Genomic DNA, 72,089 nt, shown 5'->3' on the forward strand with positions numbered 1-72,089 from the left:
TTATAGTTTCTATAATGACAATATAATGAAATTGCTTTGAATTGACATCACATAGAACATATATACCATCTTATTAAATATTCATTAACATCTATAAATAAGTGAATGAATAAATGAACCAGTGAATGAATGGATGAAACCCCTTGGTGCCACTGAGAAAAACCTAGATGGCCTGGATGGACCATGAATCTGACCCAACCTAACATGTAAATTCATCAACTGATTCCTCATCATTAGTTTAGAAAATTCTTTTAAAAATAAAATTTAAAAAGTCAAAATATAGCAGATTTACAAGTCATAGCATCATGGATTTAAAGCTGGAAAAAATTTTAGAAACCATGTAAATCAAACTCCTCATTTTATAGATGAGGAAACTGAGGCCAGGTGATCAATTGACTTATTTAAGGTCATACAATCAGCATCAGAGGTGGAGTTTGAAGCCAGGTTATCTGGCTTCAGAGCTAGCAATGGATGGCTTCATGGACTAATTATGCAAACATGCAGAAAACTCATGGAAGCTCACTTCATATACTCTGTGAAGAGTGAAGGACATAAGTAATGATTATAAATAAATCATTAATAACTTGGGTTTATCAAATATCAGACCACTATGCTCTTTTTTTCTTTTTCTTTTCTTTTGCTGAGGCAATTGAGGTTAAGTGACTTGCCCAGGATTACACAGCTAGGAAGTGTTAAGCTTCTGAGACCAAATTTGAACTCAGGTCCTCCTGACTTCAGGGCTAGAGCTCTATCCACTGAGCCACCTAGCTGTTCCCACTGTGCTTTTTTACTTCTGTACGTTTTTTCTCATCAGTCCCACTGATTACCTTTCTTATTTCTTTACTAGTATCAAATTGTTTAGATAACTGTTTCTTTGTATTACAGCTTGAGATCAGTTACTGCTAGGTACCCTTCTTTCTTACATTTTTTTATTATTTCCCTTTACATTTTTAATCTTTGTGGTGAGTTGTATAGTAATTTCTTTCCTATTTCAATGGCATTCCAGTTTCTTGATCAAGAAGCTATTATATCCTTATTGCATTTTCACATTATAATTCATTGTCTCAATTAAGAACCACAAAAACAAGTGAAGTTGGTGCAACATTTTTATCTTCATTTAACAGATGAAGAAACTGACTCTAAGAGACATCTAGTAATTCCATACTACTTCTGAGATTACCACTACCTTGGTGTTTTCTTTGATGTCTTACTCATGCTTACTCAGTATCTTCAACTAGTTTAGAAATCTAATTGTTCCTATTTCCACATTTCTCATCAATGAAGGACAAACAGCCTCTGGTAAATGATGAATAAATGCTTGTTGACGGTTTGATTCATCATTTGTGATCAGACAACTCAGAAGTGAAATCTGCACCCAGGCAGCAGGATATTGTAGAAAGACCACTAAGTTGAAGTCAAATGATGTGGGTTCAAATCCAACTTGAACTTTTTTGCTGAGGCATTAGTGAGCTAGCTCTAACTTGTTTGTCCTTAGAGAGTCAGGTGTTAAATTTTCTGTATGAGTATTTATGCCACAGAAATGGGCAAATGCTACAGAACTAGACTTGCTTTATTGTTTTATTGATATCCAGACCTAAGAAATCAATGGGAAAAACGTTAATTCTATATAAAAAAGTGTGTCGTTGGTGCATGTTTTTCCTCTGGAGCACTTGCTGTTAAACATTTACCCATCTACACACTGCTATCCAAATTCCACCTATTTCTTGTATCTGTATGACCTCGACAAACCAGTTATCAAAAAGACTTGAACTAAATGGACTCTGAGGTGCCTTCTAGCTTTAGTTCTATGATTGTAGGGCTCTCAATTCAGCTCTATGGACTCTATCGACCATGGCAAATTCTCTAATTCCACACTACTTCAATGGAAAAAAAAAGTCCAAGGACAATCTTCTTGTTCTAAAATGACAGAAGATATTCCAAAACACAAAATAATTGAATCCAAAGCCTGTGCAAAATAGTTGACCTTTTAATGAAATCACTGCAATCCAGGAGGGCTGGACATTTATGAAAGATGTTGACAGAGAAAAATGCTGACAGTCAATTGGCAGAGGGTTAGAGTCAATTTTAGAGCCAAGTAAACACTGTGGGCTGTGACATAGTTATGGACTTTTTAGATGGAGAGAAGACCTAATCCTTACCATCAGCGCCATCGAAGCCTACAAAATTTCAGGTACCTCTGTTATTCTGGTCACTTTTTTGTAGGTCATTGCTTGAAGGTGACTATGGTTTTTTGGTTGTTTTGTTTGTTGTTTACTCAATGAAGTGAGGTTTTGATTCTAAATTACTGCATATTTAGGGAACCAAAATGAGCTAGATATCAGTGGAAATATAGCATGTGAATCATTTTTTAAAATAAAATGAACAAAAAATTTTTTATGCATTTATGCATTTTTGTATGTAAATTAAAACAGAAAAAGAGGATTATATATGAAACTATGTGTGTATAAGTCATTTTAAAGCCACTATTGATATGATTTAAAATCAAACCTGGGCAGAAATCTCCAATATTGTTTCCTCATTATGAGATCACAAGCTGCATCCCTGACAAATAACAAGTATGAGGTAAAAAAACAACTACTTGATGATATATATATATATATATATATATATATATATATACATATACACACACACATATATATATATATGATATACATATCATATGTATATGTTATAGATACATAAGAAGAAGGATTTTTTCTCTACACACACACACATATGTATATTATAAACAAACACATATATTTCTCTGTGTGTCCCCTTCCCTTCTCCACCAATACTAATGGCTAAAGATATATTGATATAGCTATATCTATGTATATAATTGTAGATATTACTTATGAATTATACTAATATCTATTAATATATCTTACTAGGTTATGATAGAACATGTTATTTTATACTATATTACATTTGTTATATAATATGCTATAGTATACATACTATAATATATATCAGGGGTTCTCAAACTACGGTCGTGGGCCAGATGCGGCCTGCTGAGGGCATTTATGCTGCCCACCGGGTTATGGCAAATAGGCTGAGGGGTGGAGACAAAGTATGGGGTTTTGTTTTTACTATAGTCCGGCCCTCCAGCAATCTGAGGGACAGTGAACTGGCCCCTATTTAAAAAGTTTGAGGACCACTGGTATATATAGTACATATTATAATAATATATTCATTTATTATATAATTAATTATTTTGGAATATATCATTTAATATCACATAATATATAACATAATGTAATTTTATATGTTATGATAGAGCTATATAATAGAAAGAACTAAATGTAGACATAGCTATACACACACACATATATATATATATATATATATACATATATACATACATACATATATATATGAAACTAAGATTTAGATATTTGGTAAGTGTCCTGAAATGTCTTTTAGAAATATGAAACTAAGAAGCTGGAAGAGGTGGACTGCTATTAAGTTAAATCAATGCATATTCCTAAGCACCTATGTATTAGGCATAGTGCCAAGAACTGGGAGTTAGTTGTTAGATGCTTTTATATTCCATATTTTTCAAAGTGCACTGAATTTTGTTCTTTCCAAGTAATAAATCATGTAAAATTACCAATGACCCCTCTTCTCAATACCTAGGTTTCTGTATCCAGAATCCATAGCTAATATCTATCAATGAGGAAAGAATAGAAGACCAATTTATTTATTTATTAGATTAATATGATCACTGTAACTTCAGATTGGACTTTCTTTTTTGGAAGATCTTGTCCTCACTCCAAGACTTGTTCATGTGTTTTGTCATTTTAGAATGAATCTCCCATGCCAAGCAGTTTATTTTCTTTTCTTCTTTGCTACGGTGACTAGTGGTAAGTTCAGCTTTAACACCCAAAAAGAATTGTCCACAGTTGGGGTGGCTGTCTCAGGCGCCACCCTGTGAAGAAGGCTCATTTTTCTGGGAAAAACAGAAAATTAGAAAGCTGTCTGCCCCTGAGTCTGTGATTATCTGACTCCCCTTTGAGAAACCAGAGACAAGAACTAACTTTACTGCTCTTTTAGATTTACTGTCTTTGTCTTTTATCATGAACCAGGGGGAGGGCCCAGAATCACCTGGGAGAAGGTCGTTAATCCAAGAAATCTGATCTTCAAAATGAACAAACAGCACAGGCTTCAAAAACAAAACCAAGAAGTATACTCACAGAGCTAGGCCTATTTTTAGGAATCTTGTTTTATTTTAGCAAAGTACTGACTCTGAAGGCAGGAGATCTGAGTTCAAATATTATCTCTGATGCGTTCTACTTGTGTGATTTTTATTATTTATAATTTATTAATTTTTTTAAAATTATAACTTTTTATTGATAGAACATATGCCTGGGAAATTTTTTACATTATCCTTTGCACTCACTTCTGTTCTGACTTTTCCCTTCCTTCCTTCCACCCCCTCCCCTAGATGGCAGGTAGTCCCATACATGTTAAATATGTTATAATATATCCCAGATACAATATATGTGTGCAGAACCAAACAGTTCTCTTGTTGCACAGGGAGAATTGGATTCAAAAGGTAAAAAATAACCTGGAAGAAAAACAAAAGTGCAAACAGTTTATATTCATTTCCCATGTTCCTTCTCTGGGTGTAGCTGATTCTGTCCATCATTGATCAATTGGAATTGGATTAGCTCTTCTCTTTGTCGAAGATATCCACCTCCATCAGAATACATCCTCATACAGTATTGTTGTTGAAGTGTATAATGATTCTGCTCATTTCACTCAGCATCAGTTCATGTAAGTCTCTCCAAGCCTCTCTGTATTCATCCTGCTGGTCATTTCTTACAGAACATTCATATACCATAATTTACCCAACCATTCTCCAATTGGTGGGCATCCATTCATTTTCCAGTTTCTAGCCACCACAAAAAGAGCTGCCACAAACATTTTGGCACAAATAGGTCCCTTTCCCCTCTTTAGTATTTCTTTGGGATATAAGCCCAGAAGTAACACTGCTGAATCAAAGGGTATGCACAGTTTGATAACTTTATGGGCATAATTCCAGATTGCTCTCCAGAATGGCTGGATTCTTTTACAATTCCACCAACAATGCATCAGTGTCCCAGTTTTTCTGCATCCCCTCTAACATTCATCATTTTTCCTGTCATTTTAGCCAATCTGACACTACCTGTGTGATCTTATATAAATTCTTGGCTTTCATTTTTTAATCTTTAAAATTTAGTAGAACTATTCAATAGCTTTGATACCTGTGATTGCTTTTGGATCTATATCTATGAGAGAATCATTCCTTATTTTTACTACTAGAAGGGATCAGTATGAATCTGACTATACTCAAGTGGTCCCAAGCAAACGTGTTAAAGTTTATAGGTAATAAGAAATAATAAAATCATTGATGGTCCATGTTGTCACCACATAAACACTCTCTCAATAACCCTGCTTTCTATCATCTTATTCTGTGAAATTCTTGTCCATGTTGGAGAGCTACCTCTCTGTTTTTCTTCATGTATCAGAGGTCCCAATGTAACAATTGTTCATCTATATTCCTAAAGCACATATTTGATGTGTTATTCACCTGCTCAATAAACTCTACTGTCTCCCTATTCCCTACAGCATGAAATGCATCTGTGAAACATTCTATGAATTTTGTGAAACATTTTAAGTTTTTTACTATCTGATTCCAACTTGTCTTTGTGCACACTATGGTAAAGCCAAATAAGCTCTTTTACTGCTCCTCACAGATAGTTCTCCACCTCTTATTTAAATGCCTTTGCCCAGTCTATTCCTCACACTTGTAATGTGCTTCTCTCCTGTTCTCCACTTCTTAGAAGTTTTCTTCAAAGTTCAGATTTTACATGTCCTTTCCTGATTCTTTTGGAAGCTAGTATTTCAATCCCCTGTACAACAAAACAAAATAAAAAAAAAAACAACTAAAGAACTTTGCATTTATTTTGAATGTTTTGTACATGTATCTTCCATGGGATAAAGACATCTTAAGGAAAGATACATTCTTTATATTTGAATCTCTGGTGTCTAGCACAAAGCCTAATAAATGCTTGTGGATTGATTGACTGATGGTAACCTATCCATTAGCAGCCTTGTCTTCATTTTGGATCATTTCATGTGTACATTTTCAGATGTTGGTGGATGAATGAACTTTTGTTCTTCATGGATAATTAGGAGATATACACAGATAATGTAGTCCTAAGAAATACACCCCCCCCATAACATACATACACATGTGTATGTTTATGTATATGTATGCACACATATTTCTATCTCCATCTCTTATTCAGTTACTTAGGGCTCTGTGAGAAATCGTAACTCATACTTAGCAAATTTTAGTTAAATAGATGATTCCTAATGGGAACTTATCATCAATAACTGAATTAGGCAAAGGGAAATTTCCTGGTTTTACTCATTTACCATATATAGAAGGATTAATGATAACGGGGACCATTTTATCTAATTCAATAATTGTTTGTTTAAGTTCCTATTGTTGTCATTTGTTTGGTGACCATATTAGATACTGGGAATACAAAGACAAAAACTGAATAGTCTTCATCCTGTAGAAACTTATATATTTTCCTGGGTGTATAGAAGAGAGGCACTAGTAAATAATATATTTTCTAGTAAGTAAATTCAAGATAATTTGAAAGAATAGAGAACATTAATGGGTGAACTGGAGGCATCAGGGATGATTGTTAAATTTTTGTAGTAAGATAACTCAGAATTGACAAATACTATAAACCAAGACTTGATTTAATGTTTTAATGTTTGATTAGAATTAACAAAGTAATGGAGAAAATGTTAATAAAGCAGATTCAATTTAAAATATATATTGCATATATGTGTTTATATGTGTGTGTATGTATATATATACATACATACATATATGTGTATGTATATATATATATATATATATATATATATATATTTTTTTTTTTTTTTTTTCCTTTTGTAGGGCTGGTTGTTAAACATTTACGACAAGTACACTAATAACTAGGGGAATTGAGAAAGACATTCCCTGGAGGTGGTACCTCATCTGAGCTTTAAAGGAAGTTGAGGATTTTGAGGTGAAGATGAGAAAGAAGTATATTCTAGGCAAGATGAAGAGACATGAAGATGAGGAGAAAAATGATAAGTTCAGAGAACATGGCACTGTGGTCAGGGTGTTGAACCTAGGGACAAGAATTTCTCCGTTCAATTCCTGCCTCAGGCACTTGTTTAATCATTTTCAGTTGTGTCCAACTGTTCATGACCCCATTTGGGGTTTTGTTGATGGAGATACTACTGGTGATTTACCATCTCCAGCTCATTTTTACAAATGAGAAAATTAAGGTAAACAGGGTTAATTGACTTTCCTAGTATCATATAGGTGGTGTCTGAGGTTAGATTTGAACTCAGGAAGAACAGACTTTTTCAATCCAGACTGGGCACTTTATGCACTATGGCACCACTTAGCTGCCCCTCAGTCACTCAGAGCTGTATAAGTCTCTGAACTTATCAGACTCAGTTTCCTTATCTGATAATGAAAGCATCAATTTTCTAGGATTGTTATGAGGACAAAATGAGATAATATGTATTTTAAAAAGCGTTATGTTAATCCTAATTATTATGAAGGTCAGTTAAGTCCAAACAGAGGGTTTAAAGTCAGATAATTAATATAATAATAATAGTAAAAAATATCTGTCAGATGCTTTACAAATACAATTTGTAATGATTTAGATGCATATATATCTATATTTCATATCTTATATCTAAATATACACTTATATGTAATATAATTATATACAGATATGATTCATGAATTTCATCTTCACAATAATTCTGGGAAGTAGGTACCATTTTTATAACCCATCATTTTATAGGGGTTAACAGAAGTAAAATGATTTGGCCAAGATCACCCACCTGGTAGGTTCTGAAGCCATATTTGAACTCAGGTCTTTCTGACTCTGGGGCTCATATTGTGTCTCTTGCCCCACTTTATTGCTTAAGGATTTCATTCTATCTAGGGAATTAGAGCTATATCTTAATGGGAGTTGTGGGAGAAGGGAATTGCTCAGAATGCAGAGGGTGGGGGAAGGTGGTAATGTTGAGGGAAGAAACAAATAAGAAGGCACTCGAGCATATTTCTTACTAGTTTCACCAGATCAACCTTCTCCTCTGATTCTATTACAGATTGTGTGACTTGGTTTTATGAAAACACCTTCTTTAAAGGAGGAGATGTGGGTGCGGTATACACCCCAACTGCTGAGCACTGCCAGAAAGTGTGCACCTTCCATCCCAGGTGTATACTGTTTAGTTTTCTACCTGCAAACTCCATTAATGATGAAAACAAAAGGTAAAGGGCTTGGAATTTGTAATGAGAGAAATTGTTTCCTCCCCCATTCCCCAGTTCTCATGTAATAATGCATCATAATAACAATAATTGTTTGTAAGTACTTTGTACACCTTAAGAGATAAGATCATAAAACCTCATTTTTAAATGAGTCCCAGGGAAGTTAAGATAAATAATTCAGTGATAGAGTGGTGGTCTTGAGACCTGAGTTCAAATCTTATTCCAGACAGGTACTAGCTGTGTGATGTAGGCAAGTCACTTAACCTTTGTCTGCCTTAGTTTCCATATGTACAAAAAGAGAAGGAACTTCTAACTTTCCTTCCCACTCTACAAGTCTGAACCTAACTGTCTTAGTTGAAGTTACAAGGGAGTATCAGAGATGGTATTTGAGCCAGATATTAACGACTGGAGATCTAATGCCCTTTCCTCTGTTTCAAGGTACCTGAGCCAGTTAGATTGAAAGAGGCCAAGGTCTTAGAATTTAGAGCTGGGATAGAGAATCTAAGGGATCCTCCTTTATTTATAGATGACAAAAGCAAAGCCCCAACATGAAATTGATCCAAACAAAAATGGTCCCACCTATTAGGAGCTCACTTTCTAATGGAGAAGTGGATGACTAATATGTTCAAAATTTTACCTACATAATATATGTAGTATAAATGGAAGGTAATCCTATAAGATAGGCACTAGAATTTTATATGTAGGTGGTACCTAAAAAGGGATGGTACACCTTAGAAAAAGAGAAAATATAAACTTGAGTCTTGAAAGAAAAACCAGAAAATCCAAAAAGGAAATCATTCTAGGAATGATGAAAATTCAGTTAAAAAAATAAAAAGGACACAAAGATGAGAGAGAGAAGGCATCATGGAACAGCATAAAAAATGCTGGATTGTAGAGTATGTGGGAATGTAAGGAGACTGAAAGAGTGAGGACATAGGTTGTCTAGGAAAAAGATGGTGAATGTGGCAGCAATGTAAGTCCAGAGAAGGAGACTTATATGAGATATATTGTGAAGACTGAAATGAGAAAATGTTGAAATAGATCTTGTGAATGATAGTGGAGTGGTGGTGAGGGTGAATGAGTTGTTGAGAATCATTCTGGAATAATGGGAGAATAGTGATGTCCTTGATAGGAATAGGGAAGTAGAGAAAAAATGAGGATTTGATGAGATGTTTTGAACATGATGAACTTGAGATGTCTACAGGACAACCAGCTCAAGATACTCAAAAAGAATTTGTGCTGATGCTCAGGAGAAAGATGAGGCTGGATCTACACATATGAGAATCATCTACATAGTACTGATAATGAACCCATAAGGACAGGTGAGATTACTAAGCAGAATAGAATAAAAGAAAAAGAGAAGAAGACGTAGGATTTAGACTACCCATGGTTACTTGACCTTGGAGGAAGATTCAGCAAAGACAAAGAAATGGGAAGATAGGAAGAGAATAATGTCACAAAAAAATTTAGATAGAGAGTATGTAGAAGAGGGTACTCAATGATGTCAAATGCTGGGAAGAGGTACAGAAGAAGTAATCATTCTTCAATGAGAAAAAGCCCTTGAGTGCTCAGATGATCTCCATGCCATTATGAAACCTCAGCCTAAGACTTTAGTGGATATTTAGTGACAATAGATGAAAAATATTCATAAGAAAAGCAGCACATTGTTATAGACAGAAAATTGATTTCAGAATCAGAAACACCTGGGTTTAAGAATGGCTTCTGACACATTCTAGTTGGATGATTCTGAACAAGTCCTTTAAGTAATTTTTTTTTTCGAAATGATAGAATTGGACTTTATTCTTTAGTATGACTTTGTACTCCCATTTTGTCATTCAGGCTATTTCAAAATATTTTTATTAGTATATAAAAATTAACTTTATGAAATTATCTTTTAGTTTAGTTTTTTAAATTAATTTTAAATTATAATTTTTTGACAGTACATATGCATGGATAATTTTTTTTACAACATTATTCCTTGTATTCATTTTTCCAAATTTTCCCCTCCCTCCCTCTACTCCCTTCCCTAGATGACAGGCAATCCCATGCCTATTAAATGTGTTACAGTATAACCTAGATACAATATATGTGTCCTTTAAGTAATTCTGGAAAACTACGTATGCATTGCAAAAAAGGAGTGAGCTTGCATGGGTAGAAGAAGCTTCCTATAGCAGTGAAGTCTCAGTTTTAATCCCAGTCCTAATTTATATGTTTAGTAATTTATAAACAAGCAGTTAAATGGGGAAGAATAATAGGAGTTCCCCCACTCAAATGTTATTCAGATAACTCATTATGGCTTTGAGATGACTCTAAGTTTTTGAAGCCTATGCCAATGAAATGCAAGTTCTTGTAGACCCTTAGAATGTAGAAACAATTTGCATATTAGTGCAGGGCTAAAATGTGTGTTTGGAGTTTGGGAACTGGGCCTTTTAAGCTCAGAGATGACCTATCATTTGTCAACTGACCACAGGGTAATTTTTTTTTTTCTGACTAGAACCACATATAAAATTCAAATTTTCACAATTAGCTTTTGCTATTCTTGCTGGCTACTCAAATTTTATATTGGATGGTCAAATTTATCTCATTAACTCTGATTTTCCCACCTAGAATTTTAGACTCTAATTAAGGGCTTCCCCCACTTCTTTTCCCAGATGGGTTGTGACCTGTATGGGAGGAAAGCCCAAATTGATAAAATTATATATATTTGAAAGTCTTGAAGCAAGTTAGTTAAGGTCTTTTTCCATTTTCTCAGTCAGGAAAGATTTTGTGTTTTCCCCATCTTAGATAGCAATTTGTATTGTGCCACTAATCAATCATTCAGTTAATCAGTAAACATTTATTAAGTACATACTATGTCACAGACACAATGTTAAGTGCAGAAAATACAAAATGAGGTAACAAACTTTCCATGCCCTCAAAGAACATACAATCTAATGAAGGAGACAGCATACAAATAAATGTACAATTATAGAATTAATTGATTGACATTTATTCATCAAGTACTTTCTAAGTGTCAATTATTGGTCTAAATGCAAAGAATATAAAGAAAAAGTAAAACAATAGAATGTATTATTGTTCATTATAGCTATTTTATACATCTTTTTTATTATATTTTGTTGTGAAAATCCTTGTTTTATTCCATAAATTAAAAATAAAATAAAGTTCTAAAATATAGTAATTATAGATGAGTTAGTAATTTTAAATGTCTATATATAGATATAATAATTTATATAATCATAAAATATTTGTTTACATACTTATCCATTTTCATTAAGTGATACCCTCTTTTCCCACAGGTTTGGTTGCTACTTAAAAGACAGTCCTACTGGAACTCTTTCAAGAATGACTAGGACAAATGCAATTTCTGGGCATTCTTTAAAACAATGTATTTATCAAAAAAGTGGTAAGTTGTGGTTTTCTTAAGTTTTAGTTGGTGTAACTAAGTCATAAAATACTTTTCCTTGCTTTTCTTTTTTCTTTGATGCTCCCTACCCCCGTCTCTGTCTTTATCTCTCTTTGTCTATCTCTCCATTTGTGGAAGAGACTTTTTTCTTTTGTTTTCTTTTGGATAGATGCCATTCTTTATTTTATTTATTTATTTTTTTTCCGAGGCTGGGGGTTAAGTGACTTGCCCAGGGTCCCACAGCTAGGAAGTGTTAAGTGTCTGAGATCAGATTTGAACTCGGGTCCTCCTGAATTCAAGGCTGGTGCTCTATCCACTGCGCCACCTAGCTTCCCCTTCTGCCATTCTTTATAATAAAGAATTTAAAAACAAGAAAAATCAATATGTCAAAAATAATATTATTTGTTATATTAATTCAGTAAAGAAATATTTGTTACCTACTCACTAATTTCCAGGCACTGTGCAAAACTCTGACAACATAAAAAGGGAAAAAGGAGTTTAATATCTAATATTCTTTACCTGTAGACTCCCATCTCTGGAAAGGAAAGGAAAAGGAGGTATTCTAAGAAGAAAACTCTTCCAGTGTGTAAAACACCACGTGTTGTTTGGATTTCTTTTCTTCTACTTCCTATGAATAGTAAAAGATCCTCTGGGAATGCTCTGTGGGGACTAATGATATAGTAATATATATAGTCAATTTCTAACTATTAGTTGTGAACTAACTGTGCTTGAGATATTGTTTAGGCACCCAAAACCATTGGGATGACACTGATGAATAGGTGTCTAACTATGGATCAGGCATCCAGTTTTAGACCTAGAACTTCCTGATTCTGATAGCTCTCTCTTATACTATAACATAACTGCTTCCTCCATTTTAGAGATGAGGAAGTGATCAACTTAAAGTTATACAATTAGTAATGAAAATTTCAAATATAACAAGATTATATGGAGGTTTTAAATATACAAATTAACTACAAAGGGCTATAAACTAGAAAGTTGCTATCTGCATCTAGAGAAAGAACTGATAAATAGATGCATTAGAATAATTTTATGCATATGTATATATATGTATGTATTAGAATAATTTTATGTGTATGTATATTGTATTTGTGTATATCTCTCTGTATATATATATATATATTTACATATACATAATTATGTCTAATAGTAGCCATCTAATAGTAGGGGAGGAAGAGAAAAAAAGGAAAAAAAAAGAAGTGTATATAATAATTTTGTTGTATATTTGGAGGGAATAACAAGTTGTACATGGGGTAATCATCTTTTTATTGCACTATATTAAGGCAATTCTTGTTTTATTCCATGAATTGAAAATAAAATAAAAAAGACATTTTTTCTAATGGTGTGTTAAAGATGAAATGCTTTCTTTCAGGACTATCACTTAAAGGGGTTACATTATTCCAGTTAAGGAATTATATTAGTTCTGTTTTATTATGTTTTTACAGCTTGTAACAAGGAAACATATGAAGGACTTGATATGAGAGGGGTGAATTTAAATATAACCAAAGTGAACACTGTTGAAGAATGTCAAAAACAATGTACAAACCACATTCTTTGCCAATTTTACACATATGCCACACAGACATTCTACAGACCAGAGTTTCGGTGAGCAAAAAAATCTTCCTTAAAGACCCCCCCTCCCCAAGGATTCTAATTTAAGCCTTAACTAACTCTTTTTAAGATGCAAATGAAGGGCTTTCCAATCTTACTTTTCTTCTTAGTATTCTTGAAATAGCAGCTATCTTTATGAGTGGGACTAAGTCCCAGTGAGAAATCCCAGGGGAGACAGAATATTTCAGTGAACTGGACAATAGAATAGAAAGAAACTTTATATTTTCAAAAGTGTCCAAGCTAAATGGTCAAACATGTTCATTGATGAGACTTAAAGCATTCCAGTTTCCCTTGTGTCCAAGGAATGTTCATTTTATAATTATGTTATAGTCGTTGGGCTTGATATACCATACTGGATGGAAAATTCAAAAGGGTTAAGTCAAGACAAGACAAATTCATTAGACATCTGCTAAGTGCTGTAGAAACAAAAATTAAAGAATATTGTCCCTGTTCTCAAGAAGCTTACAACCCAAAGGGGAAAATAATATGCAAACTACTATGAACAAACAAGATATAGACAACATTGGGAGAAGGGACTAATGTGAAGGGGGAATTGGGAAATAATAAAACAACAATAAAGACAAATATTGAACAAGTCCTCCAAGGAGAACAAACCTTCTTTATCACTACAAAATATTTTGCTGTCTCAGCTGTTTCTCATAGCAACCCTGTGAAGTGAGCAATATAAGTATGTATTATTCCACTTGACAGATGGAAAAACTGAGGTGCACCAGAGTAAAGTCAGTTTCCTAAGACTTCTCATCTATTATGTATTGGAGCCAAGACAAAACCAAGGGTCTTGAGTCTCAGCTAAAGATCCTTTCAGATACAAAAGATGTTTTTTTTTTTCTCTTCTCTTCCAAGATAAGCACAAGCTTTGGTCAAGGCAATGTTTCAGACATGGTAATATTGCTAAGAGTCTATGAGTATGATATCAGTGGATATAGTTTTAACTGTCACTTAGCAGTCCAACTTTGGACATGGTCATTCAACTATGTGTGCAAAGGTGAGATCTGAATCCAAACCTGTTCCTATTTAATCTATTTCTTGGTTCTTTCTACCATTTTACTCATGTTATGGTTTCCAAATGCTTCATCTCTCATGTTTTATTGCCATGATTATTTTCTTGCTATGATGGTTGTTATGGAGATTTATCAAGGGAGGGGATCAAACTATGTTACAGGTGGAAGTATTAGTTGCGCTGATGAATGTAGCTTACTTCATTTGTGACAATGTTCAGAAGGTAAAGAACAAAAGGGATGCAACATCATCAATGAGCTTTCTTTCCTTCTTGCTCAGAAATACATGTCTGCTGAAGCACAGCCAGTCAGGGAGCCCCACCGCCATCAAGATGCTGGACGGTGTGGTGTCAGGATTCTCTCTGAAGCCCTGTGGACTTTCTAACTTAGGTAATTATGTATCCACATTCTATACAAAATCTTGTGTAGAAAACAAGGAACACTTGGACAGAACTCATACCTAATGTGGCAGAGAACAGAGGTTTCTCTAACTTGGACCAATAGAATTCTGTCTCTTTAGATAATCAAATAATTCATCTTGAATTATTGAGAGAATTATCTCTAATGTTCATTTTAATTCATAAATTGATAGCATTTATGATGGTAGCATTATTAAAAGCACAGAAACCACATCAACACCTAGCCATGGGGCTGGCTCCCTTTTTCAACATTCTCATTCAGTATTTTTATGTTAATCCCTCTTTTTTTAAGGGAACCTTCTCTGGCCCCTATATCTCCTGGGATGTCCTCACAATTTCCTGCCCACTGTCAAAACTTCCTATGCCCAGTGAGTGATAATGGATTACCATAAATTCTGATATTATTGACAAATGAAATGCGTGAAATAGGTCTTCACTATCATGCTAGATTTAGATCTGTAAGAGACTTCAGAAATCATCTAGTCGAGTCCACTTATTTTACAATCAAGAAAACTAAGTTCCAGAGAGATAAAAGTAATTTTTCTAAATTTCACACAGGTAATTAAATAGCAAAGCCAGAAGTTGAATATAATATTCTGGCTAGTTTTCTGGAGGTCCTCCAAATGGGTATTGATTTCAGCAGAATAATCACTACAAAACTAGTCAGAAATAAGGTCCAAGGCCTTTATTATCTCCTTCACCGTCTGTCTCCTTCACCTGGGGCCCGGCTAGCTTTCTGAGGGACCTTCAGATGGGCCTTGGTCTTAGTGGAGGAATGCAGAAGACAGGAAGAGGCACCAGGATGGTGGGAGATGGAAGGTCTCTCTTCAGTCCTTGTTGGCTCTTATATACCTTTTTGTTATTACATCATTACAGCATACTGAGTATGTGTGAACTTAGAGAACCGTTATATCACCATGCTAAATACTGAGTGAGTATATATATATATATATATATATATATATATATATATATATATATATATATATATATATATAAAACTAGATAACCATTGTCTCATCAGTTCCTTTGAGTTAACACTTTGTTTCAAGTATATTTCTCTAGAGTTCTGGCTCTCTACAGTTGGACTCTAATCCTCATGCAACCCTCATTCCTTTGTATCATATAGTTTCTTTTAAGGATTGATACTGATACTGTACTACAAAGGAATCTGGAATGCAAGAGGTTAACTAGGGCTAATGTTAGGATGAGGAAGGGGAGGTCATAGAATCTGAGGAAGCAAATGTCAGTTGTTGATTGATTGATTTTAGGACTGTCCTTGAAATATCCATTTGAATAGAGATTTTTGAAAGAGATCTGAGAGAATAGAATCTTTTAGACTGACTTTTAATTCATGTTAGGATTGAAAATAATTGAAAATCTATGATCTAAAGAGCTAACTAATTAGACTATGCTTACAGGCTTCCTTATTCAACTTTCTATCCTAAGTTAGTTAAATTGTATAATTTATCAACATAATCATCCACTTAGGGCTTACTTCAGTGCCTCATTCTGATATCATCCTTCAACTGAAAGTGCACTCTTTTCAGAGTTACTAACAATCTCTTAATTACCAAGTCTAATGGCCTTTGCTCAGGCTTCATCTTTCCTGACTTTGCAGCTTTTGACACTGTTGATCACTCTTCCCTTCTGGATTCTCTCTCCTCTCTATATTTCCATGATGCTACTTTTTTCCTCATTTTCTTATTACCCATCCAACTGATCCTTCTCAAGTCTCCTCTGGATTTTCATCCTGGTCATGCCCACTTACTGTGGGCATTCCCTCAGGCATTCAACCTGGGAGCTATTCCAAATGTAGGGAAGCATGGAAGCAGAAAGCATAAAAGGAACAGGGATTGTCTAATCTGGCTGAAACATAGGATTTCTACAGGAGAGTAATGGGAAATACAACTAGAAAGCTAATGTGGGACCATAGAATAATCTTTTAATGTTAGCCTTGAAAGTTTTTTACTTTATTCTGTAGGCAGTATGGAGCTATCCAAAGTTTTTGAAGAGGAAAATGACATGGTAGGAGATCTATTCTTTTCCATCTATTTTCTTCTTTTATCTATTTTTACTCACTTGTTTGGTCATCTGATTAGCACCATATCTTCAATTATTTTTATGCTAATATTTCTTAGATCTACTTATTCAATCTCACCTAACCTTTCTTCTAACTTTCAGACTTACATCTTCAACAACCTTTTGGAAAATTTGAGTTTGAAATCCTATAGATAACCTCAATTCAACGTGTCTAAAGCTAACTCAATCATCTTTCTCTCCTAACTTCCTTTAGCATCCCTTTTTGCTAAAATCTTCAAAGCCTCAGTGCAGCCACTGATCTTCATCTCCATTGTTGGTCTGCCTCTTCCAACAAAAACCTCTTTGGTATGGCTTTATCAGGAGATCCAGAAGATGAAAGAGCTTCTCAAGACAGTTGAAGTGGTCAATGGTATCACATGATGCAGAAATCTCAAGTAAGATAGGAACTTTAAAAAGCTAATCAAATCAAGTAATTAGGAAGGCTTTGTCTTTTTCACTGATTCTTTTTCTTCCTAGATAAAACAAAAGTTGATGGTTCCGGAGTTCCTGTCTTTAGCCTTCTTTTATTATATAGTCTTTCCTTTTATAATCTACTTCCTAAATCTTTATCTTAATCATGGCCTTTCTCCTAACTTTCAGACCTTTGTGCTCAATTATCTCCTAGGTTCTTCCAGGTCTTATTCTGCTGGTGCTTTAAAATTAGTATGTTCCAAACTGAACTCATTATCTTACCACCCTAAAATGACCTACACTTCCAGATTTCCATGTATCTGTTAATAGAATTGATACCCAAAGTCACACAGGCTTGAAATCTCATCAAATGCCTCCTTCTCTCTTGTTTGTCACATCTAGGCACTAATGTCATTTCTGTGGTCTACAAAATCTCCCACATCATTGTCATTCCCACCACACTATATTAGTTCAAATCTTTATAAACTCTTAAATGAATTAATAAAGAATTTCTCTTTGATTCCCCTTCCTTTCCACTCCTAGTCTCTCTCCCACTCCAGTTCATCCTGCATATTGCTGACAGATTAATATTTTGCTAGGGCCCAGAAGATAGAGTCTTTGAGATGGAAAAGAATAGATCTACCATGTCATTTTCCTCTTCAAAAACTTTGGATAGCTCCATACTGCCTACAGAATAAAGTAAAAACTTTCAAGGCTAACATTAAAAGATTATTCTATGGTCCCACATTAGCTTTCTAGTTGTATTTTCCATTACTCTCCTGTAGAAATCCTCTGTTTCAGCCAGATTAGACAATCCCTGTTCCTTTTATGCTTTCTGCTTCCATGCTTCCCTGCACTTGGAATAACTCCCAGACTAACTCTAATTTTTTTTGCATTCAGAAGTAAACCTCCTTCTCATCATTGTATTTATAGCTCTTTTAGCCTCTTTATCCCTTTTTTCATAATCTGTGTTCTAAGTAATTCATTATTCCTATGCTATAGCTTCCTTCCTTATTGTAAACTTCATGAAGGTGGGCACAGGAGCATTGCTACGGTTTGCATTGCCAGTAACGCAAACACACCTAACACAAAGCACAGTGCCTTGTAGGTACTTAATAGAGTTTGTTGAAAAGACTTAAACATAAAAGACATTTATAAATACTTGCTGAATTGACCAGCAAGCCTGTGTCAGACACTGGGATTACAAATAAAAAAGAATCTTCTCAAATTAGCCTGTCCATTTAACTCTTTGGGATTTGATGGGTTAAGTCTCTGGCATTTAAGCTATGTACAATCAGTTGGTATTTTTTTTTTTCTGTGGGAAAACATCATTCAAACATCATTATCAATGATTTAACTCCCACATCACTATTGTAAGTTACATATAGGTTATTAGGATCTATAAGGTAACTAGAAATAAGTAAAAAGGGAATTAACAAGTAAGTTTAATAAAAGTGATCATCAGTAAACTTTCTCCCTGTCTAATCTTCATTTGCTTATTTCAGGGTCTATAAACTCTTTGGTATTTATTGTGTACTTCTCTTTGTTGAGTATCATAAAGCCCTAAAAGTCACAGAACTTTACAGGTATAAGGGACTATGAAGATAATAATTAACTTTTATGAAATACATAAGCACTTTATGTCATATATTATCTAAATGGTTTCTGGCAAAGAACCCTGAGAGATAGGTGTTATTATTGTCCCTTTTTGCAGATGGAGAAATAAAAATGGAGAAAAGCTAAGTAACTTGCCCAGAACCACATAGTAAGTGTCTGAAACAGGATTATAACTCCAAGTCAGTGCTCAATCCAACATGCCACCTTGGTATCTTACATATGTTCCTAATAAGTTATATGATGCTTCAAAAAATCCATGACTTCATCATTGTGGGTAATTTTTCCCACTAATGTACATTGAAAAATTTCTTTAGTAGACTTTTAAGGGTTATTGTCCCTAAAAAATTTATCAGCTAATGGATAATTTTCTGTTAATAATCTGAATCTCTTGTATTCTGATGGAAGTGGATATCTTCAACATAAAGAAGATCCAACTCACTTCCAGTTGATCAATGATGGACAGAAATAACTACACCCAGAGAAGAAACACTGGGAAGTGAATGTAAATTGTTAGCACTACTGTCTATCTACCCAGGTTACTTACACCTTCGGAATCTAATACTTAACGTGCAACAAGAAAATGGTATTTACACACATATATTGTATCTAGGCTATATTGTAACAAATGTAAAATGTATGGGATTGCCTGTCATCGGGGGGAGGGAGTAGAGAAGGGAGGGGATAATTTGGAAAAATGAATATAAGGGATAATGTTATAAAAATTACTCATGCATATATACTGTCAAAAACTTATTAATAAAATAAAAAAAATAATCTTAATCTCTGAATTTAAGTAGTCTGACCCAGACTTGAAGCCTTTTCAGCTTAGTAGAAATTGGCAGTTCCTGCTTTTATGGAAATAGAAGTGGGCTACATTCACATCATGATAAGATACTACAGGAAGAAGTCAGTGAAGACTCATAAGTAGTTATAGAAAAATAGTTCAACATAAATAATAGTTCATATTCTCAAGTATCTAAGTGACTAATACAAAAGACAACTGAATACAGGACAGATAGTCATAGTAGGACATTGGGCAAGTCATTTCACTTGCCTACCTCTCAGTTTCCTTATGTGTAAACTGAGAGGCTTAGACTCATTGCCTCTTTAGTTTTTTCTAAGTCTAGATCTGATTTTTTTTGGAAAACTAGTTCTCTTTTCTTGCTCAAGCTAGAAATACAGGAGTTATTCAAGACCTGAGCTCTGAGTAGCACAAAACCTTGGAACTTCTCTGCTGCCAACCTGGATCAGTTTGCTTCTTTATGCAACCTGGAGGTCTCCTTGCTCAGGGACTCAATCAATGCCAAACTTAATGTGGAGATTTATGTCTGTCTAGTCTACTATAGCTCAGAATTTCTGAGGTCAAGAGATCTGCCAGATTCAACTTTTCCAGAAGTTGGAATTCCAGATATGTACCATTATTTCCAGCCAAGTATCTGATCCTATGAGAATAGTTTCAAAGGAAGAGTTGTGACATATCAACTTACTTTATTCTTTTGAATAATAATACATCCAGATCTGATTCCAATCCAATGTTAATGTTATTAGTTATGAATTAACGAATTAAAAAGCATTTATTAAGTGTTCAGGATGTGCTAAGTATTATGCTAGGGTTCTGGGAATGTAAAGAGAAAGAGAAGACAGTTGCTGTTCTGAAAGAATTTACCCTCTAATTGGAGAGGAAAACACATACAGAAGGGTACATCAGCAGGGTTGATGGGAAGGACCAAAGGTCTTGTCAAGATCCATGAATCTTTAGGATGCAGCAGAGTCTGCTCCTTGGGTGGAGAGCCTGGAGGGGACTGGATCCCCACCACTGGGAAGAATCAGAGTGAAATGCAGAAATCTGAGCTCCCTTCAGCAGAAATGGAGGTCAGAGTCTGGGAAAGAGGCTAGGGTTTGGATGATTCAGGGTAGGGAAGGGGAGAAGACTGTCTCTTTCTGGTATCATGAAACAGTATGTGGAATTCTGAGTAGTAAATGACTTCTCTGTCTTCACAGGTTGCACAAGGAATATTTTTCAAGATATGTCATTTTCTGGTAAAGATCTTGGCACAGTGATTGCTCCAGATCATTCCGTATGCCGTACTATTTGCACCTATCATCCAAATTGCTTATTTTTTACATTCTATACAAATACATGGCATATAGAATCACAAAGGTACATGGAATTTTGGCTGTCATTTCATAACTAATGTTATATCTCACATTTTTAGAATTCTTTCAAAGAACTTGGTTTTTAATGTTCCAGACAACTTTTTTTAAGACCACAAATTAAAGGCCAATTTTCTAGCCCACATTGGGAGGGAATTATTACACCTTGAGTATAATATACTCTAATGAAATCACAGGCTTGGATCAAAATTTTCTATAACAATACTCTTTGAGCAAGAGAACACATTGGAGGCTTAGTTAGGATAAGAGGTCAGTATTGCTCCAAAGTCTCTGATTTCTCTTCTCCCAATTCCAATGATCTCAGCAAAGCCTTTATATGAAATCAAGGCCAAAGTGTACTTATCTTCTGTCAATATTATAAAATTCTAGTCCTTGAAGCGCCCTCAGTCACAATTTATAAAAAAGAAATAATAATGATCCCTCTGTTCTTGAAGAAGAGTTCAATTTCAGAAGCTTTCCCACATTCTTACTAGTGTTTCTCATGCTTTTTTCAATTTGCTTTTAGAAATATGTGTTTTCTGAAGACATCAGACAGTGGAAAACCAAGCTCTGAAATACCACAGGACAATGCCATGTCAGGATACAGTTTTCTGAGCTGCAGAGATTGGCAGGGTAATGTGGTATATTAACAAGAAACAACTGTTGAGCATTAGATGAAGGGGTCAGATTGGATAGGATTGCCAAGGTAATTCTGGTCATGGTGAGTGGACTGGGGCTGATCTTGTAAATAAGACTTGGGTATAGGATCAGAGATATTAAAAGTTAGAAAGGGTCTTGGAGGTGGGTAAATTCTAGCTTTTCATTTTATGAATGAGGAATTGAGGGATGGATATGTTGAGGGCTATTTAAATCCACACAGTTCATAAATATCTGAAGCAGGATTTGAACTCAGTTCTTCTTGGTTCCACTCCATTCCCTGTCTCTGTCCACTATGTCACCCCTTTCTTGAATACTTAGCAATCATTTAATAATGACAAGTCACTTAATTTTGATATGTGCAAAATAAAGATAGTATGGCCTAATGGATAGAGAGGTAGTTTCTGAATGAGGAAGACTTGGGTTCAAGTTCTGTCTCTGGCCAGGTGGCCCTGGTCAAATTAACTAAATTTTCAGTGCTCTCTGAGGAAGAGAGAGAAAGAGAGAGAGAGAGAGAGAGAGAGAGAGAGAGAGAGAGAGAGAGAGAGAGAGAGAGAGAGAGAGAGAGGGAGGGAGGAAGAGAATAATAGTAGGATGAAAGCAAAGTCATCTCTGTATATTTAGACAAGTAGTGGTGCAGTGGATAGAATGCTGGACATGGAATCAGGAAGATCTGGATCAAATCTTGCTTCAGATCCTTATTAACTATATGACTCTTAGTGAGTCATTTAACTGTTCTCTGCCTTAGTTTCTTCATTTCGCTAATAAAAGCATGTTACCTTCCAGGGTAATAGGATAGATGTAAAACATTTATAAACCCTAAAGTGATATATAAATGCTAGCTGTTATTATTTGTGTGTGCATTTTCCATCTTTCATGTCTGTGACCATTACAGATCTATGCCATAGCCGAATGCATCCTGGCATGGACTTTGAAGGGGAGGTGTTGGAAATTGTCTACGTTCAAAATGCTCAGGCTTGTCAAGAAAAGTGTACCAGTAAAATCCGCTGTCAGTTTTTCACATATACACCCCACCAAGGAGAATGCAAGGAAGACAAGTACAATCAATTTTACTTTTGAAAACTAGCTAACAAAATTATTGAATATATTTGCCAGTTGTAGAAAACCTAGATCTTTAAAAAACATTTCCTTCCTTCCTCCCTCTCCTTTTTTCTTCCTCCCTCTCCTTTTTTCTTCCTTCCTTCCTTCCTTCCTTCCTTCCTTCCTTCCTTCCTTCCTTCCTTCCTTCCTTCCTTCCTTCCTTCCTTCCTTCCTTCCTTCCTTCCTTCCTTCCTTCCTTCCTTCCTTCCTTCCTTCCTTCCTTCCTTCCTTCCTTTCTTTCTTTCTTTCTTTCTTTCTTTCTTTCTTTCTTTCTTTCTTTCTTTCTTTCTTTCTTTCTTTCTTTCTTTCTTTCTTTCTTTCTTTCTTTCTTTCTTTCTTTCTTTCTTTCTTTCTTTCTTTCTTTCTTTCTTTTCCCTGTATTCCTTCCTTCTTTGCTGCCTTCCTTCCTTTCTTTTCTATATGTCTTTCTAGGTGTAAATGTTCCTTAAAAATATCTTCAGATGGTTCCCCAAGTAGAATAATATATGGGACAGAAGGTACCTCTGGTTATACTTTAAGATTGTGTAAAAAGCTAAGCAACTCTGGTAAGTAAAGTCTTCAATTTTGTTTCTAAGTGTAATGAGATACCTTATTATATTATCATTCAATTACTATCTGTCTTTTGTGTCCATTATTTTTGAATTACCTTGGAAGTGAGGATTCTTTTGTTTATTGTTTATTTCTAGTCACTGACTTTAGCATATCTCGCCATTAGAAGATCTGAGTCCAATTCCAAGTTCCTAATTGTGTAACCATCTCTCTAAACCCCAGTTTTACTTATCTATAAAATAGCAGTAGTTAGACGGGTACCATCTATCTCATTTGTTGTCAGTCAGATGAGATAATGTAGACAAAATGCTTCTTAACTTTCCACCCTATGGAAATGTTACGTGCATGCCATTTCTGATTGTCATTATAATTCTTGGTAGTCTGCCCAGATACACAAAATAAGAGGATTGTTGGAGGCATTAAATCTTCTCCAGAAGAGTGGCCATGGCAAGCTTCCTTACAAGTTAAACTGAAAACACAGAGTCATGTATGTGGGGGCTCAATCATTGGGAAACAGTGGATCTTAACAGCTGCCCATTGCTTTGATGAGTGAGTATTGACTCTATTTCTCTCCATCTCTCTCTATCTCTGTCTCTATGTGTGTGCGTGTGTGTGTGTGTGTGTGTGTGTGTCTGTGTGTGTGTGTGTCTGTCTGTCTCTCTGTTTAGATTATAATAGAAGGAGAAAGAACAATGGGGCAAACTTCAGTATCACCATGTTGGTATTATTTTAATCCCCCTGGTGGGATTTTCCTTCATTCTTTTTCTTCATACTTTTTGCTATTCTTTAAATGTGCACCAAGGGGCATATCTTGCCATACTTATTTGTATTTCACATGCAAATAGCAGGCTCATTAACATAGACTAATTGGGAGAGAAGGATGGAAGGAATGAGGACCAATCAGTGTAAGTGAAAATTATACAAGCAAAGGCATTTTCAGTGAATACAGGGACAGCATAATTTTTCTCCAGCGGAATGCTAGTGTTTTCAACATTAACAGCTGCCTTTAGAATACAGCAATCTGTGAAGACAAGCAAAGAAGTTTTTCATCAATTTGCAATAAACATGCTATAATCTTATATATATATATTTAAATGCTTTTACTAGGTATGTTGTTCAGGACTCTGGATTTGGGGACAGATCTGGGTTCAAATTCTGCCTTAGTATCACTAACTGACTCTGGGCAAATCTCTTAGCCACTTTCAGCCTCAATTTTCTTAAATATAAAAGGGAGATAGTAATTTAGCTCCTATCTTGAAAGGTTGCTGTGAGAATTAGAGAATCAGTCAATTAGTTAATCAGTAAACATTTATTAAGTATAAGATAAATTTTGTAGATACAAAACAAGGCAAAAGACAGATCTTATACTAAGCAACTCAATCTAATGGGGATGACAACAAGCAAACAAATATGTACAAACTATATTCAGGATAAATAGGATATATATATATATATATATATATATGTATGTATGTATGTATGTATTCATGTAGAAATAGAGAACCAAAAACATGATGCAGAAAAAAAATCAGTTGATTTTTGTTTTCCTGATTTTTTAAACTGGTGGCAGGGGTTGATTAGTAGGGTGGCAACAGAGGAAGAAAGAAAAAAGCATATAAGAGTTTGAATTTTTCTGAAGATTTGTTTTTCTATCTCTAGCTTATCATCACCTGATATTTGGAGAATTTATACTGGCATTTTAAATCAGTCGGAAATACAGGCAAATACATCTTTTTCAAGGATTGAAAAGATTTTTATTCACCCTCAATATGAAATTTCAGAAACAAGACATGACATTGCCTTAATCAAGCTTGAAACTCCCATAGAGTTTACTGGTATGTAGACTGTTCATCACAAAATTATTTATTTAAATTTTCTAGATTAACATTTTGCAACACTTTGTATAAGGTATTACTCCTTTTACATCAGTCTTTCCCTCGGGGAAAGACAAGTTTCCTTTTGAAATTTAAAAAACTGTTTCTTACCAAAAAAAGACTAGAGTTTATTTTTTTCTGGAATCTTAGCCTGATAGGTGATGCCTCAAATTATTGAGATTAAAATCAGAGAAGATGATGCATCTCAGGCACTAGAAAGGCACAAAGCTACTCCTGGGTGGGGGTCTCAAACACAGGACCTTATCAGCTTGTTATTTGGTTTTGAACTTAAAGGGAGAGGCTGCCATGAGCAGACTGAGGCTAATGAGCCAGAGATCAATGTCCAACTAAGCATCAGGTGATATGGTTGGAGTGAGATTGGATTGAAGGCAAGAGTTGGTATGCTTTGGGGTATTATATTCTGAATAAGTTTTAAAAAGTAAGAAAATAAAAATTTTCTCAATGGTAAATTGGAGCTCCCGGCTTCTGGATAGAGTTGGGCTAGGAAGATTTGGCAATTTCTAATCTCCATAATGCCCTGGCATGATGAATTCCCTATTAATTGGACATTTTTGTGTCATCTTTAATATATTATTGAGTATTTTACAGAAAATGGGGTGATCTCATTGGGATGTGTGTGTGTGTGTGTGTGTGTGTGTGTGTGTTATAACTATAAAATCAGACATTTTTCTTCTTCTCTAACCAAACTCTAATATAACAAATACAATCCAGCTTTTCAAGAACCTATCTGCTTGCCTTCAGAAGATATAGGCACGACTTATACAGACTGCTGGATAACTGGATGGGGCTTTACCCAGGAGAAAGGTATGGAATGGTGTTTAAAAATAAATGTTCAGGAAGGGAACCTCCATTATAAAAATTAAAGAAATAAAAAAAATCTGGGACAATTTAGAGGAACTGGGCCCTAATCCCAAAGTAAACAAAAGGTGTCTTGGAGTAGTAGGTAGAGGATATGAGTTCAGAAGACTAGGTTTGAATAATGCTTTCAAACATTAAATACATATACTTATCTAAGTGTGTGTGTGTAAATAGGAATACATGTAGGTACAGCTGTGTGCATACATTAATGGAATCACAGGTTCAAATGAAAAAAACACTGACACACTTTCTCCTTTCCTTCAATAGTTATTTACCCTTTCCATAATCTTATCAACCTTCTTCTCTCTGTTTTAAATTTCTTTAATATGATTATTCCCAGAATTAATGTAGTGTTTTAAGGTTTCCATAATGTTTTACATTTACTGTATCATATGTTTTTTTTTTTTTTTTTTTTTTTTTTTTTTTTTTTTTTTAGCAATCCAAAGGTAGCCAATCAATAAATATTTCTTAAGCACTTATTATATGCCAGGCACTGTGTTAAGCATTGGGGATACAAAAAGACCCAGACAGTCCTGCTTTTAAGAAGCTTACAATTTATTGAAGAAACAAAAACAAATAAATATGTACAAAGAAGCTAAAAGCAGGGGAAAATGGGAAATAATCAAGAGGAGAAAGACACTAAAATTAAGAGAAATTGGGACCGGCTTCTTCAGGAGATGGGATTGTAGCTGGACTTAAAAGTGGGAAAGGTCAATGAGTCAAAACCAGGAGAAAGTTTTCCAGGCATAGGGGACAACCAGAAAAAATGCCTGAAGCTGCAAGATTGAGTACTGAGAGATGAGGAGATGTTGAGAGATTGGGAAGAAATACTGTAGGTATTTATTGTTATTAGTGTTGCTTTCCCCTCCCCCATGTGGAAGAAGATAATTATGGTCACAGGGTAAATATCAGAGGATTTTGAATTCTTTCAAGCTTAAATCTTCTTGTCTCAGTCCAATCCTCTCAGTGGCAGAGTGGAAAGAACATTGAGTTTAAGTCTAGCCCCAGACACCTAGTAGCTTGTGATCCTGAATAAGTCATGTCCCTTTGCCTCAGTTTCCTCATCTGTAAAGTGGGGATAACAGCATCTACCTCCCAGGATTGTTGTTGTGAGGAAAATGATATCATATCTGCAGAATGTTTAGCATAGTCCTTGCACATAATAGGTACTATATAAATGTTAACTATATAAATGTAACTATTACTATTATTATCATACAATATTGCATATTATAATTATAGTTATGTTTTATTCTTTAACTAGTTTTTGAGTTACATGAAGGCAAAGACTGTCTGATTATTTTTTTCTATCCCCCCCAGTGCTCAGTACAGTCTTTGTACACTGTAGATGTTTGTTTAATATATATTGATTCAGGGGAGATAGCAAGGGGGATACCATAATGCCTAGAATGCCAGGCCTGGGGTCAGAAAGATTCATCTTCCTGAATTCAAATACTACCTCAGTTACTTACTAATTGTGTGATCCTGGACAAGTCACTTAAATCTGCCTCGGTTTCCTCATCTGTAAAATGATTTGGGGAAGGAAATAGCAACCAGTTTAATATCTTTGCCAAGAAAACTCCAAATGAGATCACAAAAAGTAAAAAACAATTGAAGAACAACATCTGATTCAATCAATGGTTGGTCCTTTAAAGAGTCATCTCAACACTCATGTTTAAACTTTCTAGTGAAAGAGGAAGGATTTGCTATTTACCTCCTGTCATTGAAAGATTAGACCCATATAGGACTAAAAATCCCTTCAAGCCTATTTACTTCAATATTTCAAAATAGTTGTGATTTTGGGGAAATTACTTAACCTCCTGGGGTCTTACTTCCTTAAATGATAAGTTTGGGCCAGTTGTCTTCTAAGACCCTTTCTTGGTCTATATTTATGCTCTTAGAAGAGTACTCCAAATTCAAATAGAAATGGATCTCTGCAGACTGCATAGTGACTTAGATAGCCATATAGTAACATTATCTAGGTTGTGTTATATTTTTACTTGTTTTGTTAAATAGCTCCCAATTATATCTGATTTGGGCTGTTCTCTGCTAGAGTTTGGGGCTACTTGTGGCCCTCATCAGTTAATGGCTCTGATTTAGTCCAATCCCAGTACTTAACCTTAATTGTCTCAACCTCCCCACCAAAAAAAAAAAAAAAAAAAAAAAAAAAAAAAAAAAAAAAAAAAAGGAAAAGTAAAGAACTAAAATGTGAGATTATAGATAGGAAATAAAAATGATGAGTTTTTAAGTAGATCTTGACTGTGGGCAATTATTGGAGAAGAATGGTGGACCAGAGGTTGGAGACAGTTTGCTAGCCATTCTTACTTTAATAATATCTAAAGAGGCAAAGACATGGCTTTAGTCCAGGATCTATTGATGCTATCTCTACTTTTCTTCTGTACTTCATCCCTGACTCTAGGCATTTTTACTGTCACCCATGCCTGGAACACTTTCCTTCCTCATGTTCACCTTCTGGCTCTGCTGGCTTCTCCCAAGTTTCAGCTAAAACCCTACTTTCTCCATGAAGTCTTTTCCAAACCCCTTTAATACTAGTGTCTTAATTCTAGAAGACTCATGAAGGAAAATGCTATCTACATCCAGAGAAAGAACTATGGAGTCTGGATGCAGATCAGAGCTTTCTATTTTCATTTTTCTCCCCCTCGTTTTCCCTCTTGTTCTTTCATAACATGGCTAATGTAGAAATATGTTTAATTGCACATGTATAATCTACATCAGATTATTTGCCATTTTAAGAGTGGGGGAGTAGAGAAAAGGTGGGAGAAAAATTTAGAAGTCAAAGGTTTATAAAAATGAATGTTAAAAATATCTTTATATGTAAAAAAATCAAAAAAAGAAGTAAATCTAGGATAAAAGGGGACATTTTTACTGCCTTTCTTTTATTTATTTTCTGCTTATATTGTTTATAGCTTATATGCCTACCACTTAGTAGGTACTTGATAAATGCCTGTTGAACAGATTTCTAGATGCCCATCACAAGTTAAGCCACAAAACCTGGTTCTGATTTTGCTTTGATTTCTCACTCTAATTTTGATAAACATTTCCATATAGGGGAAATCCAAAATACTCTCCAGAAGGCTAGAATTCCCCTAGTCCCCATTGAAGAGTGCCGGGAAAAATACATCCAATATAAAATAACTGATCAGATGATCTGTGCCGGCTATAAAGAAGGGGGTAAAGATGCTTGTAAGGTAAGAAAAATCTCCTATATGAATGTTGGCAATCAGAGTGGGACTACTAAGCAAGACAATTTAGCTAGGTTGTGCAGTAGAGTGGTGAGTCTTGAGTCAGGAAGACAAGTTCCAAATCTGCTTCAGACTTTTACAAGCTGTATGACCTTAGGCAAGTCATTTAACTTGTACTTCAATTTTCCTACCTGTAAATGAGTATAAAAACAGCATCTATAGAGTTTTTTGTGAGGATAACAACAAATACTTGTTTCTTCCTTCCTCTTCTCAGAGAGAATATGAAGTGAAGGGAGTATAGAACTGAAAGAGTTCTTGAAAGTTCAAAAGATTCATTTACAAATGAGAAAACTGAGGTTCAGACAAACTGAGTGACCTGTCCAGTATATAAAGCAAAAATCATTTTCACATTAAAAATCAAGTTGTATGACTTGCTTATATATGTTTTTTACAAAAGCAACATTATATATGTTTCAAAGTCCTTAGACATACATTGAATGATCAAATAACAGAATGTATATTAAAAAAAACATTTAGGAACCTTAGAACTGCATAACTATTTCAGTTGTTATGATTTTGTGTTCAAATTTAAATTAGAATATTTAATTTTGAATATATTTATAGTTAAATTTGAATATATGGATATTAGAGTTCTTTTTCATTGTTAGAGATCTGGAATGGATAAACTTGTTTTCTGGATAAAAAGGAAATAAGAAAATGAAAAAGTTTGTTATACTTGTCAATTACATGGCAATTCATATTATATTATGGTTTTGGAGTATAATGATAAATATGAGATTTGGAGAAAGGTTCTTATAATAGTCCTACTGTGTGAAAGTTTTTGAATTTTCAGTTATTTTCTTATTGAGGTAACCCAATTATATTGTTATTTTGAAACCTACATTGTCCATTAGATTTGGCATTCATCAGTAAATTCAAGTTAAGCACCAGTAAGTTTTTAAGGAAAGAGTACCTGTATTTGACTGTAAAAACTTACACATATGAACTGGCTTTGTAGATACCTCTTATAAACACTTTCTATTTTGTTTTTGCAAACTCTGTGATATAGGGAGATTCAGGTGGCCCCCTGTCTTGTAAAAACAAAGGATCATGGCAACTAGTTGGTATCACCAGCTGGGGAGATGGTTGTGCTAAAAAGGATCACCCCGGCGTTTATACCAAAGTGGCTGCATACCTGTACTGGATTTTACACATCCTGGAAAACTGACCAACTCTCCTTGATGAAACTGGCTGCTTGTGAAGGGTAATGAGAGACTGTAAGAGGCTTGTCCAAATATCTTGACTATCGAATCTAGCAACCCATTGGGAAGAGTGGCTCTCTCTCTCTTTCTTCTTTTAGTTCAGCAGAATCATATCTGAAAGTCTCTAATGTTTAAGAATTAACTATCCCCAAAATGTGAAAGAAAGGCCAAGCATCTAGGGTTTATTTGGGCGTGATAAGAATAGCTGATGAGGACAGTAGCCTTTCTTCCATATTGGGGTTGCTTTGAATAGAGCACATAAAAGCTTCTTGGCTTGCAGAGCTCATTGTCCTTGAAGGAGGGAAAGAGTGAGAATCTTCTCTATGGCAGAGGTGTGGCTACCAGGAATCTGGGATTCGGTGTATTTGTGTTTCCTGTATTGTTTTTGTCTCTGGGGGGTCTCTGTTTTTGTGCTGGACTATGATGTAAGCTGCCCAAAGCCTCGGGCAGAGACAACATAGTTTTGGTGTGATAAATGTCTGTCACCATGTCAGCAATAACTGTGTTCTTCAAAACATTATCTAAACCTTTACCTATTAACTCAAATTAACACTTTTTTTAATAGGCCATAGGTGCCAAGCATTAATCTGGAAACATTCTGACTCTCATGTGCAAAAATGTTAGAAGCAGCTCTTTTTGTGGTGGCAAAGAATTAGAAAATGAGTAGATGCCCTTCAATTGGAGAATGGTTGACCAAGTTGTAATATATGAAGGTAATGGAATATTATTTTTTCTATCAAAAATGATGAACAAGCTGATTTTAGAAAGGCCTGGAAAGATTTACACAAACTGATGCTGAATGAAATAAGCAGAACCAGGAATACATTGTACACAATAACAGCAAGAATGTGTGAAAATCAACTTGGTTCTTCTCAATGGTTCAGTGATCCAGGGTAATCCTACTAGACTTTGGACAGAAAATGCCATCTGCATCCAGAAAAAGAACTATGGAGGTTGAATGTAAATCAACATATGCTATGTTTTTTCTTTTTGTTCTGATTTTTCTCTCTCAACATGATTCATAAAGCAATGTATATTAAAATTTTTAAAAAGAACAAAAAAATCTGGAAACATTCTAATAAATTTCCTCTGACATTTGGCATGGAGTCAAGTTTGTGCTTTTATTTGTTCCTCCTTTTTTAAATTAAGGTTTTAATTTTTAATAAATAGAAATTTATTTTCTGTATCACCCCCTTCCCCAATGGGAGACAAAAAAGAAAAACAAATTCCATCATTGTGACTGTGTTCAAAACATCTGTGTCTCACAATGCACTCTGAATCTATTTATTACTTCTCTATCAGGAGATGAATACTATGTTATATCACTGGTTCTTTGAAATCCTGAATGGTCGTTACATTGATCAGTTTTTTAGATTTAAAAAGTGCTTGTCTTTTTGGTGCTATTATTGAATGGATTGTTCTTATTCTGCTCTTCATTCTTTATCAGTTTATTAAATTTATAAACTGTTTATGGTTTATTTTCATAAGATTACTGCTATAGTATAAATTATTCTGAATCTGCTTCCTTTACTCTGCATCAGTCCATATGGAAAGACCTACATGAACTATTGCAGAGTAAAGGAAGCAGAATAAATATTATAAATACTTTTGTATAGAGAGAAGACTCTTTTTTCTTTATCTTTTTTTAAATATGGATCTAGCAGTTATATAGCCGGGTCAATGTGCAGAAGCTGTTTAAAACTTTTCAGAAATAATTACAAATTACTTTTCAAAATGGCCATTGATGAATTCATCAACAATGCACTAATTTATTTGATTTGTATATCCCCTCCAATACTTTTTTGTGCTTCAGTCATTTTATTCCTTAATTGATGGTAGAATTTGGAGAATAGGCATTATTTCCAATATTATAGATGAAGAGAGTTGCCTTGCATGAGGACCTTTTTATCCCCAGAAGGAAATAAAATTCTAGAAATAACAAAGCCAGAGACTATTCAGGACAGAAAAGTCTTCTTATAGTGCTACAGCTTCATTGTATAATCTACAAATTACAATTAAAAATTTTCCTTGAGACTTAAATCAACTGTTACTGAGTGAAATGAGCAGAACCAGAAGATCGCTGTACACTTCAACAACAATGCTGTATGAAGATGTATTCTGATGGAAGTGGAAATCTTCAACATAAAGAAGATCCAACTCACTTCCAGTTGATCAATGATGGACAGAAATAGCTATACCCAGAGAAGGAACACTGGGAAGCGAATGTAAATTGTTAGCACTACTCTCTATCTACCCAGGTTACTTATACCTTCGGAAGCTAATAACTAATGTGCAACAAGAAATGGTATTTACACACATATATTGTATCTAGGCTATATTGTAACACATGTAAAATGTATGGGATTACCTGTCATCTAGGGGAGGGAGTAGAGGGAGGGAGGGGATAATTTGGAAAAATGAATAAAAAAAAAAAAAAAAAAAAAAAAAATTTAAAAAAAATAAAAATTTTCCTTGTAGTCACAAAAATTCTTAGTATCAAGGGCCTTAAATGGGGAGAATTGAACTCTATAATATTAATAAGAAGACACTTTAAAAGTATAAAATGTGATATCAGATTAACCTAAATTATTCATAGTATTGAGGAATAGAAGAGGGCAATGTAAATCTACAGGTAATGTGGAAATGTTAGTTTCCTGAGGACTTTTGTGAGGATCAAATGAGATAATTATTGCAAAATATTTAGTACAGTGCCGGACACATAATACCTTTATTTAGCTATTGGAGTATTCCAATATTAGCTATTAGCTAAAAGTTATTTGTTGTTGTTGAATGAGATAGTTTTTATATTCACCTATAAATTTTTTTACCTCAACTGATTATAAGTGGTTTAATGGAAGTATTTTGAATTACTTTCCTTTCCTTTTTCCTGTCTTGCTTTTTCCTTCCCTTCCTTCCCTTCCTCTCCTGTCCCTTCCTCTCCTTTTCCCTTCCTTATTCTTCCCTTTCCTGACAGAAAAACACTCAGAAACTGAAGCCTCAAAATTTCGCTGCAGGAACAATTAACTCTGGTAAAAATTAACAGGAATCTTGAAGGTTACAATAAATCAAAAACATGATATCACTATCTCAGCCTGTAACTGAGATCTGGAACTTTGACCTACATTGTTTTTCATTTTTAAAAAATGTCTTAAAATGAATGGCTCCGGGTTCTTTTATCTCTAATTTGTTTTTGATGTTTATAAACCATATTTGACTTGATCTTTGGATTGATCAGTGCTATGGCAAATAAACACATCGTTCTCATTTAACAGTAGTGGAATTTTGTGACAAGAAGAAAATAATGCTCCCCCGCCCCACAATCCAAATTATAGTCCTTTGAGTCTTAGCACAAAGGGATCTTTCTAGTCATAGCTCAGTCTGATTCTGAAGTCAATTATCAGTTATGCTTCTAAGACAATTAATCCCACTGAGAAACTCTCTATTGAATCTAAGGTAAATACGATCATTGATATGAGCTGGAAATGACCTAGGAGGACATCTAGTGCAACACCTCATTTATACATTAGGAAAATGAAGCCATAGAAATTGTAACTTGCCATACAGGTAATAAGTGTCAGAGCCATGACTGAAAGATAAATCCTGTGATAAGTTTGGAAATCTTTCTGCTGCAGTAGCAGAGTCCTCTTACACACCCAGAATCTCAGAGCTGGAAGGGGTGTCAGAGATTATCTAGCCCAACTAGCTCAAAAAAACCCCAAAAACAAAACCATGAGATTACCCATTGATAGAAAAAAAATCCTGAAATTCTGTTGACTCCAAAAAAAGTTTTCTGTGGAATTGGGAAAAATACTTTCTAATTTTTTATACACTTAGAAAAATACATCTTTTGAGCCATTATTGTCAAATGCCAAAAGATTTCTCTATTAAACTAAGTTTAAGAAGCTAAGATTTTGTTTCATTTCTTTGTACCACTAATGCTGATCACAATTCATTCCACATTTTCATGAATTTCTCTAACTGAAAAGAATCTATGCATATCACTGTTAGGAAGCTTTAATCCAGTAATCCAGTGTGGTTATTGGATTATAGGATGTAGGGCTGAGAGAGGTAGTAGAGAGCACCCAGTCAAATGTCCTTTTGCCATGGAAGAAACAGACACCCTCTCCCCATCTCCTAAATCTGGGTCACTCACACAAAATAAGTGACAAAGGCAGATTTGACTGGGGTCTTCTAACTCTTAGAGAACGGGATTTAGCGTCAGGAAGACTCAGCTCCCCAAATATAAATCTGGCCTCAGACTCTTACTAGCCTTGTGATCCTGGACAAGTCACTTAACCCTGCTTGCCTCAGTTTTCTCATCCGTAAAATGAGCTGGAGAAGGAAATGTCAAACCAGCTCAGGATCTTTGCCAGAAAAATTCCAAATGGGGTCACAAGAGGACATGACTGAAATGACTGAATAATTTCTAACTTCCTTGCTGTCTAGTCTTCTAACATTTAACTCCCCTTCTGTACTCTCTTATCCAACAGCACTGACCTTTATGCTAGCTTTTCTTCATAACAGACATTCCCTCTCTGGACTTCAGGTCTAGAGTAGGCTTCTTCTTTCCCTCTGCCTCAAGATTTCCTTCAAGACTTTCTTTAAATCCTTCCTTCTGCAAGAAACCCATTCCCCTTAACTACTTAACTTTTAGACTCAACTTTCTAGGAGCCAATATGATCTGAATGTCATGATGAAGCATCAGAGTTGCACCAAAATGGAGGAGCTTTTAAGTTAAAGTTTTATATAGAAAAGTCTAACCATTTCCCCAATAGAGCTCTTCTCTTGTTCTGAAGCTTTCTGTTCCTATAACAGTGGCAGGGGAATTAAAGATACCTCCTTTTCACTATTGTTTGAATGTGGATGTGTAAACTTACCTTCTAAGTAGTACAGGAACATAATAATTTTATCTAATCTTAGATATCAGTTTTCCTTTAAAATCTTTCTGCATAAAGATTCTTGCCGTTCTACCTTGAGACTTCATTTAAAGCCAATGCATCTTGAATATCCTTTCTGTGAGACTGGAACAGATTAAATTTCCTCTTTTAACAAAAACAACAAAGTTAGAAACCTAAGAAAACTGAGCTTCTTGCAATGAGCCTGCCAAAATGTCCTTAGATAATAGCAATAGATCAAATAAAATTATCTGAATCGTTGGCTTCCATGCCACTATTCCAAGATATTTATACATTCTGTATACAAAAGCTTTTTATTATTTTATTTTTTTCCAAGCTCTAATCCTCAACATCTTTTCCTTAGAGGAAATTCAACCACCTTTTAATATCATTGCCTTCCCTCAGATAATTACTTCCCATATAATCTTAATATATCTCCATGTACAACATGAAAGTTTTCATATTGTCACTCCCATTAGATTGTGACCTTCTTGAATATAAAAGCAATTTTTGACCTTTCATTGTGTCTCCAGCACTTAGCACAGTACTGGGTTTCCTATGCTTGTTGATGACTAATCAAAAAAATAAAAATAAAAATAAAAAAAAGAGGATGGCCCCTTGGTTAGATTTGTTTATGTTTCTTCTTGCTCTGTAATTGTTTGAAACTCTGAAAGAGTTCATCCTGCAATAAATATCACTTTCACTGCCTCCTTTAAAGTGCCTTTCCTTACTTTTCATTGGTTATTTTTGACTCTACAGATGTTACCATTCTTCCTAATCTCCTTTTAGTTTATCTACTTCCTTGGGAATGTGATCTACTGCCATCATTTTGGAGACCTTATTTATAGCTTGTAACCTGTCAATTCAGAGTTAGTGACCACATCAGATGGACATGAGTCAAAATGGAATCTGCCTTCTTTTTCTAAATGCCATGGATCAGGAAAAGAGCCATCGTGGCTCTTTGGGAAGAGCACTGGCTAGGATACATGTTCTTGGCTCCACCAGGAGTTGGTTTATGTGTGATTTTGGGAAAATCACTTTTCTCTGTTTCCTCACTGGATTGGTCTAAAAAATTGCTAGGAATTTTTCGGCCTCTGCAGTTTAGGGCCCTCCTTTTTTGTTTGTTTCTTTATTTATTTTCAGGCATTTTTGAGAACTGTGAATTTTTCCTGAAAGCTGACACTATCAAATAATGTCAGAAATTCAAGAGGATCATCTGAGAATTCCCACAGAAATATCCTAGGTTGTGTGCTCAGACATAAACAACTCTATTAAGGTGTATTACTGATACAGCTGTGTGCCTCTCTGATTTCCTGATATTGCTCCAGAATATGTCTAGTCTAGTCTCTTGCTTGAGTACCTACAGGTACTCACTGGTACTGATAGAATATGTATTCAAGAAATAACCAGTTTCTCTTTTGGAGTATAAAATACCAGGAGGCTATTTCTCCCTTTAAAAGATGTTGGAGGCTAAGTTCATAAAAGTGAGAGAAGGGAAAACAACAGATATAAACTGTTTGTTTACATAACACAGATGACTTTAGGAAGCAAATATTTAAATCAAGTGAACTTTGCTCGGAGGTATGCACTGAGCATGCTAGGAAGAGATTTTTGTGTACTTTTTTGGTGGAAAGGAAACCTCTTCATTGTAGAGCTGTTAAAAGCAAAATAGGAATACAGCTGTGCTTTCAGGTACAGAGTTTTACAAATTATTTCATTTTTCATTTAGAACAATTTTAAAAATCTTAGAGTTAAATATAGCTACCTATATCATTAATTTTCTTAGTTTGTTTACCAACCATTAACTGAACTGGTATTTATGAATTCATTTTGGTCTGAAGGACATCGTACACCTTACAAGAAAAACTAATCTTAAATAAGCCAAGTTTTGGAGGATTGTGGCACTGCTCTAGCCAATTGGAAGTGTTGGCATCATTTATGACTAATAATTAGAATTTCAAATTTTATTCATGGGATTCTCTCCTTTGCCTCTAATTACTTTCTCATAGAAAAGTTGATTTCAATGCTTAGAGAAAACATTTTTTTTAACTCACCCAGGGCATTAAACTGTCATATTATATAGTTATAGTTTAGTTTTTTAAACATCATAACAGTTTTTGGGAAGAGGGACCAGGTCCATGATTTCATCTGGGTCGTTGAAGAACCTTTTTTTTTTTGGCCAGGCAAATGGGGATCTGATATACATCTATTGACTTAGAAAGTTGCCTTGGGCAGTGAGTGGTTAATGTTACTTCCACAAAGAAATCTGGATCAATAATATAAATAATAATAATGGGGCCAGCTAAACCATAACCCTAAGGCTTCATGTTGACTTAGAAATCTACCCACTAACATTATCTATATTCTATTGTGTGTTTCTTTTTTTATTGTTCTTAAATATTTCCCAATTACATTTTAATCTGATTCAAACCATATTTAGGAGTGGCATTGACAGTGATATCTTACATATCACAGCTAGTATTTGGACCCAGATCTTTCTGATTTTGAAGCTAGCTCTTTATTGACATGCTATGCTGGTCTTCAAGGACTACTGTTACTAATAAATTTCAAACATAAGTTTCATAAGTAAAATCTTGTGCTGTACCACAGGGAGAATGAAGAGTTCACTGATGAATTGCAATAGGGAGAGCTCCGAGATGGCAAAAGAGATCAAAAAAAGGGAAAGAAGTAAGAAAGAAGGAAGGAAAGGAGAAAAGAGGGAAGGAAAGAAGCAAGAGAAGAAAGAATAATGGGATAGGAGGAAAGAAGGATGGTAAAAGGAAAAAAGAAAGGAAGAAGAAAGAAAAAGGAGGAAAAAGGGAAGGAAGGAAGGGAGGGCGATAGGGAAGAAGGAAAGAAAGAAGGCTCTGATTTGGCCTGAAGTATCATAGATTTGGGTAACAGTGTTATAATCATTTATGTTGAGCAAAATAGAGGAACAGATGACCTCTTTAGGTTTCTTTCTCTTCCATGATTCTTTGAAAGTAGAGTCAGCACAGAGTCTAGATATCAGGTAATCACTCATGTAATTAGGAAAAAAATCTAGCTCAATAACTGCAGTTCTTTCATTACAATTTCTGCATCTGTTAATCAGCATAGTGATAAGTTTATCAAAAGTTAATAACTTTATTCTCCCCCAATAATGCTACGTGTTTCTCTTTTCAGAATGATTTGGCTTTATCAAATGATTCATTTCTCCATTTTATTTGCTTTGGTTTCAAATGGTAAGTGTGATTTGATTTTAAAATATAAGTTTTATGGACTAGAAGTTGTCTGATAACTCTACTAATAGCTTGGAAACCCACATATATTTGTAGAGAATAGTCTCCTATGGATTTAAAAGAATGGAAGACATTTTTATTCTCCTGGAATTTGTGTCTTTTACAAGCACCTCCAAAGAGTCTATTGTTTTACCCAGAAGAGCATGCCCATTTCAGGGGTGTTGGCAAGAATTGGATTGCTCATGTTATGAGATAAAACATCATTTACTACTGTAAACTTGAATCCGAGGCTGCCCCTGGCAGGAAAGAGCTGGGAGCACTGTTTACTTAATAATGTGCCTCTTGTCCTCTTGTCTCTCTGAAATATAATAATTGATTCCACTTATAGGCATGCAAGTTCACAAGATCAAAGGATGAACAGGTTTGAAGAAACAAGAAGAGAGAGGGAGGAGAAGAAAGGAGAGAGACGGTGAGAGGAAGGGAAGAAGGGAGAGAGATAAAGAAACAGAAACAGAGAGAAAGAAAGAGAGAAATAGAAAGAGGAGAGACACTGAATTAGAGAGACAGAGAGATAGAGACAGAGACAGAGGCAAAGAAAAAAGAGGGGCATAGATGGAGAGACAGACAAACAGAGACAAAGAGATAAAGACAGATACAGAGATAGAGAGACAGAGAAACAGAGGAAAGAAGAGAGACAGAGACAGAGAGAGAAACAGATAGAGAGAGGTGAAAACAGGCAGACAAAAAGGATAGAGACAGACAAAGAGAAGCAGATAGACAGTTATGGGAAGACAGAGACAGAGAGATAGACAGAAACAGAGAGAAAAAGAGGGAGAGATAGAGACAGAACCATAGATGGAGAGACAGATAGACAGAAACAGAGGATACTTTACAAACTTCAAAACATTATCAAATGCAAATTATCATTTTGGTTATTTGTCTGAGATGAGAACTACAGACTTATTTCTCCTGTCTCTTCTTCAAACTTAGGTTTGATGTCCACAACTTGAAAACAATTTAATTATGTGTGAACCATTTAAAGAAAAATGAAGGGACATAATTTGCATTTTTTAAAAAAGGAAGTACATTACATCTAATTTAATTATATCACCATTGTTTCCATATTAAAATGTGCCAACCTTGATTAGTTCTGCATAAACAGATATTAGGGATATTTTGGATGAGTCAGAGAGTATGGTCATTAGAATCACATGCTTATGTTTATAAAATTAGAGTTCAAGAAAATTCACTTGACAGTAAAAATGTGGCAGACACATCTGTCTTTGATGATTTAGGAATGCAATTCAGAATTTTTCTCTGCCCCAAGGCCATCATTATCTAGATAAATTATCATTTTATGGGAGAAAATGCAAGGAAGTAAAGTAATTGGAGATTTTTTTCTAAGATCACCAAGAAATTGCTTCAAGATTACTTCCTGTATGCCATTGTTGCCCCTTACAAGATTCAATTATCAAATCAATTAACAAGAAAACAGAGCAATAGACACAATTCAATAAAAGTTTTATTTATGCTTCATATCCTAATGATGGATGACTTTATAATTTAAATGGTTTCATTCATGATATTATTCAATGCATTTTCAACAGAAAGGTAGAAAGCCATAAAGTGCTAGACACAGAATATGTAAGATTTAGATCCAGTGGATCCATCTCTGATGCTTACTTGTGGTGTAACTAGGCTAAAGACAGAAATCTAGTATAATAATATCCCACACAGATTAAATCATATGTTCTTAATAGATGGATTTCACACTAATAATGTGATTTTCTATAGTCATTTTATAGTCATATAGTTTATAGTTATATAGCAAGAAGAATGAATACTTTTTGAATGTAGGATGACTACAGAATTCATACTGTGTACTGAAGTAAGAAATTAAGTATCAGTGTTCAGAGGGACCTAAGGAGGACAACTTAAGCACATGCACATGATCCCTGCGGATCCCCAAGGCATAAACCTAATCAATGAGTGTATTGTTACATTTTACATCTTCGTTAAACATTTCCCCCCTCTCTAATTTCTAACATCTCTTAGTCTATTAGTTGTCCTACTGCCTTCATTATTATTATTATCCTCCAAAGCACTAGTATCTCTCTCTTGACTAATTTACTTGTATTAAATGATTTTGTATTCATTTTATATTTATTCTGAATATATTTGCTTTATATATAGTGAACATCTATAAATATTTAGAATCTAAGCTCCTTGAGAATAGGAATTGGTTTATTAATAGTGACTGGCTTCTGGTCTAAGATCAAGTAATCTTATGTAACCTAGGATAAGTTTCTTTAGGACTTTGAGTCATTCTAATCAGTTAATTAGCAAGCGTTTATTAAGTGTCTACTAAATGTGCAGTGCTAAAACAGTGTCTAACATATAGAAAGCTCTTATTAAATTGCAGCCCATTGACTGATTAATTGATTTCATGTTTAGTTAACTGTCAAAGGGAGCTATCTAACATCTCCTCTGAAAGAAACTCTCTAATTAGATGTTTAATTTATTCCATCACAGAATGTATGACTCAGCTGTATAAAGATAAATACTTTCAGGGTGGAGATGTGGCTACCATTTTTACACCTACTGCCAAGTATTGCCAAATAGTGTGTACTTATCATCCAAGGTGTTTGCTCTTCAGCTTTCTGCCTTCAAGATCAACAGAAGATACCAGTAAATGGTAAATATTTTTAATTTTGATTCTAGATGGATATACATGTAAACACATACATGTATATGTACATGTATATATGTTTCTATATTTAAACACCTGTGCTCATATATTCTTCATTGGGTTGGGATTGGGCAATGGAATTATAAGAAGTTGAGCTGACCCCATTACACAAGTTTTTGCTAGGTTACTTACTAGACAATTTCATGAATTTAATTCAGTCCTAAAGTCAGTGAATGTGACAGAAAATTGAAAAGGACCTTAGATAATCTGAAAACCATAGGGAAAATTATGAACTAGTTATTCCTGTTGATATTGCCACTGGGTCAATATCTGCCCACAATCTCTTCCCCCCCTGGAAAAGTCAGGCACTTCAAGTCATAGACTCTAACAGATGTGGGAGGGAATCAAGAGATCTTCTAGTCCAACTCTTTAATTCAAAAATAAGAAAACAAAATCCCACTTCCTAATCCAGTACCTAAAATGGAGGAGGTCTTTAATTAATGCTTCTTGATGGATTGGTTTAAAATGGTTAAATTACTTGTCCAAATTTTCACAGCTAATTGGTAATAGACTTTTGACTAAAAGTCCAGTCACAAAAAATAAGTTAGCAGTTAATAGAAGTCCTTAATCCCTTATTCTAAATGATTGTCCAATGTAAGAATTCTGGGCACTATGAAGGTGTTAATTTTTTTTTTTTTTAGTTTTGCTTTGTTTTTCGAAGGATAAGTGGGTTTTGGAAATAATTTTAGCATATTTAGTCATTTTTTAGAATAACTATATGTCTGATTAGTCCTCATAAATACCAGAATGTTCCTACTATGTGCCATTCCAAGTTTCTTCCAACTAAGGCTACATTTAAGGTACCATGCAGTTATCCCAGTCTCACTGACTGCTCACAAATAAATGAAACTGTAGAAAATTCTTTAAACCATAATGCTAAGTCACTCTGGGGAATCAAATACTATTCTTTCACCGTGTGTCACTTAGGAGACCCATGAAATGAGGAGGATTTTGTTTTGAGATGTTCTGCACGAAACTAGTGTGACCATTTTGAAAAGTGTGGCAACTGCAACTATTCAGCTATGAATGACAAATGTCCTTTCTCTGAATCATTGTCATCTTACTCAGCCTCGACTCTCAAATTATGTTCATTTCTATAATATATAAAACTACTGGATCACAATCAATGATCTCTAACATCACTTTCAATTCTAAATGTTATGTTTCTATTTCCTTGTATAACCCATATCTTCTATATCCTATATATTCCTTTATATCCTAGGTTCTATTTAGAAAAATGTTTTCATCTTAAAAATAAAGATAAGGTTCCATGTTATTTTCCATTAGTCTATTTGGAGTTATAGCTTTTTATTTTTTGTTTCCAAAGATCATAATCTCCTCTTAAAAATGCAGTCCTACACTTGTATCTCCTTCCTAAGGAGATCTCATTTTAGATGTGCAACCCATAGTTAGCAACAACTTGTACTGGTAACAATATGGTTCAGTACATAGGGAGTACATGTAGTAATGCATAGGAATAGAAACATACATTCATATGTTTATAGAAATGGAGGTCATTTTAAATTAATCTGCTAAGAAAATCTTTTTGATTAAGTGTGAGACATAAGAACAGATTCCATTTTTTTCCCCTTGCTCTTCCATATGCTAATTTTCAGGATCCATGTTTTGTTTTTAACTACTTTCCCTTGAATTATGTTACTTTATAAACATAGGTTTGCATGCCTCCTGAAAGACAGTGTCACAGAGACATTGCCAACAGTGAACATGACAGGAGCAATCTCTGGATATTCCTTTAAACAATGTCAACATCAAATAAGTGGTAAGATATTCATGGTGGCTCAATGAAGATAGTCTTCATTGGGTCCTTATTTTCTTGTAAAATATTTTATTGATATTCTACAGTGACTAACTTGATTCGAAGGAATAAACTAAATATGGACTTAGGGAATCAATGACACCTCCGATGTTCAGGAAACCTTACTTCCTGCCCCAAAAGTGAATACGTTTATTCTCAGTTATCAATATTTTATTTTGCCCTCCTTATTCTCTCAATGCCTTATTCTTTCTATTCTCATATGCCCCTAAAGACTCAGATTTAAGTCACTGATTTAAATAAGTAAACAAAGAAAAGACTATGGAAATGAAGACAGAAACCAGGAGTGATACAAAGATGCATCGTTAATCAGTACAAAATATGGCACCAAGTCCTGAGAAACAAGAGACAAAGTCTTTGTCTTTAAGAAATACATAATCAGCAATGGAAGCAGCATAAACATAAATGAAAAGGGAATAATAAAAAATTTTGAAATCATGGTTATACTACTCAATTGTTATAACTTTAAATAACAAGAAGGTTGTTAATGGTACAAATAAATAAATGCATGATAAAATGTGAGGTGGTTTAGAGAACTGAATATAATAATGATAAGAGTACTTTAAGATTTGCAAAGAATTTATATATATATATATATATATATATCATTTGAGCCACATAATAACTTTGTGAAAGAGGTGCTATTATTGTCCCCATTTTGTAGATGAATAAATTGAGGCTGAGTGTGGTTAAGTGACTTGCCCATAGTTACAAAGGTAATAAATGTCTGAGGCTAGATTTGAATTCAGATCTTCCTCACTCCAAGTTCAACATACTTATCCATTCTGCCACATAGCTTCTTGTGGACTGGAATTGTAATTTATTCACCTTTCTTTCTGCTGCATAGTGACTTAAAATAATAAATATTCAATAAACTTTTAAGAATGAGTGAATGGGAAAATGAGAGGGAAAGGATGAATAAACTTAAGGTAGAGGTATTGTTACTAATAGGCCTGGACTTCTTGACTTATAATGGACAAGGTTTTGTACTGAGAGAGCCCGGGCCCAAAGAGACTGGAAGAAGCTTTCTTTATACTCTCTAGCTCCAATTATATCCTCATCTTGGACGAAGATTAGCCATAACTCATGCTTAGGGTCTCCCTTAAAAGGAATTAACTGGGTACCTTCTAAAAAAGATACTGAATATGCAAATTAATATCAGAGAAATGATAGCTATATGTTTCCTCCAGGGCTAAAACACCTATGTTATCTTCCATAAGAGTAAAGCAATTATTCAATTCCTTAATGTAGTGCTGGATTCACTCCTACTTGAAAGTGAATAAGAAGCCAGTGAATGAAGTACTCTAGTATGTTGGAAAATTGAAAAGTATTGATGATATTTTATTTTCTGGGGATGCAGTGTATAGCTTGAAAAAAATTGGATTTTGAATTGAGGGATTGGTTCAAGTCCTAGCAAACTCTGGGTAATACTCTGAATTCCATCCTACATATAAAATGGATATAATAATAATTTCATTACCTAAGTCTCAGGCAGAATGATGGGGAAAAGAGAGAATAGTATCAAATGACATAATGTATATAAAGTACTTTGAAAAAAACTAGGTCTCTCCATCTTAGTAAGGCTGAAAGGGGAGGACCTACTCAGAGGTCTGATCCCATGCTGAAATGCCCAGATACTTTGATCTGCTCAATTTCTGATAGGGGCCTATCTGTGACCTTCCTTAGGCAACTAATGGACCCTTTATTCTGGGGACTCACCTGATTGACTTAGCCCTCTGTAACTCAGAAGATTCATCAGTCTGAGCCTCCACAATAGCTGGAATTACAGGTGTGTGACACCTGTGTGCCCAGTGTATAAAGTATTTTCTAGCATTAAATTATTATTGTTTTTGTGTTAAGGTAACATTATGTAGATGAAAAAAAGAAATAAATGAAATTGGGAAGGGGAACTGGATAGAAAGTTGGGAAGGAAATTATTGAAATAGAACTATAGTGATCATATTTGGCACTGTATGTACCAATATGGTACATATATGGTGATTATAACAGCCAACTTAAGATAACAATATTTCAACTTCTTCTGCTTATCCAGCTTGCCACACAGATATCTACATAGGATTTGATATGAAAGGAACGAACTACAAGTCCTTTGTTACCATGAATGTTCAAGAATGTGAAGACAGATGTACCAATGATGCCCACTGTCACTTTTTTACCTATGCCACGCAGACATTTCACAGCGAGGCCCATCGGTGAGTGGTCTAGCTGAGTCTAGAGGTTCCCCAAAGGCATGAGTGGAAAATGAAATATCTGTTGACTCATGGTGTGTGTGGTACAAGGTACAGTCAGCATGAGATAGTATAAGAGGCCTGGAGTCAAGAGAGAAGTAAATGGAAATCCTACCCACTTACAAGATGGGTGTTTCTGATATCACCTTATCTCACTGAGTCTTAGATCTTTTTCCTGTAAAATGGGTTTGACAATATATGTAATACCTACCTTAAAGGGTTACTGAGAGATCCTGATAGAAAAAAATATATAAAATACTGGACTAACTTTAAAATATTATATTAATATCAAATTTATATTGTACATCATCTTAAATTATATCATGTTATATTATACCACATATTTAATTATATTATACTATATTTTATTATACAATTCCATGCCATTTTGTATTATATACGTATCCTATAACATATCTTATCAATAATTTAATATATCACAATATGACATTACATAATAATTTATTATTGTCATTGTTATTATTTGATATTTCTTATTCTGGACGCAAGATTTCATTTGGGCAAGGAGTTATGTAGTCAAGAAATTTCTATAAGCCAATTGGCGATCTGCAAGTTGGAATCTTAGAGAGTTTCTTGGGAGGAAAGAGAAATTAAATTGCCTAGGATCACACTGAGTGTAGTAGCACTCAGTAGAAATCTTCTGAGTCTGGCTCTCTATCTATTATGCCAGTGGATGGAGAGGCTACCTGGCTTCAGTAATTATTTGGTTTTGAAAATATCAGAGGAATCAGGAGAAGGAAATGTCTATTTAGTGCAAAATATTGTACAAGGCTCCATGAAGAGATGCAGAAAATAAATCCATGTCTTCAAAGGATATGTAATGCAATGGGGAAACTATCAAAACATACACAAAATGTGAATGAGAAAACATACAAAGGAACAGTATGCTGCTGGGGAAAGAACATTGTCAACAGAACTAGGGCTGAGTCTCACATTTGCCACTATCTAGGTGACTTTTTCCCTCTTTGAGCCTCAGTTTCCCTATCTGTAACATGCCGCTGTTGGATATTTAAGGCCACTTCTAACAGTAACAATTTAAGAATGAATACTTTTATCCAACCTGGATTTTAATGGTCTTAGGACATGTCTTACTATTTCTTTTATACAGAATCAGACCATGACTGAATAAAGCTATTTTTGTTTACATATGTATGTATATGTATATATATATATGTATATATGTGTATCTGTGTGTGTATGTATATATGTATGTATCTAATTTCTCACTTTATAAGGGCTAAATTTTTATTGTCTCTCAGAAATCAGCTTTCATTGGTCTTGCTGCTCCTTTTTGGGTTTTAAAAACATGGTGCAGGGAAAAGAAAAAAATGCTTCTACCTCTTATTCCTTAATAATCTTCAACAAATTATTTAATTTCTTTGGGACTGAATTTCTTCATCTGCAAAGTGAAGAGATTGAACCAGAAGACCATTATGGTCTTTTCCAGCTATGAATCTATGAACTATTTCTCAAACTGAATTGAAAATACAGAAAAAAGAAAACAGCTATTTTTCTCCCCAACTTATTGTTAAAATCAGATCTCTTTCTCCTCTGTCTCTGTCTATCTCTCTGTCTCTCTGTCTGTCTGTCTGTCTGTCTCTCTCTCTCTCATATACACATATCTACATATATAGATAGAGACTTACCTATTCAACAGATTCCTGATGTGAGTAGATTTTCATAATTATGAGCCCTCCTCCTCACTCTGAGTTTATTCTTTCTCTATACCACATTTGTATAATTGCTATTTTTTCCTTTTTCTAGATGGTTTTGCTTTTTAGAGTCAGATTATATTAAATTCTGCCCCAATCTTTTTTTTTAAGCTATTCAATTGCTGATATCAATCTTAAACATATAGCATATATTTCCATCTAAAAAACATACACAATTTCTCCATGTTGAATTCCTTGAAATTATTTTTTGATATTGGCTCTTACATGTTAAATTTGCTGTTGAGTTTGGGTTTGGCTAACAGAAAGTTCTGAAAATCTGCAAGGTCATTGAATATTCTTTTTTTCCATTCAATTTTGTGGATAATTTTGCTGGATATGATATTTTTGGCTATAGGTTTAGTACTTCTGATTGCCAGTATATATGATTCCAAGACCTGTGGTCTTTTATTGTGGCTGCTTATAAGTCCTGTACAATTCTAATTGTAGCTCTAGCATATTTGCATTGTTTTTTTCTTGTTTTGAGAGTTTTGAAATTTGGCAATAATATCCCCTTTGTGTTTTCCAGAAAGGATCTCTCTAGGTGGTGAATGGTGGACTTTTTTTCTATTTCTACTTTCCTCTCATACTCTATCATTCCAGGACAATTTTCTTGGATTATTTCTTGCATTATTGTGTCAAGGTTTTTTGGTCATAGCTTTCAGGTAGTCCAATGATTCTTCCCCACTGCTTTTGCACCCACCAGGTGTGCTGGCTCCTTCTTGCTCAGGGTCCTATCTCTGTAGTACAGCTGGACCCTGGCATTCCCAATCAGCTGAGGTTCTCTTTGTCTTCCTGGACTCAGTCCCTTGATTCCATACACAGTCTGGGAGGTAACACTGAGCTAGCTCTAGCAATGTATGCATTAACCTCATCATCAATGTGAACATCCCTGGAAAATATACTGCAAAGGCAAGTGAACTTGGCCACAACATTCGAAATTTCTCCATTTGCTGAAACCAATGGATCTACATATAGATAGTGAGATGCTGGCTGGTGGAGAACCTCTGACACATTCCAACTACTCACCACCTATGGAGCCACATTATTGAGTGATAAAGGACATGGGTCTAGAGAAAAAGGATTAACACTTTCATACTGTTCTCAGTAAGCCATCACTTATGTCAGGTTGGAGTCAATCTCTCTTTAATTGAATTTCCAATTGAATAGATTGTGAATACTATTAGATTTCTTTTGTGGGGTAAGTGCCTGGCCCAGATTCTGCTTCAGCAAAGAATTACAAGACTGGAGCACTACTGTTCATACAAAAGCTGACAAATCTTCCAGGTTCTATGGCAAGAGAAGGTGATTCCCTCAGGAGTTCAAGGTTGTCTTCATTGTCCATTTCTATAAAGGAAAAAGAAACCTTATCCCATGATAATCACCAGGAGGTCTTTCTCTTAGTCATTGCTGTTTAGATCCTTGCCAGAACTCTCCTTAATATTCTTCATCTGGAAGATGGTTTTCCAACCAAGAACCAGTGTGGCTTCAGACAGGGGTAAGGAACAGTCCATATGGTGTTTGCTGCCTGACAATTCCAGGAGAAATGACAGGAGCAAAACAGCTCTGTATACAACATTTATAGATCTGATAAGTATCTTTGATATTTAATTTCCTAAAAGTTGCATATGTGTAAGACTATATAATGATACTTACAAAGACACAATGTGGTATAGTGGATAAAATGCTAAGTCTGGAGTCAGTAAATTCAAATATTTTCTCTGACATTGGTTGTGTCACATCCCTATTCAAGTCACTTAGATCTTCTGAGCCTTAGTTTTGTCACTTGTAAGGTCAGCGATTTAGACAAGATGACTCCTAAGTTCTTTTAGACCCCTTAGCCTTTAATGCTATGATTGTTCAGTATGATCTAATGATCAGCATGGTGTGGTTAAAGAGCCTTTCCTTGCCACTGGAAATGTTTGAACAAAAGCCAGATGACCAGAATAGTATAGAATTCCCAGAATAGTATAGAAGGATTTCCCCCCTGGATGGGATTACATGATCTAACACTGAAATTCTATGATTTTAAAGTATGTTTAAAAGTGTGATATAATTGGATGATGCAGTTACTCAGAATATATCAACCATTATGGATTACCTTAACTACATTATGAACATAATTAGTATATAGTTATGGGCTGATGCATTTCTGAGTGATATTTTTTCTTTTTTCTTTTCTTTAGCAAGGTGTGTTTGTTGAAATATACTACAACAGGATTCCCAACAAAAATAGAGTTGCGTGAGAATGTGGTATCTGGATTCTCATTGAAATCCTGTGCAGTTTCTAAAATGGGTAAATATGTGTGGATGTGTGTGAGTGCATTAGGTCTACTTTATCTTGTAAATATAAAACTAATTAACAGAACATTTCAATAACAAACTACTGCTACATATCTGCTTTGTGCAAAACACTGTATTGGGACCAGTTATAAAACAGGCAAGGCAATGTTCTTGCCCTCATGGAGCTTCCAATCTAATGGGAGGATGCATGTACATAGATAATACAATAGTATAGTACAGGATAAATGCTATATAGACAGATAATACAAGGGAATTGATACTGCTTATGATAAGATTTTAATCTGAGGAGCCTTTCATCCAAGTTATCTCTTGGCAAAAACAAACAAACAAACAAAAAAAAAAACTAAAAACAAACAAACAAACAAAAAAACCCTTTAGAATTCTATAACAAAAAAGATGAGAAAAGATGGGAAAGTTTTCATCAAAGAAGTATTATTTTTAAAAGTTAAAAAGATATACCATCTTATCCCTCATTTTAACATGCTGAACAAAATCCTGTTATTTAGACTATATTATGCAATGCTGACGGTGTATTGAAGAAGTTTCTTAACACTAGTTAGGGAATTCTTAAGGGACTTCCTGTTGCTAGTGCTCTCATTAGCAAATCATACTGTGTTCTCAAAATATACTACATTCATTTACTTATATATACCTGGATCTGTGATTTCATCATGGGTGTAGGGAACTCCTAGTGAAGATATCTCTACCAATGCAAATCTGTACATTCTCTAAAATGTATGGTCTTAATGAAGTGTCTGGGATTCCTGAGATTATTCAATCAGTATTTAGCAGAGGTGGGATTTTGGCTTATTTTTTCTAATTCCAAGACCAAACTTCTATCTCTGTCTTTTAATGTTTTCTCCTTCTAATTTTTTTTTTTTTTTTTTTTAATTTGTTGGGCTAGCTAGGTGGTTCAGTGGATAGAGCATCAACTTTGGAATCAGGAGGACCTGAGTTCAAATGTGGCCTCAGACCCTAGATACTTACTAGCTATGTGACCCTGAGCAAGTTACTAAACTCTGATTGCCTTGAAAAAAAAATAGTATGCATTCATTTTTTTTCTCCTTATCTCACCTCTAATTTCAAAAAAAAATAAAAAATAGAAAACCAGAACTCTTGTAACAGATATTTATAGTCAAGCAAAACAAGTTCCCACATCATCTAAGTCCAAAATATGTTTGTCATCGTTTTTTTGAATCTATCATCTCTCTGTCAGGAAGTGTGTGGCTTAGTTTATCCTAAGTTTTCTATGGTTGGTCACAGTACTTATTAAGTACTTATTGTACTTATGTGTACCATTGCTTGGTACACAGTACTTAAATTTACCAAAGTTGTTAGTTTGTCTTCATTCTGTTGTTGTTGTACAAACTCATTTCTTCATATATTTTTGAATATAAATTTCCCTACTAGAATATAAGCTTGTTGAAGGCAGATAATTTTTTTTTCATTTGATCTTTGGCTTCCAAATGCACAAAGTATGTGGTTAATAAATGCTGAATGAATGAATTTCACTGTCACTGAAATGACTGCAATGTTAAATTTCTTCTCTTTTGTAGCTTGTATTCGGGACATCTTCCCTGATACCATTTTTGCTGATATCAATGAAGACAGGCTTTTCACACCCGATCCTTGGGTATGCCAAAGTATTTGTACGCATCATCCTAACTGCCTGTTTTTTACATTCCTATCTAAAAACTGGCCTACAGAATCCCAACGGTAAGAGGGCAAAGAAAGTAGGATGTGTTTCCTTTAAAATAAAGCCAACCAAAGGCCTTTATTCTACATTTCAAAATTCTTTTAAAAATCCCACTTTAAAATAATTACAAAAGAAAAAAAACACTGAGATTACATTTTTATGGTACCCCATGCCAGTACGCTGAGGACTCAGCTTGATCACTCCTTAATAAAAGTAGGGTGCATCAGTGATCAAAGACACCATCATCCCTCTCCTCTTGTCCCCTCAGGAAACCTCAGAAAAGTTTGGCACCCAACATAATCCTAGTCCATATATAAGGGATAGACTTATATGTAGGAAGAATGTGATTTCAGGAGCAGAAAAAAAATAACCCCAAGAGATCATCAACCCATCTTAATGCCTGAAGTTCCACCATTAATGATTCCTTCTTCTTTGTTAACCATTATCTGCTTTATCTATATTCTCTTTCACAATAACAAATGTGGAAGAGTAAAAGACCTGAGCTCAAATACTGGCTCTATCCTTTGCTACTTGTATATCCTATATAAATCATTTCCTTTCTATGGACCTTCTAAAGTAAAAGAGAATTATATTCCACATTGAAGTCTTATGTCCCAAAATACAGTTTGCTTTCCTTCATGTGACATGAGATGTTCAGCTTGCAACAAAATTCTTGAGGAGAAAGAAGTAATACTAATTATATAGAAAGATATCAGATAGATGAAGATTAATTTTGCTTCCTATAAAAATTTTGCCCAATGGTAGAAAATAGGACTGGAATTTAAATTCAGCTTCAGACATTCCACTTAGCTGTGTATAGCTGGACAAGTCATTTACTAATCTTTATCTGTCTTATTTTTTTCCAACTGGAAAATGGGCATAGTATTAGTCTCTACTTTCTAGGGTCATGAGGGCCAAATGGGAGTGCATAGCACATTGTGAATATTTAAGAAATGTTTGTTCCCTTCATCTCCCCTTTTCCATCCTTTCCCAAAACACAAATATAGATAGGGAAAATAAGGCTATGTGATCATAAACTGTACCATAGTAAATATTTTGGAGTTGCAAGAATTTTAATTGTGTCATATGGTTTAACAGCATTCTCAATTCTTTCTTTTAGAAATCTTTGCCTTCTTAAAACATCTCAAAGTGGAATTCCAAGTACACGAATCACCAGGGAGAATGCCTTTTCAGGTTTTAGCTTATTAAACTGCAGACACAGTGTCCCAGGTAAACAATATAATCAGTTTAGTAATGTTTGGGTTTTACCTACAGAATTATCACAAAATATGGCCAATACATGCATTTTATCTCAAATCTGCTTATATGTGTTTGCTGTCCATCTAGTGCTTTGTCATGGCTCTGTTTATCCCAACACTGATTTCTTGGGAGAGGAACTGGATATTTTTGAGGTCAAAGATTATACAACCTGCCAAGAAAGGTGCACAGACACCATACGCTGCCAATTTTTTACATATTCACCATCTGGAGAAACATCCAACAAAGGGAAGTAAGGTGGATTTTTAAATACTACATAGAAAAATTATTCAACTGCTTGAAAATACATAAATGCTTTTCCCTTAGTGGCATTCTTCTTCATAATGATTTATTTCCTTCATTCAGAGGTAAATGTTATTTGAAAATGTCTTCAAATGGATCCCCAATTAAAATACTTCATGGAAGAGGAGGCATCTCTGGCTATACATTAAGGCTATGTAAAATGGAAAATGGTAAGTGACATGTTACTTGAATTAAAAAATCCTGCAATGACAGAACTAAAGGTCTATTTGCTAATTAAAATGATCATTAAAAAAAAAAAAAAACAATAACTGGGCCTCAATGACAGAGTTTGGCATCATTATTTGCTTTCCCAAATAAGTCTTATCTTGTTAATTAGAATGATAGCTGTAAATGATGATAGATGTAAACACAAAGCAGGTCTGCCCCTCTCAGGTGATTATCTATCATCTTCTTTTTATTTTTCTTGTATGTATCAGTCTATCATCTGTTATCTCTCCCATTAGAATATAAGCTTTTTTGAGGATTAAGACTACTTAGGTTTTTCCTTGTAAATCCAGTACCTAGAGTAGTGTTTGACATATAGCAAGTGCTTAATAAATGCACGTGATTGCTTAATTCTTATATGCAGAAATAGAAATGAACAGTTAGTACTCAATAAATATTGGCTGCATTGTTGACTTGAGGAAAAAAAGTTTTCTTCCTTATATTTCTACCCGGAGTTATGGTGTCTTGATCAGTGCAAGCTGACTATTTATTCCTAGATAGCCCCAGAATGGACCATTCTGTTTCTAAAAGCTTATCTACCTTTCTACTGATGTATTTTCCACCTTTTGATCTAGGAACAGTAAGCAAATCAATTATGCCATTACTTTGGGGAAGGGCAATCTGCTTTATTATTCCCTTATAATCCCTATTAATTTGCGGACCCAAATGTGTTGCTTTCCTTTATTAGAATGTTAGCTCCTTGGGCAATTTTTCCCTTTCTGTTTGTATATCTCAAGCTTAGCACAGAGTTGGCACACAGTAAATCCTTATTAAAAGCTTTTTCATCAATTAATTAATCTATTTTTGTCTGGGAAGTATATAATTAAAGGATATAGAAGGAAAAATAAGAGATCTAATTTATAACTATCATTTATCTATCATCTTTTTTATCAACCATCTATAATTTATCTGGCTGCCTCCTTATCTGTTGCATATGTGTGTCTTTTCCAGCATGCACTAACAAAATAAAATCAAAGATAGTTGGAGGAACAAACTCGGTTCTTGCTGAATGGCCATGGCAGATAAGTTTACATGTCACTTCCCCCATCCAGAAACACCTGTGTGGAGGATCCATCGTTGGGAAACAGTGGATATTAACAGCTGCTCATTGCCTTGAAGGGTTAGTCTTTTTCTTGTTTTTTTGATGCCAAATTTATACCCACCGTTGAGATTTATTACTAGCTAATGAAACTCTCTTTCAAAATATATATTACAAAATGATTGAGTTGGAAGGTTCAGAGCTGGAAGTGACCTTGGAAGTGATCTAGTCTTATCCTCTCATTTTACAGATAAGGAAACTAAGGACCAGAGAGGTTAAGTGATTTGGCTAAAGACACATAGCCCTTGAGTATTGAAGCCATATTTGCCCTCATATTCTCAGATACCAATTCTGATGCTCTTTCCATCCAGTGGTCCTCAAACTTTTTAAATAGGGGCCAGTTCACTGTCCCTCAGACTGTTGGAGGGCCAGACTAAAGTAAAAACAAAACCTCACACTCTGTCTCTGACCCTCAGCCCATTTGCCATAACCTGGCGGGCCGCATAAACGTCCTCAGTGGGCCGTAGTTTGAGAACCTCTGCTAGACCATACTTCCCAGTAGCTATCACCTACTTAAGCTCTGTCATTTTACATGTAAGGAAGCGGCAACTCTTTAAAGGGGACATGGTTTGCCTAAGGTCACCCCTGGTGCATGTTAGAACTGGACCTTCGACCCAGGTCTTCTAACTATGTCTTTCAATATAGTCCAATCCCTTAGATTAGGGCAATGCTTCAAAGAGAAAATACTAATCCAGGGTCTAAAAGCAGCAATATTTTAAGTTTCCTATCCTTTTGAAAAATATTTCTATTCAATTTTATAATATCTTTGCCCAGGACTCCCTTCATCTCCCCCAAGAATCCTTAGATCCTTGGGCATCTTTCCATGTTTACCTGCATGGTTGTATGAGAGTCCATACCTTGCCCAATATAATCATAGATTATTACTCTCTTTTCTAGCCTTTCCTTCTGCTAGATCCTATGCTTTCTAGATTACTAAGGAGAGAGCCACAGGACTGCAGATCCAGAGCTTAAAGGGACCTCAGAGGTCAGCTGGCTCAATTCTCCCCACTTTGCCCCCTCCATTTCATAGATGAAGAAACTGCAGCCCAGGGATATCACACAATTAAGCACTAGGGACCAGGTTTTAACCCATCCCGCATGACATCAGAGATGTTGCTCTTTCTACTGTCCCAATCCACCTTCCTCTACATCCCCACTTGGGATTCTCCTCTTTGATGAGCTTTATCCATGGCCTATGGGGAGAGAATCATTCCCCAGAGGAGTCTTTGTAAAGGTGAAGCAAAACAGAGAAGCCCAAACTGAAGAGGTAATGTCCCAGGGAATTTTAAGGAGTTACAATTTGTCTCTCCTACCTAAGAATATTCCCTAGCTTCTGGCTCCATTTAGACTGCACCCCTAGGAATTGGTAAAGAGGTATAGCCAGATGAAACAAAAACAGCCTCACAAAGTCATAGTGCTAGAAGAGAGCTTAGATATAACCTTGGCCAACTTTTCAGTTTATAGAGAAAGAAACTAAGAAACTATGTAGGTTGGGGATAAAGCTTGAACTAGAAATCATTCATGAATATTGTTCAGGCCCTTGTTGTTCAATTGTGTTCAACGCTTCATGGCACTATTTTTTTTGGCAGAGATATGAGATTGGTTTGCCAATTATTTTCCCAGATCATCTCACAGATGAGGAACTGAGGCAGACAGGGTTAAATGACTTGCCTAGGATCACACAGCTAGTGAGTGTCTGAGGTCAGGTTTGAACTTGTCTTCCTGACTTCAGGTGAGACATTCTATCTAGTGCATTGACTAGATTTTCTAGATTTCTTGTACCTGTCTATGAATGTGCCGGGGAGGGGAAAGAGTCTCTTCTAAATATGAGGAAGAGATTAGTTCTTAACATTCTGTGACTGGTAAAGCTTAGTAGCATTATGTTATTGTTTACCCACTCCCAAGTCCACCAGGAGCCTCCAATATTAGGCATTCAAAAAAGGCAAGTTAAAGAACTCAAGTTTCTCTAAATTACTTAAAAGCAATAAATATTTGCAACATTTTGTAAAAAGAAAAAGAGCTGAATCCTCTGCTTTTGTTCTTTAGACTAGAGAGTGCTCCTACACTTTTAAGGGTCTATGCTGGCATTGTAAACCAGTCTGAGATACATAGAAATACTCCATTCTTCAGAGTTCAAGAGATAATTATTCATGAAAAGTATGAAATAGCACACCACGGATATGACATCGCCTTGTTGAAAGTTGAGGTTCCGATTAATTATACCAGTAAGTAAATACTTTTTTGGAAGCATTAGCTATATTAGTCACCTAGATGAAATATTGTATTAGTTACCTACATGTAATATTGTACAGTACCAATCCTGAGGTCTCAACTTGGTGATCTGGCCAATTGTTTTGGTATCAGGGAAAGCATGGGAGCCTGGGGAATGGATCACGCCTATGTCTCTTAGGAAAAGGCTCAAAGGACTTAGTGGCTCAAAGGTGTAACTTCTGCCTAATTGTTTAACATTTTAGAAGGGTAAAGAATTGTGGGGAAAGTTTTATATAGAATAATATAGAATCATGGAATTAGCTAGGAGAAATCACATACCCACTATGGTCTGAAGTTTCTTCATCTGTAAATTAAGAAGGTTGGACTAGATGGTCCCTAAAGTCTATTATCTTCTCCAGTCCTCTCCTTTTGTAGAAGAAAAAAAAATCGAGACAGAGAGAGGCTTATGATCTGTCTAAAAGTCACATAGTGAATCAGTGGTTAAGATAGCATAGTGCCACGGGAAGACTAGCAGACTTGAGATCAGAAAATCTAGATTCTGCTAATTACTGTGTGGCCATGGAGAAGTTAACCTTTCTGAACTTCAGTTTTCTTATCTGTAAAATGGAGATAATAATACTAACTACAATATAGAATCATTGTAAGGAAATTACTTTGTAGAGGCAATATGGTGGAGTTGCAAAGAATATTGGACTTGGAATCAGAGACTTGAATTCAAATCATGCCAACACTTACTATTTGTATGACACTGGAGAAATCACATACCCACTATGGTCTGAAGTTTCTTCATCTGTAAATTAAGAAGGTTGGACTGGGTGGTCCCTAAGGTCTTTTCTACTTCAACTCTAGGATCCATAAAGAGTAATAGAAATGGGAACTAATTTTTTTGGGGGAGGGAGAAGGAATAATACCTTATTGAGTACTTTCTATGTGAAAAAAACTGGGGAAGTAGGTGCTGTTATTACCCTAATTTTATATATAGTTGAGGAAACTAAGACGTAAGTTAAGTGACTTGCTCAGAGTCATATAACTAGTAAGTGTCTAAGACTAGATTTAAACTCAGATCTTCCTGACATCAGGCCCAGTCCTCTATAATGTAGCCTAGTAGAAAGAGCACTGAATTTGACATTAGGAAGATTGGTTCAAATCCTGATGGCTTGTTAGTCTTTGCTTTTAACTTGGACAAGTCAAGTGACCTCCAAGAACTCAGTAAAACCATGTGTAAAAAATCACTCAAATGTCCTTCCTTTCAAAATTCTGTGATTTTCCATGACCTATTTGCAGAAATAAAGACATTTAGGACAAAGAGGTGAAAGAAGAGATTTAGAAAACTCTTTAGGTGGGAGCTCAGTGGGGATCTCTACTGGAGAAATAGTTTTTTTTCCCCCATCCTAAATAACTAAACTTTAAAATTAAATTTTAGGTCTCCAGAAACCCATATGCCTTCCTGCAAAAGAAGATGGAAAAACTACATATACCAATTGCTGGGTAACTGGTTGGGGATACACAAAAGAAAGAGGTAATGAATATATTTTAAAATATGATCTGTTAAAATATGGGGAGGGGAAGAAAATATGAAAAAATAAATTTACATGATAACTTTGTGATATATTTAAAAGGTTTAGCAAGTTATACATAATAGATTTGCAGTTTCATGTGCAATCAACTTTTTTTAAAATTATACAATGTTATGCTTTGTTTTGTTCCATAAATTAAAAATAAAATAAAAATTCAAAAGCATATTCTCTGTTCTTTAGGAGGTATCTAAATGGTATTGTGTGTGCCTTGTCATATTTAGAAGTGGAAGCTTTTTGAAAGATTATCAAGCCCAAGCTCTTATATTTGCAGTTGAGGAAACACATTAAAAGAGGTTAGCTCATAAAAATCTGAGACAAGATTAGAACTCAGGTTATCTGGATCCCCAGAGTTCAGCTTTCTCTCTCGGTCCAACTATCTAGTTGTCACTTTAGTACATATATCTAAAGAATTAATAGAGCAGTTTAGCAGCAAGCTACCTTTTCAATTTCACTGTAAGCTTATCTCCTTTATGCAATTTTTTTCCAGACAAATTAGGCTACTCCCTGTTCCTTGAATGTCCGGCATCTTCTATCTTCTGCCTCAATTCATTAACACAAGTTGTTTCCCCCACACCTGGAATGCACTCCCTCTTTTTGTTATCTAGTCTTTATGAATTCCTCTCTCTTTTCAAGACCAAGCTCAGGTAACACGTGAAATCCACACTGATCCCCACAACTGAATGCATCCTTTCCTTCCTTAAATAATTCGAGGAATGGAGAGGTCTCTAAATTTAAGCATCTCATCTTTCTTTTGAGCTACTGCAACTCTGCAGTGGCTTCTTCATGTAGGCACACCATGTATGATCTTGTGCCATGCTTCCCTTGTTTCACAATCAATTCCAAAGAGACCTTGAGAATGTCATTGTAACGCTTCTTCTGATTTCTACTTGTACATACACATATAACATAATTCTTAAGAATAAATCATTTATACCACTTAAAAACCCAAGGTCTGTGCATTTTCTACTGTAGGAAAAGTACAAGATACTCTTCAGAAGATTTTTGTTCCTTTGATAACAAATGAAGATTGCCAAATGAGTTACAGAGAACACAAAATAACCAATAAGATGATCTGTGCTGGTTATGAAGAAGGAAAGAAAGATGCTTGCAAGGTACCAGGGGAAGCTTGGAACAATTAAGAGTATAAATAAGAGAAAGCTTTCAGGAATTATTTGAACGTTGGGAGAGGGGAGAGGGTAAAATAAGCATTTATTAATAGAACTACATGTCAGGCACAGTGCTAAGGGCTTTGTAGATTTTCCATCATTTCATTCTCACAACAACTCTCTGAGGATCATATATGTATATATAAATACACATATTAAACAAATACATATGTGTCTCATTTGTGTAAACATGTATGTATATAAGGAGGGCAGATATTTGGCACAGTTGAGTCAGAAGGGTCTGCATTCAAATCTAGCTTCAGATACTCACTAGCTTTGTGACCCTGGTAAGTCATTTAACCCTGTTTGCCTCAGCTTCTTCATCTGTAAATTGGTCTAGAAAAGGAAATGGCAAATCAGTTTATAATTTTTGCCAAGGAAACCCTAAATGGGGTTGGACATGACTGAAATGAGTGAACAACAATAACAAAATGTTTATATATACATGTACATATATATTATATGTATGTGTGTATACTTATACATGTTGTGTTCTAGACCAGATTTTATGTTTGTACCCATATAATACATACACACACACGTGTGTGTGTGTGTGTGTGTGTATATATATATATATATATACATATATATATATATTTTACATATACACATAGTATATGCACAATTGATAAACCTTACCTATTTCATATGCATGGGTTTATGCTCACATATGAAACTTAGAAACTAAGGCAAAATAATAACATGAAATTCTGAAACATTGAGACTGAGGTACAATGTCAGAAATCTCTGATCAGTTTTTGGGGTTGAAGTCCCTTGGAAATGACTTCTATCTTTAAAACTTTTCTTTCTTTCCCTTTCACACAGGGAGATTCTGGAGGCCCCCTATCCTGTCAGCAAAATGGCATCTGGCATTTGGTGGGTATAACCAGTTGGGGGGAAGGCTGTGCTCGCCCAGGACGCCCTGGTGTTTATACCAAAGTGGATGAATATGTGGACTGGATTCTAAAAAATACTTCAACATGAAGAGGACCCTCAATGTCTTTTGCCTCTGGGAAAGAAGAAATAAGTTTTTATTTGTAAAATAGTTTTGTTGCAAATTATTTCCTTTAGTCCCAGTGAAGTCTTCAATTTTCCTTTGTTTTTATTTTGAGAGTAGTCATGGAGTACTGGCCAGCTTACTTTGAGGCCTGAAGAGTCTGGGTTAAAGACCTGCCTTTGATATGCACTGGCTGTAAGACTTTGGAGAAGCCACTTAATCTCTCTCTGTTTTATAGCAGCTCTCTCAGAGCTGCAAACAGGATGCCCACTTGCATTGGTAAAAAGGATTTTTTTCACCTGAGAATAATTTATAACAATAAAAATCACAGTTTTGGTTCCTATTCTTATCTCCTAAGATTACTTCTACTTGTCTGCAAATAAAGCATGACAGAAAGAAAATAACTTTTGGCTCCTTTGTTTCATGTTTTTAAAAATTAAAGTGCTAGTGTTTGATCTGTCTGCCTCATACTACTGCTATACATATTTATTAATATGTTAAACACATGCAACTTTAAAAATTGAGATTCCGATGATTTATGTTTTCACTGATACAAAAAATTCCTCTGTAATACCCTTTGGTTCAAAAGTAATCTAGAGTAGTAGGGTCAAAGACAAATAGCAATGTCTATGCTTACATATATTAATAGTAATCCATATGTAAGGATCTCTGTCAACAGCATAGAGACTCAATTTTAGTATTTATATTACTTATTTGGGGGGTATTTTTATTCATTTTTAAGTTATGTCTCAGTTATATTTTAATTTGCTTTAGACTATACTGGGAAGTATTGCCCAAATGAGACTGGCATTTGTGTGTGACACCTTTTTAAACTGTGATTCATAACCCCTTATGGCTCTTGTAACTGAATATGGGAGATGTGAAATTATGACTGATTATTTTTAAATGTTTGATTTGCATACCTGTCATATATAAGACTATATACTTGGGATTGTGTAAAAATTTCTTGGGCAAAAAGAAGTCGTAAATGGAAAAAAAGTTTAAGAAATTCTGGTCTAGAGCACTGAGAGGTTAATTGATTTTCTCATGGTCACAAATCTAATATGTGTCAAAGCAAAATGTGTGAATCCAGATTTTCTTGGCTTTTAGACCAACACTCTCTCCACTCAATCATGTCTACTTCCTATTTGAAAGACAATTTTTATAGACAGTGAGTGATTTTAGTTAAATGCAGACAGGGAAAATGAAACTGAACATGTTCAAGGAACTCATTATCTTTGCCTGGAAACCCATTTCTCTTTCAGACTTCTCTTTTTTCACAAAGGGTGCCATTATTCTTCTAGTCATTCAGATTCTTCCTACACCTTGGAATTTTCCTCAACTCTTTATTCTCCGTTCTCCCCCTCATCAATAACTTACTGGTTCTATCTCCAATAGCTCATGCATGTCTTGTCTTTCTACTCATGCCATAACCATTTAAATTCACCTCTTTCCCTGCTGTAGTCTGTTCAGGGAAGACCAGTAAAGGCTGAGGAAAAGGCTGCCAAACGTTTTACACGGCTGCTTTCCCCGTGTTGTGTTCACCTGGTCCACTTAACTCTCACCTGTGGCTCCAAGAAGCTATGAAACAAGGTTGGCAAATGAAGACCGACTTACTGAAGTAGGAGCTGGATGCGCATTTTTTTGGAGTGGTCACAATGAAAGGGAGCATTGTAAAGCTGATGTAGGTTTTGAGATCAAAATCATTTTAGTAAACAAGCTGGTTGTTCTCCAAAAGGACTGAATGACAGACTCATGACGAAGTGATTGCAGGAAGACACCATGTTATCATCAGCACTATAATAAACCCTGATGAGATCAAAGAAAAATTTTATGAAGACCCAGAGACCCTTATCAAAAAAGAGAGCAAGCTTATAATTCTGGGTGACTGTAATGCTAGAGAGGCTCAGATTAAGACATGTCAGGGAATCATTGGGAAGAAGAGAGTTGGAAACAACAACAGCAATGGTCTACTTATTATTGAAGACTTATGCATCACGTGAACTTCTTACCATCCATAGTATTCTGTTTACCTAAAACTTCATGGATGTACTCCAGCAGCAAATATTGGCAGGTAAATGACTATGTGGTTGGTAGGCGAAGAGACAGACAGGATGCGAGAGCGATGAAAGCAATGTGTGGGGCAGAGTGCTGGACTGATCACATTTATCTTCTCCAACCTGAATATTGTCATTCTAAAAAGCAGTGCCCCTGAGGCAAAAAAGATTACTAGAAAAATTATGAGAATAGAGCATTTTTCTGAGGGAACAATTTTTTTGTCAATTTGAAAGGTAAGTTGAACCAACATACAATTGGCAATAGTGAAGCAGAAAAAGAGTGGGCAGCTTTTAGAGAGTTGGTGTACAGCACTGCATTTCCTCATCTGGATTAGGTACTTAAAAACATCAAGAGTGGTTAATGAAAATGATGGGGAAACTCAGAAGCTGCTAAATGAAAAATAAGAACTTCGCAGGATGTACGAGCAGGATAGCTTATCCATCTCTAAGAAGGTAGCATTCAACTCTGTCAAAAGTAAAGAACAGGATTCTTGGCTCAGTAAGAAGGCAGATGAAATTCAGTAATATGTTGATAGTAACAATTTAAAGCATTTTTATGATGCAATGAAGGCCATTTATGGGCCAAAAACTTATGGTGCATCTCAACTATTCATTGCTGATGGAGCCACATTGATTAGTGACAAGGTCATAAGACTAGAAAGATGAACTGAACGCTTCCTTAGGGTTCTCAACAGACATTCATCAATCAATGCTGAAGCTATTGATCATTTACTTTATGTTGAAATCATTCACTCTTTAGCTAAAGTTCCAAACTGCCTTGATAGGGTGATCCTATACCTGGAAAAAGGCCATTTACCAGAGAGCCAGTATGGCTTCAGAGAGGCCGAGGAACAGCTGATATGATGTTTACTGCCTGACAAATGCAGGAAAAATGTCAGGAGCAGAATAGGTCTGTATACAACATTTGTAGATCTGACCAAGGCTTTTGATACTGTCAGTCTTGAGGGCTTATGAAAAATTATGTTAACATTTGATTGTCCAGAGAAGTTCATCAGTATAGTGTGTCAGTTTCATGAAGGCTTACTTGCTTGGGTTTTGGACAATGGGCGATGCTCTCAAGCTTTCCCACTCACCAATGGATTGAAACAAGGCTGTTTTTAGCATGATCTTTTCATCATGTCATCAAATGTTTTCAATGAAGACAAACATGACTTCCATCTGAATTGTCTTAAGAATATACCTAATTTATTTTATTAAAAACAATAGAAAAAGGAAAAATAGAAAATGAAAAAAAAAACAGGACAGAACATTGTCAAGTGCCTAGCAGAATATCAGGAAGGGTTCAAAGTATAGAACAATAAATTACCAGTCCAAGAAAAGATATGTGATAGTAAAAAAATAATATATTCATGAGTTTCCATCTTTGCTTCTTTGTAAGTTATTCTTTTGTTATCTTCTGTGTACTTTTTTACTTTATTCTTTTTTTCTTTTTCATTCCCTCTTCCTTCCCCAAGCAGGCTATAGTTAAGCACAGATATATGTTATATACATATATAGATATATACATACAAGTACACATATATAATCCACCCCACCCACATATTCACATAAATACACATTCATATATATATATATATATATACATACACACATATATAGATTCACACCCACTGACTTATACATATATCTAGACATACACATACATAGAGCAACATGCATGCATATCTACATATGCTAGAATAAACATACACACCATATATATACATATATATATATACACACACACACATTTATCCACATGTAAACATGCATCTAAAACAATATTAGTATGATTCACATATAATGTAAATTACTTTCTTGATTAAATCTTCAAATTTGACTTAGCTCTTCTTTCCTATCCCTGCTAACTCTTCTGCTTTAATTTTGCTCCTAAACTTGCCTTACTATAACTTAATCTTCTCCCATCTATGGATCTCTCCCTTATCTTCTTCTTCTAGCCTTTGCTTCCCCTCCATACATTCCTCCCCCCATCCTTATTTGTTTATAGATTTTGGATGATGCTATATCCTTCATGCTATATATGTAGTGTTGCCTATCGAACCCATTCTTGATGTGAGTAGGTTTTCAGAACTATTAGCCTTCCTCCCCTCTCTAATGTTTTTGTGTCTATTTTTCCTTTTACTATTTTTACCTTTTTACTAGACAATTTTGCTTTTTTAAAGTCAAGATCATACTCAAATCTAACCCAATCTTTCTTTAGAGTTACCCAATTATTGGTGTCAATTTTAAACATATAGTATAGATTTCCATATAAAAATATAAACAATTTGTCTTTGATATATCCTTTGATATGAAATTGATCTTTGACTGAAAGTCAGTCTTATTTTTCTCCATTTTAGTGACAATTCAGAAGCACCTTTAGTTATAAGGAAACAATTTGCAATTTCTCTGATGAATTCAGTAGTCCTTATTTAATCATCCCTTAGTAAAAGGTTACAAGGTTTTTTTTTTTTATTTTGTGATTTTATTTATCCTTTTAAGTCTTAAAACCCTTATATGAAAATAATCTGAGGAATCACAGTACCCTGAAATAGTTCTCCATCTTAGCTCTAAGTCCTTGAAACTGTGTTTTTACATATTTACATATTTTCAATAAATTAAAGTTCACTACCCCCATTAAAATGACATATGAAAAGTCAGCACCTCTATTCTTTAGGAGATTTAAGTAATAATAATAAGAGCTAATATTTATATAGTGCTTTAAGTTTTACAAAGTGCTTTCTCTTTTCTAATATACACCAATACATAAAAATATACATATATGTATCTATTAGGCATATGATACATGTACACATAAAACTCTAGGTGGTTGTTGTTCAATCATTTCAACTCTTCATAACCTTGTGGACCACATCACATCATAAACCATTTGTCCATGGGTTTTTCTTGGCAAAGATAATGGAATGGTTTGCCATTTCCTTCTTCAAGGGATTAAGGAAAATAGAAACTAAATGATTTGTTCAGGTCACACAGCTAGTAAGTATCTGAATCTAGATTTGAACTCAGTTTTTTCCTGACTCCAGACCCATCCCTATCCATTGACTTATCTAGCTTCCTCTACAACTCTTTGAGGGAGGTGCTTTTATTTTTCCCATTTTATAGATGAGAAAAATGAGATTGATGGAGTTTCAGTGATTACTTAGAGGTATATAGCTAGCAAATATCTGAGGTGGATTTGAATTCAGAACTAACATTCTATCCATTATGTTACCAACCTGTCACAGTTCATTTTGTATCACAAACTACTTAAATGTAACCTGAAAACTACTTCTTTATATGTGTCCATTTTCCAGCTTTTATTAAGTCAAAGTTATTTTTACTACTGATTTCAGGTATAAAACTATTTATCTATGGTAATCAGCTTATTTAACTTTCTTTTTAAATGGATAATATTTGTTTAGACCATTTTAGCATTAAATTGCTCTATATGAAAGGAATTATATGTTCCAGGGGAATTAGACTTCTGTGAGTCTGAGGGGCAAAGGGCTTGATGAAAATGATTTGTAAACTAATCTTTTTTTCACATATTTTCCTTTTTAATGTTTACTAGAGACCTTCAGAATTGAACTTTTTAAAAAATGAAGTATGTTGAAAAATCTCTAAAACATTGATTTTCTTTTGGAAATAAAGGGTATGTGTCCTTCTGTCCATTTTAGGACTCCTCAGTACCTTTAATTAGCAAGAATGTTATTATAATTCCACTTTATCTTTTGAAAGATAATTTAAGGAGTTATCTCACAGTGTGCTCATCATGCCATAAACTCTGTGACTTTTTTAAATGAAAACTTTTTATTTTCAAAATATATACATGGATAATTTTTAACATCCACCCATACAAAACCTTGTGTTCTAATTTTTTCCCTCCTTTCTCCCCACCCCTCCCCTAGGAAGTGATCCAATATATATTATACATGTGCAATTCCATAAATATCATGCTGCAAAAGAAAAATCAGATCAAAAAGGAAAAAAAATAAGAAAGAAAACAAAATGCAAGCAAACAACACAAAAGAGTGAAAATATTATCTTGTGGTCCACATTCAGTTCCCATAGTCCTCTGCTTGCAGATGGCTCTCTTCATCATATGACCATCGAAACTGGCCTGAATCATCTCATTGTTGAAAGAACCATGTCCATCAGAATTGATCATTGTATAATCTTACTGTTGCTGTGTATAATTATCTCCTGGTTTTGCTCATTTCCCTCAGCATCAGTTCATGTAAGTCTCTCTGGGTCTCTCTGAAATCATCCTGCTGATCGTTGCTTATAGAACAATAATATTCCATAACATTTATATACCATAAATTATTCAGTCATTCTCCAACTGATGGGCATCCACTTACTTTTAAGCAAACTAATCTTCTGATTAACTCCAGAAGATTATAAGTAAATCAGAGAAATCTTATACTTATACTTCTCTGTAGTCACCCAATTTTAGACCACCTTCAGCGATGGAGAGTTCACTATCCTAACTATTACCAGGAATATTTAATAACCCAGATTAGTTTCATACACATTGGGATTTCATTTTACCAAACAGAAACAAAGAATTTATGATGTGATGGAAAAAGTCCTTCTCAGGAGTTATAAGTGTTCTAGGTTCAAATCTCAGCTCTTTCAAATTGGATGAAAAACACAACCTCCTTAATTTTCTCATCTAGAATATGGGGGTGAGCTGGATTAGAGGATAAGGTCTTTTCCAGGTATTTAATAATCCCCAGGCAGAGAAATCCTCAGGGTAAAGTGAATCAAAGTAGTGAAAACAGTCTTTGCACTCTGGAAATTCCTGTGCTTTTGCTATTAAACTCAGGGAGGCAGCTAGAAAGGTAGGAGGTGACTTTACTAGTTAAAGCTATAAAAAGGATCTGAGTCTCATATACATACAATAAATTCATAATGCCCTCACTAAAATTTAGGCAAAGCCCGACTTTCTCCCTCTCAGATTGCATGTTCCTTTTTATGTATTTTTAAAGGTAGGAAGCATTATGTAATTTACTTTCCTACAGTAATAGAAAGGGAGAATCGCATGGTGTAAAAGATTTTGCAGTAGGGAGTAGCCAGGGTTTATTGAAAGCATTATGTAGTTTCTCAAAAGCAAAGTAGCCTAATCTCCTCCTAGTACTCATTTCTGGGCCCATCACCCTGAATGAGATGAAACCCTGAGGATTTTCTCCTCTTAGCTTATTTTTTTTGACTATGTAAAAGAGACCATTTTCTGCCTCATTTCTTAACTAGCTTTAAGGGCTGATTGAGTATCTCTTAAATCAAAATGACACCTGTTAAAAACCTTAGTTTAAAAAGACCAAGGTCTGCCACTGCATCTTCAGTAATCCTGATCTGGGCCTTGCTGCTGGACCCAAATGGCTCTGGAGGGATAAGTGAGTTCCAACTCACTTAAATCCAATTTTCTAACATGCCATAGCATTACCTCCCTGATGTTCCTCTTCAAGAATGAAGAATAAACACAACTACAACCCACCCAATGATATATCATAACCTTGGATTTTTTTTAAAATCTTCTTTATTTTTCTTTTCATTGTAGATCTCATTCCTATTGGTATGAATTCCATTTAGAAAGCTTTGTAGTGTTGGGGGCAGGGTGAGGTGAAAAAGAATGTTATTATTGTAACATCATCCATAGGAGCAGTTGGAAAAGTTTAGCGCCAATAGAAAAATATGGCAAGATTTCTTGGACTAGATTTTCTTTAGCAAATTCAATTGTAACTACTCAATAAATAATTATTGATTTAAAATAGGTATACAAAACATTTACTGATAATAAATCATAATTCATGACATGACTCCATATATGATTGCAATCCACAATTTAAAGCTCTCTACTTCTAAATCTAATGATTTTTATGAACTTTATGTGGGCTTCATAAAGTCTTTGATAACATCGAAGAATACTGAGAAAAATGATGATCTGGAAGCCTGAAGCCCTGGGTTTGAGCTCTAGTTTTGCCTGGTCACATTACTCAGAGATATAATGATAATTGTTCTGCCCAACCTATGGTACAGGGTCACTGTGAAGACCAAAAATAATAATGTTATTTATAAAATATTCTATAAGTGAAAAATATGATGTTTACTGATTTTACCTAAATGGATTGGATGAAACATAAGTCTTAGTAGAAAAAAGAAGTTGAAACACATAGCTTACATAATCAGAAGTATGTAATGTGCTATGCACAGGTGAGAATTTACTGTTTTTGATTATTAATGTGTTGCTCTGTTGATCTATCATTCTAATAATTCTGTGAAAAATCAGTATAAAGTTTGTCTGCCATGACCTATTCTTGATCGACTATTTCCTTTCCTAGGTGCTCACTAAACCATCCCTTTAATAGTAATTTTTGAAATATCACCAAGAATTGAAGTCAAGCTCATTGCTTATCATTTGCAAATTTCATTTGTTTTCTTTGGAAATTGAGACAGAATTTGCCTTTCTCCAATCCTGAGGAAATCTTTTTTGATTTCATGATTTTTCAAGGATTACCCACAATAGTTTTGCAGTGATATCTGCCAGTTCTTTCAGTTGCATTAGGACATAATTCATTTGTATCTACTCCTTTGAATTCATTAATGGCTCTGCTTGTGACTAACTCCATATTTTGCCTCCTCTGGTGCCTTCTCAACTTGGAATATTCCTCTCTTCTGCTACCCCTATCTTCTACTCATGAGTCACTCTTGCAGTCTATTTTGTTTGTGGAGGGATCCAATTTAGTCATCCTTCATTTCCTTTCAGCTCTGCTAGTGAATGACTCCATTCTTCATTATGATACTTTGGTGAAGTTAAATTCTCCTCTTCTATTCCCACTTTTCAAATTTTTTTTAATAGATTCTATTCCCCCATTACAATGTAATTTCTTAGAGGGTAGGAACTATTTTTCCTTTTGCTTGTATTTGTATTTGCAGTGTTTAGCAAATTGTCTGGAGCAAAATAAATGCTTACTTAATAAATATTTATTGCCTCTTATTGATGGTGACTGGGTGCTCTCCTATCTCCATGCTTAACTTAATAACCAGATTTTAGATAATACTTTTAATTTTTCAATTTCCAAATATTCCTTTGTTAGTCCTGTGATCCTCACAATGAGGTAAGCCAAGTACTATTATCACCATTTCACAGTGGAAGAAACTGTAGCTGAGTGAGATTAAGTGACTTGCTAGTGGCTCAGATAGTAAGTATCTGAGTTAAGATTTGAACTTGGATTTTCCTGATTCCAGTCAAGCACTCTATCCACTGTGTTTAGAAAATTACCTCAATTTTGGCAGCAACTTCTTATCAGTCATTTTTGTTCTGCTCTTTCCTATTCAAAGATTCTTCTCTTTGGCAGAGAAATGAGAAGTTAAATGATTTGAATGTCTAAGACAAATTTTCTCTGTCAACTGTTATCATCAGTCAATGTAGCTTAGGGAAAAAAAAGAGAGAAAAAAGGAAATCCTTTTATTGCCCTTAATTTTCCCCACCAAAAACAGTTCATTCTTATCTTTAGCATTCTTGACTTTATGCTTATATGTCTGATTTCATCATTCATTACTCATCTTCTGGCATGAGGAAGGATTTAGGCCATCAGTGTAGACAGCTTTATCATCACAACTCAAAAACTGCTACCCATTAGTAACCTCTCCCACTTTTTCATCTTGTGTGTTCCTAGTAATTCTTGTCTACATTTTCCTATGCCCTGATCATAGTCATGCTGCCCCGATTGTCTCTTCCTTCATTATATACTCATAGACTCTGATAAAAACCTTCATATTCCTTTTTTTTCCTGTTCCCATTTTGGCATAACACCCTGAATTCAGGGATATAGTATCATAGGAATTAAAGTTTGAGCAATTTGAATCAGTTCTGTCTTTGAGGTCCAGAATCTCATGGGGTCTGGGGGTAGGAAATATTATATTTCTCATTAGATGTGCCTTTAAATATTTTTATATTGCACATATAAACACAAAAAGGATAAACTGAAGATGCCCAAAGAATTATTTTCTGGATTCAAACTTTATTTCAGAGGGTTGCAAAATGATAGTAATTGAACAAGACAGTTTTCACACTGAACGTTTTTGAAAATATATATTTTTTCAGATCCATTTGTGATTGTGTGAAATGATTAGATGCTATATGATAGCCTTAAATATTTCATCAGGCTGCAAGGTATGGGTTTAGTACAAGATCCATGACTGTGCTTGACCTTAGAACAATTGATTCGGCTAAATTAAAGATATGGATTCCTTCTTTGCTTTCTATTTTCAAGGATTATAGGGAGTTGTTGGAAATTGATATTATGTGTGGCACTAAGCCTTTTGCTTCTCAGGACCCAGAATATATAAAGCTCAAGGAAAGTGAGAAGACTTAGTAAGCTCATTCAGTGAAGTTCAAAGCAGCTCTAAAGACTTATTCCAATTGAGTCTATTCTCCAGATTTAATGGCACCTTTCCCCAACTTCCCACCCATATTTAGTGCTTTTGTTCCAGAAGGAAAGAGCAAATAAATAGTAGCTGCTTAATGAATTCCTCTCTTTTTTTGCTTATATTTGTAATCCCAGTCTCTAGCACAGTACCTGGCACATAATACACAAATAAATAGTTATTGAAAAACTGTTGACTTGTTGATTAATGACTGATGAAGCAGGTGACAAATGACAATTGGTTCTTGAATACTTTTTTATTCCATACTTGTGATTTCAATAGTGTAGAGAATTTCCTCATAAGAAAATTGCATCTATCAAAGCAGACCATGAAATGTTAAAGCTAGAATAGACTTTAGATATATAAAGCTTGATACCTCCTTCCCCTCTTTTAGAAATGAAGAGACCCAAAGAAGTGATGAGTTTTCTAAGGCAACAGAGCTAGTTAGGAGAACTGGCATCCAAATCCAATTCTTCTAATTCTGAGTTCAGAATGTTCTTTCCAACAAATACTCAAATGTGATGGAGAGTACCTCCTTCTGTCTCTCCAGATGCTCAGAGCAGTATATTGACTATGTACTAGAAGCTTAATAAACATTTTTGGCTAGAAATAAATCTTCCTTGCTTCCCTATCAATGTAGAGGATACTACCATTCTCCTAATCACCCAGGCTCACAACGTAGATGATGCCTTCAGTTTCTCCATTTTCTTCCCCCTACCCCCCATCCAGTCAGTTGCCCGTCCTGTCATTTCATTCTTCATGACACTCTTGTTTATGTCTCTCTCTCTCTCCTCTAACAATACCATCACCCAGATCCTCACCACTAAAACCTGAAGCTTTTGGCTTCAAGTCTCTGTTCACTCTAGTTTATTCTTTACTCAGTTGTCAAAGTAATCTTCATAAAGCTCAGATCTGACCATGCTCATGTAGTTTCTTATCACAATTAGGCTCTGTTTGGATTTTGAAGCTATTTAAAATCTTTCACTTTTTAAACTATTTTTTCTTGCACCTTATTCAGAAATTCAATGGCACTGATTTCTTTGTCTGTTCCTTCTATAAGGACTATAAATATTTTTATTGGCTGTCTCCCATATAACTCTTTCTCTCTCTAAATCTTGGTCTTCAAGGCTTTCTCCTTATTTTTTCAAGGCTTCAAGGCTTATTTTTTTTCATATGTTAGATCATAAACTCCTTGAAAACAGGAATAGTGTTTTGCCTTGATATCTCTAGTGCCTGAAATACAGTAAATGTTTAATAAATGCTTGTTGGCAGGTGGTGTTTCTCTTTCACCCACGGAATAAATATTTCAAATGTTTCTAATGCAGTTCTTTCTTTACTCACTAGGTGGCATTCTTAAACTAATATATGTTGCATTTACTAACTGCACCTTTAAAATGATTTTATTTATAACAACCTAAACCAAGTAGAGTGTATATGTTGTCTGACAGCATCAATTGAGAGAAGC

At 34.8% G+C, this 72,089-nt stretch overlaps 2 protein-coding genes across 3 annotated transcripts; both read left to right on the forward strand.

Annotated features, from left to right (window-relative positions):
• The first annotated feature begins 2,121 nt into the window (after window positions 1-2,121).
• On the forward strand, window positions 2,122-31,707 carry KLKB1 (kallikrein B1). Of its 2 annotated transcripts, XM_074272670.1 has the most exons (16): window positions 2,122-2,191; window positions 3,811-3,869; window positions 8,185-8,347; window positions 11,641-11,747; window positions 13,211-13,370; window positions 14,676-14,785; window positions 20,926-21,085; window positions 21,605-21,711; window positions 22,631-22,793; window positions 23,269-23,381; window positions 23,766-23,934; window positions 25,045-25,220; window positions 25,992-26,084; window positions 29,208-29,347; window positions 30,411-30,605; window positions 31,169-31,301. In XM_074272670.1, the coding sequence occupies exons 1-15, from the start codon at window positions 2,136-2,138 to the stop codon at window positions 30,567-30,569; spliced, it is 1,935 nt and encodes a 644-aa protein (XP_074128771.1). In that variant the 5' UTR covers window positions 2,122-2,135; the 3' UTR covers window positions 30,570-30,605; window positions 31,169-31,301. The 2 variants fall into 2 exon arrangements, with proteins under 2 accessions (XP_074128771.1, XP_074128770.1); XM_074272669.1 differs by having other exon boundaries at window positions 30,411-31,707.
• Window positions 31,708-37,143: 5,436 nt separating this feature from the next.
• Window positions 37,144-60,538, forward strand: F11 (coagulation factor XI). Its single transcript, XM_074272546.1, has 15 exons — window positions 37,144-37,190; window positions 38,664-38,722; window positions 41,252-41,414; window positions 43,142-43,248; window positions 45,356-45,515; window positions 49,468-49,577; window positions 51,142-51,301; window positions 52,402-52,511; window positions 52,629-52,791; window positions 52,905-53,011; window positions 54,018-54,186; window positions 56,212-56,390; window positions 57,821-57,916; window positions 58,947-59,086; window positions 59,966-60,538. The coding sequence occupies exons 2-15, from the start codon at window positions 38,665-38,667 to the stop codon at window positions 60,122-60,124; spliced, it is 1,881 nt and encodes a 626-aa protein (XP_074128647.1). The 5' UTR covers window positions 37,144-37,190; window position 38,664; the 3' UTR covers window positions 60,125-60,538.
• Window positions 60,539-72,089: the final 11,551 nt, after the last annotated feature.

This window comes from Sminthopsis crassicaudata, chromosome 6 (assembly GCF_048593235.1).
Source record: "Sminthopsis crassicaudata isolate SCR6 chromosome 6, ASM4859323v1, whole genome shotgun sequence".
NCBI lineage: Eukaryota > Metazoa > Chordata > Mammalia > Dasyuromorphia > Dasyuridae > Sminthopsis > Sminthopsis crassicaudata.

Coding starts and splice junctions, on each gene's coding strand:
- F11 (XM_074272546.1), top strand. CDS start 38,665: ATGATTTGGCTTTATCAAATGATTCATTTCTCCATTTTATTTGCTTTG. Junction 53,012..54,017: donor GCTATGTAAAATGGAAAATG/GTAAGTGACATG, acceptor TGTCTTTTCCAG/CATGCACTAACAAAATAAAA. Junction 54,187..56,211: donor GCTGCTCATTGCCTTGAAGG/GTTAGTCTTTTT, acceptor TTTGTTCTTTAG/ACTAGAGAGTGCTCCTACAC.
- KLKB1 (XM_074272669.1), top strand. CDS start 2,136: ATGGAGAGAAGACCTAATCCTTACCATCAGCGCCATCGAAGCCTACAA. Junction 21,086..21,604: donor TGGCATATAGAATCACAAAG/GTACATGGAATT, acceptor ATTTGCTTTTAG/AAATATGTGTTTTCTGAAGA. Junction 21,712..22,630: donor GAGCTGCAGAGATTGGCAGG/GTAATGTGGTAT, acceptor TGACCATTACAG/ATCTATGCCATAGCCGAATG.